This window comes from Diplotaxodon limnothrissa, linkage group LG11 (assembly GCF_057381915.1).
Source record: "Diplotaxodon limnothrissa isolate DT_005_m linkage group LG11, D_limnothrissa_male_GT1.1, whole genome shotgun sequence".
Taxonomy (NCBI): domain Eukaryota; kingdom Metazoa; phylum Chordata; class Actinopteri; order Cichliformes; family Cichlidae; genus Diplotaxodon; species Diplotaxodon limnothrissa.
Genome location: NC_140606.1, coordinates 40,194,146 through 40,264,691, shown reverse-complemented (window position 1 = coordinate 40,264,691; position 70,546 = coordinate 40,194,146). Strand labels below are relative to the sequence as shown.

At 42.6% G+C, this 70,546-nt stretch overlaps 3 protein-coding genes across 3 annotated transcripts; 2 read left to right on the top strand and 1 right to left on the bottom strand.

The window, feature by feature from the left end:
* Positions 1-27,306: 27,306 nt before the first annotated feature.
* On the bottom strand, positions 27,307-31,977 carry LOC146623649 (uncharacterized). Its single transcript, XM_085364962.1, has 5 exons — positions 31,699-31,977; positions 30,565-30,809; positions 28,746-28,911; positions 28,528-28,625; positions 27,307-28,077 (listed from the first exon to the last, which is right to left on the bottom strand). Exons 2-5 carry the CDS (start codon positions 30,700-30,702, stop codon positions 27,760-27,762), a joined length of 720 nt encoding a protein of 239 aa, XP_085221088.1. The 5' UTR covers positions 30,703-30,809; positions 31,699-31,977; the 3' UTR covers positions 27,307-27,759.
* Positions 31,978-32,441: 464 nt separating this feature from the next.
* LOC146623648 (uncharacterized) lies at positions 32,442-33,071 on the top strand. Its single transcript, XM_085364961.1, has one exon. It carries the CDS (start codon positions 32,442-32,444, stop codon positions 33,069-33,071), a length of 630 nt encoding a protein of 209 aa, XP_085221087.1.
* A 1,630-nt stretch (positions 33,072-34,701) lies between these two features.
* On the top strand, positions 34,702-60,397 carry LOC146623647 (membrane-spanning 4-domains subfamily A member 15-like). Its single transcript, XM_085366067.1, has 7 exons — positions 34,702-34,833; positions 34,923-35,030; positions 38,106-38,162; positions 39,369-39,536; positions 55,073-55,174; positions 55,274-55,381; positions 60,368-60,397. The coding sequence occupies exons 1-7, from the start codon at positions 34,702-34,704 to the stop codon at positions 60,395-60,397; spliced, it is 705 nt and encodes a 234-aa protein (XP_085222193.1).
* Positions 60,398-70,546: the final 10,149 nt, after the last annotated feature.

Below are 70,546 nucleotides of genomic sequence, written 5' to 3'. Positions count from 1 at the left end.
CATAGAACTGGAACCAACATTTATTTTAGCTCCATTCTGCTGCAGATACAGACTTTAGGTTTCTGAATATTAAACTTGTTGCTGCCTTTCATAGTGTGTAACTTGAAGGCCCTGAGTACTCTGAGTACTTTCTCCCACACTGGAAACACTGGGATGATCACATTATTTGAACATTACCTAATAAGACTGATTCAGCACAGACAGTTATGTTAAACTTTCCTAGCAGTCCTTCACAAACAGGGAACAGTCTGTCTATTCTCTCCATCTGTCAGCTGCTGCTGGCTCTTCCTCCTCCTCTTCCTCACACACTGCTGAGTTTGTCCTGGTGGATCATCAGGGCTGCAAAGCCTCACAGATGATGTGCAGCAGTGGGTCCCTCAGTCTGTCCTCACTCTGGACACTTGCAGTCGTCACACATGGAAATCAAATGTGTGATAAGCTGCAGGATTCAAACACAAGTGTAACTTATAAACACATGTTCATACTTTTATTCCACAATCAGAGAGAAAGAAACAGAGAGAGAGTGCAGGACAGACAGACAGGTGACAGTCTCAGGTGTACACACTGCTACACAACAGCACCAGAGAAGCAGGATTTAGTGTTTGTGTTATTACGAGTGTAAACAAGAAGAGTCCCAGATGGTGCAGTGGACACATGTGTGACTGCTGTGATTAAAGCATCTTTCTTTCAGCTTAACGAGTGAACCGTCAGCTCGTTCAAACACACGTTAAAGTCCGTTTGGCTCGACACCACCGAACAGAGGCAGCAATATAACACAGCTCACATTAACAGTGCAGTGGATCCTGCTTGTGCCGTGATGTTCAGGACTGCAAACCGAGCAGCATCACTGACTTTCAGCTTGTTGTGTTTGTGGATATATGACTGACTTTAATTATCCATGAAATCATCAGAGTCTCTGTGAGATTAAGCTCAGCTATTGAACGGCGCATATTTAAAGGCTTTAAAACCAAGTTAGTACAAACGTCACTAATGTCACATAACTGTGCCGACATGTGGCCAACAGTCATGTTTTAATGTTCTTCATTATTAAACATTCGCACATAAATAAATAACATTCAGTACTTACATTTAAAAGTTCACTTTTCAGCTGCTCCGCTTCACCCATCTGCGATTTTTTCACAAAAAACTATCCACACCCACCGCCGCGCTATGAATTGTGGGATAGGTTGGGCCACGAAGGCTACACCGGACTCAGCCTTCAAATCTGGGGAAATTAAGGATGCATTTGGAGGACTCTTTGAGGACAGCCTTCGTTGCGTCGTTGTGACGTAATCAGTCTACAAATGTGCACTACAAAGCATGCGGTCGCTGGATTGGGACACAGCCATCGTCTCACATTGCAGAGTCACGGTGTTAAATCACAGGTTCTCTTCTGGTGTTTATCTCCTGTTAGGGTTAGGTCTCCTTTTGCATTTAGCGTTTTGGCCAATCAATAAGAGTTCTCTAAAGCTTTGTGTCGTAAATTGAACATTTATCAGGCTTCGGGGATTTTAGAGTTTTGCACTTTGATTCTGGGCTGAAGGTGGTTGATTAGTTTGGTACATTTTAACATTTTATGACTGCAATTTAAAAGAAATCTGCAGATTATTTAAAATTAGATTTATTTAAATATATTTAAAATAGATTATTGATCACTGGGCCTTGATACAGGCTATACGGTAATACGTTTACTTTCATAACCAGTTTCCCAGATGTGGATTAAAGCTAGTGCTAATTGAAAAGCCATTTTACCCTGTAGCTTCACGTAAAAAACATTTTTGGTCCAAGACTGGACTTAATACATGTCTGAGCCTTAATGTTTAACTTTCAACAAGTCTGCTCTGATTGGTCCAGCACTAAGCAGGGTCAGATTCAAGAAGTAATGTCGCAATAAAAAAGGCTGAACTTTTACTCCCAGAGATGAGCTGTAAAAATCAATTTTAATCACCAAGTTTTGATTTTGTGAAAATAGTGTCTTTAGGATGGGCTGCCAAAGAAGCATGAATTGAATGAGTGAAGTCCTTTACAACACGTTACAGCGGTGGTTCTCCAATGTTTTACATCATTCCCCACATGGCAGGAAGAAATATTTTCACGCCCCATCTAAAGAAAATTAAAGCCATAAACTCAGTCACAATGAATCCTTCAGTCATTTTTGTTTTAAACAACTTTCATTTCAGATAACTATTTGTAACGTTTGTCCCTCGACTGCTTCAATCGTCTGAAGCACTTCTTCTAAAAAGCAACAAGTTGAACAGGATGTGAACCAAACATGGAAATAAGTCCAGAAACTTTTGAACGGAGATGAAAAATATATAATTTAGTGAGAGTTTAATACTTTTCACTCTTAGTGGCTGCAGTCAGCCTGTTTTTGACTGCAGAGCGGTGGTGTGGCGTGGTCTGTGATGCAGCTGCGGGGGAGGCGGCTGCACCTGAGCAAAATCCCCAATCATGCCTTGCCGGCTTAAAACAGAAAGAACTGGGTCCTATGTTGTTGTTGTTGTTGATGTGTGTAGGCTGTAGCTGAAACACTGCAGTTGCATGTGTAAGTCGCCAGCCGCAATAAAAAAGTGTACTGAAAAGTGCGAACACGTGGGCGAGTCTGTCGTGCCCCAATCCAGGGTTTCAGCACCGCTGTAAACAATGAACGACAGATTCGCCCATGTATTCGCACTTTTCAGTACACTTCTTTATTGCAGCTGCCGACTTACACACGCTGCTGCAGCTTTGCAGTGGATGTACATGTTATTAACTTCTGCAAATTTCTTTGTTCCGCTGTAAACGTGATTGCGATGTTTAACATCAGCTCCGCTTGAGAACCACTGTGTTACAGGGACAACACCAGAGAGAACATGGGCTCTTTGAGTTATCAGGCAGGAAGCTTTATAAAACATTGATGAATCTTTAGGTTGGTTAACCTTAATGGGGTTTAGACTAGGGATGGGTATCGTTTAGGTTTTATCCGATACCAGTACCAAACCGGTACTTTTGAAGCGGTGCCGGTGCTTAAACGGTGCTCGAACCGGTGATTAAATAATCAAGAACATAAACACTCTCATGTTTAGCTGTTTTCTTGTAAAAAGATAACAATGTTAGCCTTTTCTGCAGCTATGGGGCATATATGGTATCACTCTTGGCTGGAAGCAGTGCTTAAACAATGGAAAAAAACACAAACTTTGTCCAAAAACCTCTCATGTTCAGCTGTTTTCCACTTTTTCTTTGGTCATTTTAGCCTTTTTGGCCAGGGTGAAGGGAGTATCTGCCATCAAACAAGAAGACAGCAGCATGTAGCTATGATGATGTTTGCTAGTTCACCTTACATGCATGCGGGGGTTTAAGTGTTAATAACGTGGTTAGCCTACTCAACGTAAATTACACACCAACAACATTAAGCTACTCACGCAGAGAAGAACGGCTGCTGCTGCCATCATCATCCTCATCATTTCTGCTACACTGGCAGGGCTAGGGGCCAGGACTCTCCTCTTCGGGTTTTTGGGGGATGTTGCTAACTCCGGGTCCGATAACAGGCACCACACTCGCAGTAGATGCGCTCGGTGTGAGGTCTCGCAGCAAGCTATCAAATACGGCGCATTTCTCGGCTTTTAACAAAATGCTATAGGTCGCCAGGTGTTTCATCAGATTCGAGGTGTTACCTCCTTTGACAGTATCACAGTATCAGCTTAAAGCACTTGTTGCTGCTGAGTTTGCATATTTTGCTGTGAAGTACAGCCAGACTTTGACAGCTTCACCTTGGGCATTTTTAATCTGTAGCTCTGCTCTAAAAGAATGTACGTACTTGGGCCCGCCTACTACGCTTGCAAAGGTAAAATGATTGGCTAGAATCCAAATTGTATGACATTTCAGGGAAAAAAAAGCACCGAAGTAAAGCACCGAAATGTGCGCTGCTTTTCGGTCTGGTTACTACCGTTTATGTCAGAACCGTGCCATAATGGCACCGGATACCGGTGCCATTATGGCATCTGTCATCAGTCCTTGAATGCAACACAAGGAACATAACTTGACAGTCTGGGCAGCACAGTGCATAACCATGAGAGCAATTGTTCCTTGGAGATATACAGGGATATAAATATGTAAAAAATCTCAAAACATATAAATATTTGAGGACAAAAATTTTGCATTTTTCTAGTTCTTGAAGTGTGCTTTGACTCTTTGGCTGCCAAAATATACACAAGAAAAGAAGAAGAAGAGATGATCGCCGAGACTCAGTCATTAGAATGAGAAGCAAAAACCAATTCCACCTGTGGGTGGATTCCCTTCATCGTCCAGGGGGGAAGTTAGAAAAGGTTTCATTTTATCACAGCAAAGTATTTTTCCCTTAACCTACAAACGCGATACAGGGCTGGTCTCAGGTGAGACATTGACTTTATTATGAATCTATAATCTCTACTCATCTAGCCTCACATGATGAGTAAAAAGTTGTTATTTAGGCACTGATGGGTGTTTTATTGTTGTCTTGGCAATAATAAAATGAGAGCTGATTGGCAAAGTCCTCCAAATTACTCTTTAATATACCCGATTTTCCACTGACTTCCTCAGTCTGTTCAGGTGTGTTTGAGATAAAATGATAAAAATCCAGTCAATAATTAACTCAGTACTTAGCACAGCAGCTTGACTCTCGTGGGCTCAGACATGCAGCAATCTCCATCAGCAGGGGCGGCATCGGGCACCGTGGTCGTAGTTTTACGCCGGGACCACAGCATCACCAGAAAGCAACTGCCGGCACTGGGGGTGAGACACCTTTACATCCTGATGGGGTCAGATTGAATCCAGACAGAGATGATTAAACCACTGATCTTTAACCTGTGGATGCTGAAGGCATGTGATTCACAACCACGCTGCTGCTCTGCTGTCGATCTCTCAGCTGACTTTAATGACAGAGGACGTCTGTCCTCAGAGGCTTTTGGATCGCCTCGGAAAATAATCTCTGTTGGAAATTAAAGTTCAGAAAGATAATGTCCAGAAGACAAGCTAAATGTGAATACAGACTCGTGTTACCGGTTAGTTCAAACTTCCTCTCAGCACAAAGTGTAAGGATGTGGTTCAGTAGATGTGGAGATAACATCTTTGGCATCAGGACAACTTCATCAGGGACAATTTAAACAGGACTAGAAGTTGGAGGTCAGCTGATTGTTAATGACTTGGCGGGAACATCTGACTTTCAAGCATAAATGTTTCAAATGTTAAAGTGTTTCTTTCATCATCTCTTTGGCATCACTTGTTCTTACAAAGGCTGAATGAGCCAAAGGCTCTGAATGTTTCCTCTGAGACTTTATGTCTTCCTGCAGGTGATTCAGATCATGGTTGCTCTGACTGTCATGGTCTTTGGGGTCCTGAGGGCAACATGGTCCAAAGGTGTGGTCTCTGATTGCATGGTGTACATCTGGAGACCAGTGATGGTGAGTCAGCTGACACTTCTTCCCCTTCATATCGTTTCCCTAATTAATCACTGCTCTCTCTTTTAGTTCATCATAGCTGGGTGTATGACGATCTATGATGGGACTTCACAGAGACCTAAGGTCAGTAACTCATCTCTGTGACGTGACCTTAGCTGTACTTCAGCTGATCCTTGGCTAAAGTGGCCATAAAAGAAGGCTTCCTCAAAGATCAGAGTGGTGTCTGCAGGTTCCTTTGAATGTGTGCTATGCATATGTTTTCGTGTATTAAACACATTACTTGCTAATTGTCTGTGAGAGCCAATGAGAGAGTTGCCTCATAGAACTGATGAATATTTTCAGGTGTTCCAGGTGTACTAATAGCAAGGTGTGGTTTTCTATGCACAGTAAGAGTGCTGTGGTTCTAAATGTTGCTGCTGGTGTGACTTAACTTGTCACAGCGACGGTCTTCTTCCTGGATGCATCTCAAGCATTTACCAACAGCGACCCTGGGGAGTCAGACCTGGACATAGTGAGCTTTTTTCTTTCATATTAAATTAAATGAGAATGTGTATTTAGAGCACAGGTGAATGCGGACTGGCTGTAACAGCTGTGACCTAGCTGCAGAGGTCTGTGGAGCAGAGATTATAGGTGTTTGACCAACATGCTGAAGAGAAGAGAAACTGTTTCAAATTTTTAGTTAGGGCAAGGGAACATCAGCAGCCTGTTTTTCTTTCTTTCAGTCCAGCCAGGCAATTTCAGGATTTTCAGCCATTCTCTGCTTGATCCAGCAGATGTTGTGTGGCTGTTCTGCAGGAGTAGGCAAACCTGGAGGTTGCTGTGATCCCACACGTCAGGTGAGTCTATCTACTGAGTTTTCCTCAGATCAGTTTATTAGCTACAGTTGACTAAACATAATGGAATTCAGTTCTATTCAGTTTTATTTATGTAATCCAAAATGATGACAACAGTTGCCTCAAGGTGCTTTATATTGTACAAAACGATGCTACGATAATACAAAGAAACCTCAGTAATCAGACTCTATAAGCAAGCACTTTGGTGACAGGGGGAAGAAAAAATTCCCTTTTAACAGGAAGAAACCTCCGCAGAAGGAATTTCTCCCTCCCATTCTACTTTTAAATACTCTAGGAACAACAAGTAGGCCTGCAGTGCGAGAGCGAAGTGCTCTAATAGTCCCTCTTTCTAGTCCCTGTCAGGACTCTTGCTGCAGCATTTTGGATCAGCTGAAGGCTTTTCAGGGAGTTTTTTGGACTTCCTGATAATAATGAATTACAGTCGTCCAGCCTGGAAGTAATAAATGCATGAACTAGTTTTTCAGTGTCACTCTGAGACAGGATATTTCTAATTTTAGAGATGTTGCACAAATGGAAGAACGCAGTCTTACATATTTGTTTAATATGTGCGTTGAAGGACATGTCCTGGTCAAAAATGACTCCAAGGTTCCTCACAGTGTTACTGGAGGCCAAGGTAATGCCATCCAGAGTAAGAATCTGGTTAGATACCATATTTCTAAGCTTTTCAGGGCCAAGTACAATAACCTCAGTTTGATCTGCTCAACCCCATCACACCCCCTCAAACAGATGCCACTACCGTCCAATCACATTCAGCATTCTGACTTTTATTTGTGCTTCAAAGTTTCCCTTAAACAGACTGATCATTTTGCCTGTTACTGATTATCATCGATTATGTTATTAATTGCTTCTCATCCTTCCCTTCACTTTTCTGATTTGATGTCAGCTTGTTGTAACTGTTAAATAAAACAGTGTCATCTTTATTAATAATTAGAGAGCTTCGAATAATGACAACACAGCAGAAATGATACACGTGTAATACCTGGAGATGACCACCCGATGGCGCTGTGTGGTCAGTAACATCATCACAGGTGAGACAGAGTTTTTTAAACCTCACTTCTTGAGATGTGTGAGGCCGAAAGCAGCTCCTCACACTGTCTCTGTGTGCAATAAAAAGGAGATTTTGGACATGTTTTCCTGATGTGGCATCTTTAATGGGCCAATTCTCCAAAGGCAGGTTTTCAATATTTGCTGTCAGAGATGATTAAGTGACCTAAAAACTTACCTCATAACTTGTAAATCATAATAAAGGACTTTGTATCATGGTTATATTACATCTTTGGAAAGATCAGACAGCAGGTTCAATCCTCTGAGGGAAAACTAAAGGATTACTCATCGAAACAGCAGGATATGCGGACTTCCTGTTATACAGGAATGACATCATGAACCTGCTGTTAGTGTAAAGTTACATGAAATAAAGTTTGTGTTAAACTCAGGATAAAACAAGCCACACAGGACATTTTCACGATAAAGCAGAAAGTTTCAGATGAACTCAGAGATGACGAGGGTACCTGTAGAGAGCATCCTGAATCGTCTCAAACAGCATGTTCAAGATTCGTGTTTGAACCACACAGCAGATACACATGGTGGTACATACGGGTGTGCCATAGCTGGATTCAGACAGCGTACCTGTGGATGAGGAGTCCTGCTCAGGGTCCTGGATTTGTCTGAATTGTTTCCAAAATAAACTTCCCTTACAGGAAGGTGAGAGGGGATCATCTTGTAGAGGTAGAAAGGTAGAGATCATAGAATAAATAAAAAAGCAACAGATCAGCTGTAAGCAAAATATTCAATAAAGATTTTATGATCAGAATGTGAGTACACGCAAGCCAAAGAATCCAAAATGTTTACGAAGAGTCCCAGAAATCTTCTGTATGTATCCAGTCAATGTGAAGGAAAATATAAGAAGATAGAATTAAAATCTTCTGATAAATAAATAATTTATTGTTCCCTTTGCAGAAAACATGGCTGTGGATTTACTTCCCCTCGATTTAAAGATGAAACACAACAGGGGTTCTGTTTGAGTTGTAGACTCAAACCAAGCAAACAAGGTGTTGAGCACCTCTGCCAGGTTGAGGCTGCTGGGGCTGGGGGGCGCATTAATAGTTTTTTGAGGGCTTGGATGCCTCCCCAGACCTAGCTGCTGCTGGTACAATTAATTAATTAATTTGCCATTACTTAAAAAGCCATCTCTAGACCCAGTGGTCTTAGCTAATTATTCTCAGGTTTGGGTTGTGTGTAAGCAGGAGAGGACCTAAACGCACGATTCAAGACAGACGGGGATAAACTCAAAAGGCACGGCTTTATTAACAGGAACACAGGGAGCGATACAACACTGTACTGGGAGAAACTAAAAGCTAAGGCACAGGGGAGACACAAGGAAACACACACAACCACGAGGGACGACACGACACGGAACAGAGGGGACGCTGACATAAATACACAGAAGGTAACGAGGGAAGTGGAAGCACACGGGAAACACAGCTGAGGACAATTACACATGACAGAGCGGGGAGGACACGAAACTGAAAATGCTGATGCCAAGACACGGACCTTAAACATCACACAGAAGGTACACAGAGACAGCCGAGACAGGCAGAGAGAGAGAACATGATGGGAAGAGGAAAACACAGGACACAAGGAGTGGAAGCAAAGCACAGTAACTCAAATCACTATATACACAGTCACACAGAGGGAGACACAGAGGAAAACACAGGGGCAAATCTAATAAACAATACCGAACAGAAAACCTAGGGATCTTAAGAATACAAATGAACTTAATACACAATGTCAAAACATCAGGTCAGAAGTCCTGGGACCATGATAATCATAGGCCAATCTCCAACCTTCTGTCATGGTCTACGGTGGGTGGCTGGAGTTTCCATTAGGCTCCTGAACTGACCTGGGATCCGCCCCTGGGCAGGGCCAACTCCAGCTCCTGCACACCTGGAGCCTATTGCAGGCAATCAAGCCAGAGGGATTTAAACCACACATCGATGTTCACTCACTGCCAGTTCGTCATCAACCCATGTTGGTAACAGGTCTTGTGCTTCAAATTCTCGCTGTGATTCATCTTACTAACAAAGACTCTTTTGTACTACAGTTGCTGTACCCACCCAGGCTCACTCCACCTCCGGACTCGGGATACCTAGTGCTCATTCTGGAAATCCCTCTGTGCCTCACCTGCCTGCCCTCCTGCCATCACACTCCATCTGGAGCCCCGGATCTCAGGTCAGCCTTTCCACGCCACTCAGCCTCCCCTGGATCTTCATCACCCCCCTCTCAAACACTCCAGGTCCCTAACTGCAAGTAAGAATTGCTGCTCTTATACTGGCCACTTCTGAGCTGCCTTCACTACCTGCCTAACTCCTATATCCTCTTCCTAGTGATGGGCAGATGAAGCCCCATGAAGCACTGAAGCTTTTCATCCAATTGGTTCACCCCAACGCGAAGCTTCATGAAGCTTCATTTGCTCTAGCAGGACACCTACTGGACGTAAAAATAATAGCTGGCATGAATTTGAAGAGTGTGGCATTTTGCACACAGCCTGTAAATGTCAACAACAAAAGGAGTGTGTAAAACACCTATAGTGTAGTGATGGCAGTATACTGTGTATATTTGTGCTGGCAGTATGGAAAATGATTATTTGCGGCAAAGTTCGAACCGCTTCATGAACCAGTCACGTGGTACAGCCGGGCAGCGAGGCTTCGGACGTCATCATTTTCAGCTCCTCCCATAAATGAAGCAAGCCTCGATACGCGCTTCGCGGAAACGCCCCCTCCATTACTCGACACACGCTCCGAAGCCTCGATACAGAACGTCCCATCACTACCTCTTCCCTCAGTGTGACTGTTCCCCACTCAGCTCCGTTCCGCTTCTCAGGCCTCGTTCCCTCGCCCTAGCCACGTTCCCCTGGGCACGCCACACCAAGGCTCCACGTCTCGTCATTTTCTGTCTTTGCCACGTTTCCTTTTTTTCCCCTTTGCACTTAACCGTAATAAACTGTTAAATCATCTACTGTCTCCGCTCTGGGTTTCTGCACCTGAGTCCTATTCAGTACCGGCCATCCGCCGCCGTGACACCTTCCTTTCATATCAAACATCCTTGAAAGAGTAGTTGTCAAACAGCTAACAGATCATCTGCAGAGGCTTATTTGAAGAGTTTCAGTCAGGTTTCAGAGCTCATCACAGCACAGAAACAGCTTTAGTGAAGGTTACAAATGATCTTCTTATGGCCTCTGACAGTGGACTCATCTCTGTGCTTGTCCTGCTAGACCTCAGTGCAGCGTTTGATACTGTCGACCATAATATCCTATTAGAGCGATTAGAACATGCTGTAGGTATTACAGGTACTGTGCCGCAGTGGTTTGTATCATATCTATCTAATAGACTCCAGTTTGTGCATGTAAATGGAGAGTCCTCTTCACACACTGAGGTTAATTATGGAGTTCCACAGGGTTCAGTGCTAGGACCAATTCTGTTTACATTATACATGCTTCCCTTAGGCAGCATCATTAGAAGACACAGCATACATTTACACTGCTATGCAGATGCGCCCTCTCAATCTCAAATCTCCATTTGAAGTTTCAGCGATCCTGGGATCAGCTCCTGGGAATTGGCAGTAAAGGAATTACCTAAGTCGTTGGATCCTCTCATTTCCATGTGTAGCAGGATGGATGATCACATGCACGAGTATGGTAAATGGACCTCTGATCCTCGGACCGCCAGCAGGGGGATTTACACCTGCGGCAGGAGACACTTCCACAGAGCGGCGCTTGGAGGGAAGCGAGTTGGCAGATGGGGATGAGCAGCCCATGCAAGTCAGCCGTGCACAGCTTTCCCTGTTGGATCGGAGAAGACTGCTAGCGGGTGAGTGTTTCTATCGTGGGCAGAAGGGGCACTGTGTGTACACTTGACTCCTCCTGGGTGAAAGATCACGCCCATTGGTAAGTGTGGGGTTGCTGGCAGGCACGATTCGAGAAACTTCCCTACCATGACTCACCTATTTAGCTAAGTTAATGCAGAGCGGAGTAAAACTTTATTGATCAGGTGTTAGCTCAAAGTCTTGGTCATCCATTGATCCCTCTGACAGAACCACTACAAGTCTCGGCTCTTAATGGGACCCTACTCGCTGAACATTCAGCTATCACTGTTTGGTAACCGCATGGAGGAGGTTAGTCTGTTTCTTTTCCATGCTCCGAGCACTCCTTTAGTTCTTGGCGACCCCTGGCTGGATGGAATACCTAGCATTACAAAAATTGCTTGTATGCAGCTACACCTAGTGTGACTTCCAATGAACTCCTCGACCCATTAGATAAACCTGACCTTTCCGCAGTTCCAGAAGTTTACCATGACCTCACCAAGGTTTTCAGCAAAGATCTGGCTCTCTCTCTCTGCCACCTCACCATCATTACGATTGTAGCATAGATTTGCTTACTGGCGCCCCATCGCCCCATTACCCATCAGTCAACTGTATAGTCTGTCTATGCCAGGAAGCTTGACATCCCACAAGCTTTGGATGTTGCTGGGACACAAACAAGGTCAAGGTCACGTTTATTTATATAGCACTTTTAAAACAACAGAGTTTACCAAAGTGCTGTATAAAGTCTCTGCACTCATGTCTGACAACACAGATTGTATCTCCTTGCCAGGGCTGACGGGTTAGGGTTAGGCTTAGTCTGTTTGGTTATAAAAAGGGGGCAATGCAGTCCAATACAGCAGTGCAGGTAGATATAAAACAGTTTGTGAGGTCCTCAGTACTCAAGCTTGAGCAGAAGTCCAAATTGCTCAAGTCATAGCGTAAGGCTCAGTTATATGTCGCAACAGTCAGCGTGCTTGTGAATAGCTTTTATTGCTGTTGTTGTTTATTCCAGACAGCTTTCCAACTGTCTCCACACTACCTTGAATTTAAAGAGCTGTAAAGCTCTTGGCATCCTTCATGCGATGGAACCATTGCAGCAGGGTGTGGTCTGAGCAGATGGTGAATGAGCATCCCAAGAGGTAGTAACAAAGAGTCGACCGCCCAGCGGATTGCCAGACATTTCTTCTCTACCGCACTGTATTACCTCTCAAAGTCAAAAGTCAAAGTCAACTTTATTTGTCAATTCTGCCACATGTACAGGACATACAGAGAATAGAAATTCCGTTACTCTCAAACCCTAGATGAAATAGCAAATGAACATTTAAATATAAGAGAGTGATTAAAAAATGCAAATAAAATAATTAAAAAGTAAAAATTTAAATAAATACAATACAATTTAACAAGAAAGCTATACAATATACAATATACAGTATTCAGGTAAGGGTAAATGACATTGAGTGTAAACCAGGCAGAGTAGTGCAAATAGGCAAATAGTGCAAATGGAGATTTAGTAATGTACGGTAAGAGATAGTGTAACAACAAAGTCTTATGAGGTAATGTGTGTGTGTGTGTGTGTGTGTGTGTGAGACAGAGTTCAGTGAGACCGTGGAGGAGAGAGGGGAGAGGGGGCAGAATCGGGAGGGAGTTAAGCTTCCTGACAGCCTGATGGATGAAGCTGTCCTTCAGTCTGCTGGTCCTGGCCTGGAGACTCCGCAGTCTCCTCCCTGACGGCAGCAGCTTGAAGAAGCTTTGCATTGGGTGCGTGGGATCAGCCGCTATGCAAAGGGCTTTTTTAGTGAGACGGGTGCTGTAAATGTCCTGGAGGGAGGGGAGAGAGACACCAATGATCCTCTCTGCAGCTCTCACTATGCGTTGGAGGGTTCTATGACAGGACGCATTGCAGGCTCCAAACCACACAGTGATGCAGCTCGACAGGATGCTCTCGATGGTGCCTCTGTAGAAAGTGTACATGATGGGGGCTGGTGCTCCTGCTCTTCTTAGTTTGCGGAGAAAGAAGAGACGCTGCTGTGATTTCTTGGCCAGTGCTGTGGTGTTGTACGTCCAGGAGAGATCCTCTGTGATGTGCACACCCAAGAACTTGGTGCTGCTCACTCTCTCCACAGACGCTCCGTCAATGGTCAGAGGAGCATGTTGGGTGTGCATTCTCCTGAAGTCCACAACAATCTCCTTCGTCTTCTCCACATTCAATATGTGCATGCACTCTGGTCCCGGTCATGTTGCCCCAAACCTTTCATCAGCTGTAAAACAGCCTGTTTCAGTTTAAGAGTTGTTTTCATGCCCAGCTTGAATCATTCTTCACCACGACGGCCTCCTACAGCGGTCGCATCACTGCAGCTGTGGTCCCAATACATCTGTTGATCTCTCGTTCCCCTCTTTGCTCACTCGTGAACAAGACTGTCCTCCACGTGGGGCAGTAACTCATCCCTGATGCAAAGTAGGTACTCCACCCTTTTCTGGGTGAGGACCATGGCCACAGATTTGAAGGTGGTGATTCTCACTCCCGCCACTCAACACTCAGCTGTGACCTGCTCCAGTGACCACTGGAGGCCACCACCTGATGGCTGACCAAGCCCGACAGGCTTCATGGTAATTACTATCACGACAGGCACCAACAACCTTACTGTCGCAGCTCCTTGCAGCAGCCTCAATGATGTCCATTCTTAGCCGCCCTCAGAATGCTGTTGGGTGTGCTAGGTCTGTCCGTCATGCTCCCTGCCACCTGATCCAACTCACCACCAGGTGATGATTAGCTGAAAACTCAGCTATCAACTGAGGTGATTATCTCTCATCCTCATGCATAAATCAGGCACTCTCCCCACCAGAGAGGTGATATTCAACGTCAGTCTCAATAGCTCTGAGCACCACACAATAATGCAATGAAAGCATATTTTTTAAAAAGGGCGACAAAAACCTTTCATTCCTATGAGCTGCAGAATAATTTGGGCACAAAACTAATTTCACTGTTCAAAAACTTGCAGCTTTCACTACAGACTGTGCAGACAGTGTTGGCAGTCTAAACTAAGTCTGTGTGATATAATCATGAGTTACACAGCATGTTTGTAGAATTAACTGGAGTCATCAGCAACAGCAGAGAGCAGCCCCACCTTAAGTCTAATAAGAGAGGACAGGAAAAGAACATTTTTAACAAAACAAATACTATTGTTATTATTATTTAAAATGTAATTAAACAGAAATGTCCGTTAAATATAAAAGCATTTTGCTTATGTTGTTAAAGAAAGGCTAGATATGATATTAATAGATGCCACGGATGTTCAAAAACTGCCATAAAGCATTAAAATAAATACAGGGATTAAGTATATACAGTTCATATGTTATAAAGGTTCATATGGATTAAAAACAAGCCCCATCCCCTAATGACCACTGCTACACTACGGTCAGGGATGCTACAAGGCACAATCTCGCCCTCCTTTTGGCAAATCCGATCACGCTGCCATCTTCCTCATGCCAAAATACAAACAAAGGCTGAAACAGGAAGTTCCGGTTCAGAGGAAGGTCGCGCGCTGGACGGACCAATCGGTGGCCGCGTTACAGGACGCACTTGATGACGCAGACTGGGGCATGTTCAGAAACAGCTCCGATGATGACGTCAACGTGTTTACGGAAGCGGTTGTGGGATTCATCGGGAAACTAGCGGATGATACCGTGGAGACAAAGACTATCACAACGTTTCCCAACCAGAAGCCGTGGGTGGATAAAACCATCCGCGATGCTCTGAGATCCCACACCGTTGCCTACAACACGGGACTCACGACGGGGGACATGGACCCGTACAAAGCCGCGTCATATAACGTGCGGAGGGCGGTGAAAGAGGCGAAGCAGCGCTACGGGAGGAAACTAGAGTCACAACTCCAACAGAGTGACTCTAGGAGCCTGTGGCGGGGACTAAGGACAATAACGGACTATAAAGCACCAACAACCGGTATGACGAATGCGGCCGTGACTCTGGCAGACGAGCTGAACACTTTCTATGCTCGCTTCGAGGATGCAGCTAAGGTCTCCAACAATGCTAGTGTTAGCGGCGCTAACGGCTGCAGACAGGAAGATACTGCCAGCACCGGAAACGTGCTCGTCATCTCCGAGCATGAAGTAAGGAGAGCCTTCAAGAGAGTGAACACCAGGAAAGCAGCAGGCCCAGACGGCATCCCAGGTCGTATCCTCAGAGACTGCGCATACCAGCTAGCTCCTGTGTTCACTGAGATATTCAACATCTCTCTATCTCAGTCGGTGATCCCCACATGCTTCAAAGAGTCCATCATTGTTCCTGTCCCGAAGAAACCCCACCCTGCTTCTCTCAACGACTATCGCCCTGTAGCCCTCACCTCAGTAGTGATGAAGTGCTTTGAACGCCTGGTCAGAGACTTCATCATTTCTTCACTACCAGACACACTGGACCCACTACAGTTCGCTTACCGTCCAAATCGTTCCACAGACGATGCCATCTCTCATCTCCTCCACACATCACTCACTCACTTGGACACTAGAAGGGGGAATTATGTTAAAATGCTCTTCATAGACTACAGCTCTGCATTTAATACCATAATTCCCTCCACACTCACCACCAAGCTGGAGCATCTGGGACTCAGCTCATCTATGTGTCAGTGGATCTCCAACTTCCTAACTGGCAGACCACAGGCAGTAAGGATGGGCGGACATGTCTCAGCCTCCACCACTCTCAGCACTGGAGCCCCCCAGGGGTGTGTTCTGAGCCCCCTGCTGTACTCTCTGTACACATATGACTGTGTGGCCACTACCAGCTCCACCACCATCATCAAGTTTGCTGACGAAACCGTCGTGGTGGGCCTGATCTCTGATAACAACGAGACGGCCTACCTGAAGGAGATTAGGAATCTGGAGAACTGGTGCCAGAGGAACAACCTCCTTCTAAACGTCAGTAAGACAAAGGAGCTGATAGTGGACTTCAGCACTAAGCAGGAGAGGAACTACCAGACCCCCGTCATCAACGAGTGCCCAGTGGAGAGAGTGGACAGCTTCAAATACCTCGGAGTTCACATCACGCAGGACCTGTCATGGTCCTGTCACATCAACACCGTGGTGAAAAAGGCCCGACAGCGTCTCTACCACCTCAGACGCTTGAGAGACTTCCAACTGCCCTCCAAGGTGCTCAGGAACTTTTACTCCTGCACCATAGAGAGCATCCTGGCGGGAAACATCTTAACCTGGTTCGGGAACAGCACCATGCAGGACAGACGAGCTCTACAGAGGGTTGTGCGGTCAGCTGAGCGCACCATCCGCTCCGAGCTCCCTGACCTGCACTCAATCTACAGCAGGCGGTGCCGGACCAAGGCCAGGAAGATGGTGAAGGACCTCAGCCATCCCAACAACAGACTGTTCTCTCTGCTGAGGTCAGGAAAGCGATTCCGCTCCCTGAAGACCAACACAGAGAGACTGAGGAGGAGCTTCTTCCCGCAGGCGATACGGTCTCTCAATCACACCACCACACAGTACTGACCCACACATACAGTTCTTACACACACACTGGACTTTCTGCACTTTGTTTACACTAATTCGATTAGATGCGTGGTCATCTAATTGAATCACTTCATCACTAAATCACTTTAAGCATATTTGCACTGCAAGAGACACTTAAATGTGGATTGCACAACACTCAAGGTCAAGGTAACTTTATTTATACCCAAAGGCAAGGTAAATTTGCTTTACAGAAAAATGACAGCATTTGGCATCCCTTTAAAAACACACATACCTAGTAAATATATAAAACTCACTGTGGCACATATATAGTAGTTTTGATATTTCGAATCAAAAACAGTTCTTATTTAATTCAGTGACAGCAACGGGGACAAAGCTATTTTTATAACGCTTTGGCCTACATCTCGGAAATAGAAACCTCCGTCCTGAGGGAAGAAGCTGAAATTCACCCCTTAGAGGATGGGAACCATTTTTAAGGATTGATAAAGCCATCCTCTGTACCTGCTTAGAGTACAGGGAGGCTAAACAAGACTGTGGCTCACCTATCAGACGACTGGACCATCTCACTATCTGATTTAGAGAGTTTTTCTCTTTGACAGAGGTCTGACCGAACCATGCCACCAAACAAAAGGATAAAACAGACTCAATAAAAGAACGATAAAACAAAGTTAAAATTTTTTGGTCAATGTGGAAGTGAACAAGTTTCCTAAGACAATAGAGGTGCTGGTGACCCTTTTTACAAACTGATTTGCAATTTTGATCAAAGTTCAGTTTTTCATTGATTATGGTCCCAAGATATTTACATGATTGTACTTGCTCTATTTTCTGACCTTTAATTAAAGTGACTCCGTGCCCATTTTGTTGTTTCCTAAAATCAATCACCATATCTTTTGTCTTAGATATGTTCAGCTGGAGATGAGACTCCTCACACCACTGAACAAAGTCATCAATGACTGGACCGTGGTTAGTTTCACCCTCTTTCAGTAAGCTGACAATAACAGAGTCATCTGCATATTTAATAATGACCCTGTTTTCATGTCTGCCCTGACACATATTTGTATAGAGAGTGAATAATAAGGGCGATAGGACACACCCTTGAGGAGAACCTGTGGAGGAGAACACTGGGTCAGACAGAACCCCATTTATTCTCACTCTTTGTGATCTGTCAGTTAAAAAATCTAAAATCCAGCCCACCAGGTTTTTCCTGATTTCAAACTGTTCTAAAAGTCTTTTAATTAAAATATGGGGCTGTATTGTATTAAAAGCCGAAGAAAAATCAATGAAAAGAAGTCTTGCAAAAGTCCCTTTACTCTCTACATGTTTAAGAATTAGATTTAGTAAAGTCAAAAGTGTGTCCTCCACTCCTCTGTTGGGCCTGTATGCAAACTGCATTGGATCCAGCTGATGTTCAGTCTCTTTCATAATCACATTTCTGATGATTTTTTCAAAGACTTTCATTACAACTGAAGTGAGGGCAACAGGCATGAAGTCGTTTAGAATTTTTGGACGACTAGATTTAGGGACAGGAACCACGACTGCTTCTTTCCAAAGAGAGGGCACATGTTGTGTTTGCAAGGATTTGTTCAAAATAACCTGAAATATAGGACTGAGTTCATCAGTGAAGGAAAAAAATGTCCATCCCGGTTTTCCCTCCAAGGCACGAGCGATAAGCAGAGTTCTGTCCTTTCCTTCTAAGATTCCTAATTATTTAAAGTAACACTCAGGTATGCCATTCAGCGTGTTAGTACGAGCTCGGGAGCAGCTTGGGAGAACAAGAAAACAGAGACTGCTTTAGGTTGCCTTCCCAATCGACTCAAAGGTTTATTTAGTACATAACAGCTTATATAGAGGAAAAAAAGGTTCGTGTGTCAGCAAGTTCTCAGTTCAAACCGGTACAGACCAAATAAGGAAACGTCTTCCTGCCTTGTGAGCAAAGAAGTATCCTGTGTGTAGTTTATCAGTTCAGCTACAATTTATGATCATCCCAGCAAAATACACTCCTAGACATAGAATACAGAGTTCTTTCATTAGTGAATTCTGAAACAAACCACCTGGCCTTTAACGAGCCTTTTTCTAAGAGATAAAGAAGGGAGGATGGGAGTAAGGAAGTGGTCTCGTCTCTGTGGTATTTTCGACCTTGGGGTACCAGCCTGTGATTCTTACACATCAATTCTTGGGTCAGAGAGAAAGAGAAAAACAACTAGTAAATGGGCCTTATTGAGTAACTCTTTTCTGTATAATATCACTACAAAACAATATCCTGTAAATGCTACCATGGTATCAAAATATCACAACAATCAGCACAAGATTTAATTAGGCGGCCACTAATATTATCAGGACCCTGGCTCTTGTTCACATTGACAGTATGAAAGGCCTTTTTAACATCGCTGAGTTCAATGATAAAGTGCTGAGTATCTCTCAGTTTCTGTTTCAGTTCAGAAATATCCTCGCTAAAATCAGAAGAACTAAAACGAGCATAAAACATGTTTAAAGCATTTGCAAAATCTCTGTCTGAATTAAAACCATCTAAGATGATCTGACTGCTGCTCTGGGGATTTTGGAACCCTGCTATGGTTTTCATACAAGTCCAGGCAGACCCAAAAATTTTTGCAGCAAATTTGCTTTCAAGAAGGTTTTTGTAGCTCTGTTTTGCTTTCAAAATCTCGATTTTCAGGTCCTTGGTGGCTGTCTGAAAATCAGTAACAGCCCCCTCTTTAAAGGCCTGTCTCTTTTTCCTTAAACAGGATTTGATGCTTTTAGTGACCCATGGCTTATTGTTAGCGTAGACTTTAACGCGCTTACGGGGTATAATCATGTCTTTACAAAATACTGCATAAGAGCTAGTAACATCCACCAAAGCGTCGAGATCATCTCCACAAGACTGAATAAAAACTTCCCAATCTGTAAGCACAGATTCTTCTGACCATATGTCAACATCCTTAGTCTTTGTCTTCTCTCGTTTTAAGACAGTTTTGTAGATGGGCAGAAGATGCACACAGTTATGGTCAGAAGATCCCAGAGGAGGAAGCGGGAGGGATTTATAAGCATTCTTCACCGATCCGTAACAAAGGTCCAACATTTTATCCCGTCTGGTAGGATAGGATACAGATTGATACAGATTGCCCAAAGTTGATTTAAGGGAGACATGGTTAAAGTCCCCCATTATAAAGTTTGGTGCATCAGGAGAAAGCGCCTGCAGCTTCTGTACTACGTCTGAGATGATGCTGCAGGTGGAAGCGGGGTGAGCCTCCGGGTGAATGTAAACTACGGTAATAAAAAGTTGTGGAAACTCACGGGGGAGATAAAAAGGGCGCAGTGACACGGATAAAAGTTCAACATCTGGTGTACAAATACACTCTCTAACAGTCACAGCGCTACAGTAACGTTTGTTCACATACAAGCATACTCCCCCTCCTTGAGATTTCCTTGTTACCCGGGCACCCCGATCCCGGCGAAAGGGAGCTCCAAAACCGTCAATTGAAAAATCGGCGTCCTGATCCAGCTCCGTCAGCCATGTCTCGGAAAAAGCCATTACACAGCTGTCCCTGAAGTCTTTCTGGAACCTGACGTTTCCCTGGAGTTCATCCAGCTTGTTCCTAAGAGACTGAACATTTCCAAGGATAACAGACGGCAGGGGAAACCGACTGACCTGTTGTCTCCTCATGCGCAATTTAACACCTCCACGTCTCCCTCTTTTCCTCTTCCTCTTCTCACTCGTTCTGTTAAAATCTTTATGTATAAAATCCGGCATACATGAGGTGAGGTCCTTACCGTCATACGGTAAGTTAAGTTGTAACAGTTCGTCGCGGGAATAAACAATCCTCAGCTGAATCCATGACGTTCTCACTATTGTGGAGCGTGTGTCACTTTGTAAGAAACTGTCACTTCTTTCAACCAAAACACATGCCAGCAATAGAACCGAAAAGAAATGATAAAAACTTATAAAAACTTAAAAACTTAAAAACTTAGGATGCCAAGCTCTCACTCACTGCCGGTCGTTGCGTGCGCATGCGCCCAGTTCAGTGGACACTGGACATCATATTTCTTCATATCCACTTAATACTGTACAGCTGCTGTTATTGTATATATATATTTATATTTCTTCATACATTCTTATATAGTTCTATACTGTGTATTGTGTATTTTGTTGTACAGTTATTTCATTTTCAACTTTAATTTATATATTTTATTTTATTCCTTCCTAGTTAAATTGACCCTCTTTAATTTTCATATTTATTTCCTATGTTATTCATAGCCTTTTTTTTTCTTCTTTAGGTCACGAGCAGTTGTGTAAGCATTTCACTGCATATCATACTGTGCATGACTGTGTATGTGACAAATAAAATTTGAATTTGAATTTGAATTTGACTGCATCTTCTGAAAAAGTTTCGTCCGGGCTCTTATTGAGCAGCTGCTCACTCTTCTAATTCAAACAATCAACAGAAAATTTCACTGAGAGATTTTTATATCAGGCTTTTAAAGCTGTGGTGTTAATTTTTAAGTAACATGAGCCGAGAGGCAGCAGCAATGCTAGGCTAACACTAGCTAGCTAGCAAGTTCATAAACCTGGTGCTAAACTGAGAGAAGGCACATAAACAATTTGAATAAGTGTAAACATTTGCTCACCAAATCAGTTTATCATGTAAAGAATCGCAGCAATGACAACAATAATCTAAGCTGAAGATTCTCCAGCTTCACCCAGTGTTGCCAACTCCTTAGTAAGGAAAATCGCTATTGGCTAAAAGTATTGGCTAAAAGTCGCTAGAATTCGCTAGATGATGTCATCACCTTATTTGCATAATTGGTCATGCTTGTGTAATTGTAACCACCGCTGTAGGAGAAAGAAATAACATTGTGGAAGAGACAAAGTAAAAAACACCCTAAATGCATTTAGAATATATTTAGAACCACAAATTAATAACTGCTAAAAGAAATGTTTGGGTTTTTTCTGTCACAATTCAAACCCTGCATTATCTGAGCTTGGGACTAGCAAAAGTGACCCGAAGTGGCGGAGTTCCACATGTGTGTGTGAGTAGTTTTAAACCTTGTGATCCACCAAAAGTAACAGTAAAAAAACTTCAGGTGGGAGCAGCAGCTTCGCTCATTCGTGATTCATTTGCAGTAAGTATGCATAGGTGTGAACATCTGTTGCTCTGACAGAAGCTGGGGGCAACTGCTGCGTGATGACTATCCGCCACCTTTGAGCGCTTTGGCATGGGTGAGCTGACCACGGCAGCACCGGCTGCTTGTTGAGAGTAAGAGCGATTTGCGCTTTCGCTTAAAAAGTCGTCATAGGTCTCCAATAACACCAGCAGAAGTCATCCGATTTGTTGCTAGTCGCTTTTAAGGAAAAAGTCACTAAGGGGGTGTGAAAACTCACTAAATGTTGCGAAAAGGTTGCAACACTGGCTGCACCCATGTTTGCACAACATACACAAGGAGGAAAAAGTGGGCACCATGAACATGCGGGCTGATCTGTGCTAGGGAGGAGGAATGCAAAACCAAGACCATTTTGTCATCTGCTGATTTCGAGAGAGTGATTCATGCATTCATATCATCTAGGCTTGACTATTGCAATAGTCTCTATTTTGGTATTAACCAGGTCCTACTCTCTCGTTTGCAGCTGGTTTAGAATGCGGCTGGCCCGACTCCTAACAGGCACTCGCAAATTTGAACATCTCCTCAATCCTGGCATGTTTGCACTGGTTACCAGTATGTCGTAGAATCGACTTCAAGATTTTGTTTTGTTTTTAAATATCTGAATGTATTAGCTCCATCTTATGTCTCGAACCTTTTATGTGGCTGTGTGGCAGGATGTAGGACCCAAACACAGGACACACAACATGGGAAGTTAATTGAAAACAGCAGCTTTATTGCTGGAAATAATTCTACACATTTACAGAAAATCAAACCAAAACAAGGAATTAGAAATAAGAAACTCAAACCTGATAATTGGAGGTGAGCTTCCCTCCCTCCAAGACATCTACAGGAAGCGCTGCCTGAGGAAAGCGGGGAGGATCATCAAGGACTCCAGTCACCCCAGCCATAAACTGTTCAGACTGCTTCCATCAGGAAGGAGGTTCTGCAGCATCCGGTCCCGTACCAGCAGACTGAGAGACAGCTTCTTCCATCAGGCCATCAGACTGCTGAACACTTCATAGACACCTCAGCTTCACTACTGGAACTTCAACATTATGCACTCCACACTGTATATAAATGCCACTTGTTTTGCACATATTCAACTCTGTATATTTTATATATTTTATTATTATTATTATTATTATTATTATTATTATTATTATTTTTTTTTTACTATTTAATTTGTAAAAATGTGTATACACACACACACACACACACACACACACACACACACACACACACAATTTAGTATACACATCCAGAAATGCATACACTATTATATATTGTACATATATTTATTAGTTTCAGGTTGGCCATTCTTGTATTTTGCTCGTTTGTGTTGTTGTGTTTGCACATCTCTGTTGCTTGTGGGGCTCGCACACAAGAATTTCACTCGCATGTGCTGTGCCAGTGTGCCTGCACATGTGATGTGACAATAAAAGTGATTTGATTTGATTTGATAAAAGTCTGACAGCAGCAGAAGGGACGAGCTTCTGTTACGTCCCCTGATACAGTCGGGTTGGAGGAACCTGTTGCTGAAGCTGCTCTTCAATTACAATTATTAAATAAAATATGGCCTACTGTCTACAATCGACAATAAATATAAATATAACTATTCAATGCCCTCTTCACCCACAGGAACCTTTAAAAGGCACTCGAGATGCTTTTGGCTGGCACGTCATCGAGCGGAAACACGGGTAAGACAATCGTATCCGAAAGGTAAGTGTTAAAGTACCGTTTTAAACAGCACCAGCTGGAAGACCGCTCACAAGAAAAACCTGTAACCAAATAATCAACAGCATAACAGACCTTTGTATGAGTACTGTTTGCTGTAATATAAATATGAAAATCACTCATGTATGTTTCTGTGGTTAAGGAATGAAGATGACCTTGGTCACAATGCCAAAGACTGTTGCTAACTCTGAAAAAGGACTCTGCTACATAAGGAGTACTTTTATGTTTGACACTTTGGGTGTATGAGGAAACTTTTGACTCGTTTCCAAGTATTTGTGATGTGTAGCGCTGAAACGCTACTCAACAGGAATTCATCATTTTGTCACATGACTGAATCTTTGTATTGTTTTGCCTTTGAGGTTTATTTAAGTACTTTAGGAAGCATCCAGGGACTTTTACTTGTTGTAAATACATAAATGGGTAAATCAGGTCATTCAGTCATCACAGAGTAGCTTTTCTCTATGTTTTCAAGTGTTGAAACCAACCTTGGAGTGAAATAAAAGCGATGAAGTGAGTGGTTTGTTTTCATTTTTACAATAACACAAAGTTTGTGTGAAGTCTTTAATATTCTAGAAAAACATCTGACTGCACAAACATGTTTGGACTTGACATCACTGAATTTCCACGAAGCTGCTCAACTGTTAAAAATAATTTAGATTCGATGCTTCCTCTTATGAAACTATGTGACCAGCATGCGTGGCTGCTGACCTGAATATAGAGCCAGCTTTAACTCACTGTGCATATTTAAAAGGATTAACTGTGGAGCAGAAACAGCAGCTAGTATTTCCTCCTACATATAAGCAAATATTTAAACTCTGATTTATGGAGCACATTTCAGGTCAGAGGTCATCAGGGAGGAGAGTTGCTGATATGGTGGGTGGCTGTAGCTCAGGTGGTAGAGCAGGTCATCTACTGATCGGAAGGTTGGTGGTTCGATTCCCGGCTTCCCCTAGTCTGCATGCCAAATATCCTTGGGCAAGATACTAACCCGAAATTGCTCTCCGATGCATTCATCGGAGTATGAATGTGTGTGAATGTCAGTTGTGCTTGTGCGAATGGGTGAATGCACAAGTTGTGTAAAGCGCTTTGAGTGCTCAGAAGAGTGGAAAAGCGCTATATAAGAACTAGTCCATTTACCATATGCGGTTACAGTTGTACACCAGGTCACCAAGGAATTCCTTCAGTTTACCAAAAAGCCCTTTTAGAGCTCAGGAGCTTCTTCCTTTTTGTGTCTCTACTCTGCAGAAACAATGAACTACAGATGTTCTCAGAGCTCTGTGTGGGGACGTACTTGATTAGAGGTTTCCTGAAAAACAAGAGGAAGCTTTGAGTGAAGTAAAAGCTCTGAATAATTTTATTAAGTCAGCCTTTGAGGTCCTCTTGAGATCTTCGTTAGACATCGTTTTTTTTGTATATGCATGTATTACTGATACTGGACGCTCTATGGTCCTAGTTTTATTGGACCTCTCTTCGGCTTTTGATATGGTGGACCATAGCATCTTATTATTAAGACTTGTCTCACTGAGGATATTAGAGGCACTGCCCTTGACTGGTTTAAATCATACCTCGCTGACAGGTCTTTTTCGGTTAACTTAGGCACCTTCTCCTCTTCCTCTGCACCGGCCTTTTGCGGTGTGCCTCACGGATCAGTTTTAGGCCCTATTCTTTTTCATTGTATTTGATCCCTCTAGGCGCAATCTTTGAAAAATACAATATCACCTTTTCCTGTTACGCCGATGACATACAGATCTATTTTGAATTTACTGATGACCTTGCTGTGTCTCTGCACTACTTTCAAGAATGCAGTGTGAGGTCAAAGAATGGTTCCTGAGTAAGTCCCTTGTTTTAAACATTAAGAAGACTGAGATCGTGGTGTTCGACAGTAATATCCCTCATGTCCAACTTCATGCTGCTTTGGGTCCCTTTGCTAGCTCTTCCTGTGACTATGACAGTAACTTGGGTGTATTGCTGGATAGCATAGCAAGTCCCGTATTCAATTTAAAATATTGCTGCTTACATTCAAAAATATTAATAAATTAGCGCCGAGTTATCTTAGTGAACTTCTCAGACCACATATTCCTGCTAGAACACTTAGATCTGCTACTCAAATACTTGTGACCCACTGGTGTCAAGACAACCATCTCACCCTCAATGTCACAAAGACAAAGGAGTTGATAGTGGACTTCCGGAGGTGCAGAGAAGTACACACCCCCATCACCATCAACGGCGCTGCTGTGGAGAGAGTGAGCAGCTTCCGGTTCCTTGGAGTACATCTGGCTGAGGATCTTACGTGGTCAGTACACACAAACAAAACAGTGAAGAAGGTGCAGCAGCGCCTCTTCTTTCTCAGGAGACTGAAAAGATTCGGCATGAGCCCCCGCATCCTCAGGACCTTCTATCACTGTGCCATTGAGAGCATCCTCACTGGATGCATCACCACCTGGTACGGCAACAGCACCGCTTACATATGTATATATACACTGTAAAACCCAATAAGTTAATTTTACTCAAAACTTTTGGTGAAACTGATTACATAAAATATTTTAAGTAACTAAAACTTAAAAATAAAAGTTAAATAAACACACTTTATTTATTAGCTTTAGATAAATATTTTTAAGTACCATTGATAAATGTTTTTATGTTATATCCACATTTTTGGTTTAGTACTCTCTACTTGATATTTTGAGTTTCAAGTACAAATCTAGCTCAAGTAACTTTAAGGAATTAATTTTTAGTTTCAAAATGTTAACCATTTTAAGCTAATACTGTCATGATACGTTGTGTGGCAGGCAGGAGAAGGACCCAATAGCAATATTCACAAACACGGGGATGAACTTAAGAAACACAGCTTTAATGCTGGCAGGACAGAATACAGGACATGCAAAACTAAACCGGAAAAACGTAAACTAATACTCGAAGGTAGACACAGGGAGATCCACACAACATGAGGGAGAACACGACGCCGAACAGAGGGAGACTCAGACAGAAATACACAGAGGGTAAACGAGGAAAGTGGGCACACACGGGGAACACAGGTGACACTGATAATCATAACGAGACAGGGCGGGGTGAACTGAACATGACATGTAGAGGCACAGAGGTTCCGACAGGAGGAGAGAGAGCACGGGGAAAACACAGACATAACGGGCTGGGGAAACATGAAACAACCACAAAGGGAGACGAGGGCTCATCAATACATAGAGGGCACACAGGGGGGAGAGAGCCATGAAGGGAAAACACTTAGGGAACAACACAACAGGGCAACTCAGAAGACATGGCCTAAATAAGGAACGAAATACAAAAATACAAAGAACTAAGAATACTGGGCCCACATGGCCCAGGACCATGACAAATACAACTCAAAAATTTTAAATACAAATGCTTGTAATATCCAAATCTACTGTGTTTTGAATTTGATTAAAAAAAAAAAGTGCCCAAAATAATTACACTTGTAAAAACATAAGACAGAAAATATAAATTCAAGTTACAGATTTATTGAGTTACTTTGACACAAAAAGCCCAAAGACATAAATCCACCACATTTTATAGGGAATAATGTCAGAAATTTTGGCACAAGGTTACAATATTAGAAATAAAGAATTTCACAACATGTTTTAAGAGTATTCAAATTTGATTAACACATGAGTATGGCCTTTTTATTAAAAAAACAAACAAAAGGAAAAGAAAATCCTGCATTATTAGGTGGGAAAACCGAATGAAAGTAATAGTATAGTGCAGCTAATACACTGAAATATAATTGGTAACCTTTTTAATATGCCAGTACTGTGGTTATGCAAAATGCACATTTGTAGAGTGCAATCACAGTCTCAACAACAAAGCAATAAAATTTTAAATAGAAAAATACTTCTTTAGAGACATAAACAAAGTGTTATAAACCTCCTTAGCGCCTTATGTCAGTTATGAGTAGTTCAGGAGGAACGTTCCTTAAGTGACATTCAAGATCCCACCTAGAAGCCAGAAATGAGATTGTCCTTCATTTTCTCTATAGATTTACAGTTATCTGACTAAAAACACAATCAAAATCAACTAAAACACAAGTGATGATGGGGGGAAAAAAATAAATAAAAATAATAAAATCACCCCTTTTACTTTGGATGTGGCTTTTAGATAATGAAGTATGAAACAGAGTCTGCAAAGATTTCTTTATTCTATTCTCTCTTTTTATAAAAAACTTATCCAGACTTGGAAACATGATAAACTGAATTACTTGCTTTAACAGGCACTTGAGGGCTGTGTAGGAATCCTGGACATTATTCTGCTGCCAAAAGATCATTTTTAAGACTCAGCACTTTGGGCTTCAACTTCCCACCCTTCAGACCCATCAAAACTTTCTGAATAAAGTCAAAAATGTTGGCCAAACATTTTGGGTAGCTTAGGTGCAGGACGTCAGTCAGTCCAAATATTACTAGAAATGCATCAGCCAGGGTGGTGAAAACAATGATCATGTTACCCTCGACCAAAATTGCAGTCTTCTCAGGGCAGAAGAATGTTGCATCGCTGGAATTGGCTCTGATCAGGAGGAGTCCAAGTGGCACTTCACTAATATCTGGTCTATCAGAATGCATCATCTACAGAAAACAAAATTACTACATGTTAGTGCATTCCTATTTCTCTTAGTTTCATCTATACAAGTCACATTTCTGGATTATTACTAGCTCAGAAATCAATTGTTTGAACAACAAAAAAGCCACAACACACCAAGATTTGAGAAAACAAACTGACAAAAATAGTACTTTTAGTAAAGCAAAGTCATACCTCTTCGTAGCAATAACAACAGAAAGTCAATAGGAGTTATATTTTTTTTTCATTTGTACAGTGATGTATGGTTGGGCTAGGAACATTATAGAAGGTCTACGCACATTAAAAACATGTAGTGTTTCCATTATGTGACATGGACACTGTTGTAGACAGATCCAAGCATGGAGATGCTTCTCAAACTCTCAAAGTGTCATAATGTTTTGAGAAATCTAAACAAGGATGCTACTAAGATATTGTTCACAACTTTGTCCAAAACTTACATCCCATGTTTTGATGAAGGTAGAGGTGTCTTCGTACAAATAGGCAGAGAGGGCATGAAGCACACCAGCACTTTGGGCATGGATATCAGCTTGTTCCTACATCACAAGAAAATTTTTATTTTAAATTATTGGCTAACCTAGTCAAGAATGGTAATTAAAATTGAAAAATTGATCAAATCAAATGAAGCTCAAAAAACAAGACAAAAACTCACTAAACTGGAGATTATAGCTTCTGAAGAGCTGAGACAGGACATCAGACACGTTCCCTGTGCAAACAGCTTTCTTTCTGAATAAGCTCTGGAGCCGGGGAGCATGTTGGTCCAGCACAGCATAAAAGTGGTTCTTCAGGTGGAGGTTTGTAATCCTGTGGAATTCTGCACAGATCTGAACACACAGGATACATTTGTGTTTACAAGTTTCAATTAGTCTATAAATCTTTGCAAAATACATCAAAATCCTTACACTCCAAAGGCATAATTTGTTCAGACAGGCCAGATAACAGGGGTTGATATAAAATACATCTTGTTAGATACTAGAGATGGACCGATCCGATATTACGTATCGGTATCGGTCCGATACTGACCTAAATTACTGGATCGGATATCGGAGAAAAATAAAAAATGTAATCCGATCCATTAAATATCACGAAAGCACCTCACAAAACTTGCAACACGCCGTAACTCACCTCAGAACGTATGCATCACGTGATAGAGCAGCTGTGGCATGCAGGACCTGTCTTGGTCTGGATAGCATGTGGAGCTTCGCTAGCAACCCAGCATTTCATCTCCGACAAAGTTATCCCCGAGAGAAGTAAAGCAAGTGTGTAAGTCCATCTCTGAATGTTTGTAAAGCATTCCTGCATTAAGCTTAACAAGCGACTGCCTCTCGCTCTCCGGCTGCTACTTCAATCGTGAAACTGCTTAAATCAGCTGATCGGCTTTTCTGTCGCGAGTCTGTCTCTCGTTTGTTTTTGGTCCACTTTGCACCAGAAAGAGCAAACCAGCGGCTGAACAACAGCAGCACGTTTAAGCTTGATAAGCTGTTGTTAGAATTTATTTAATATTAATTTCTACACCAGGATCTTTTTCTACGTAGCTGACGTAACTGTGCAGGGGCGGATCTAGCAAAGTTTAGCCAGGGGGGCCGATAGGGCATGAACAGGGAAAAGGGGGCACAAAGACATACTTTTCTTTCTTATTCTCATTTAAAATGTCGAGCTTTTAATAAATAATTATCTGACACCCAAAGTTTTAATTTGATGTAAAATGAATAGAAGTCCATTACTGTATATAGTGACTATTAAGTCTAATATATATACCCTAGTAAGCTATAGTACTTTTTACTTTGGGAAGGTACCATCTGTGCAGTCTGCAATTTTGTTGAAGAAAGATGTTGAATCTATTTAATATTTCTTGAAAAATAATTGATTTCTGTGCATTTTTTTTCACACTGCATCAAATTAAGGTTGATTACGTCGATTAAGCATCATGAGGTGGCGCGTGAGGGGTGGTTCCCTATTTTTTATTTATTTAATTTTGTTGTTGCTGGGAGTTGGAACCCTATTAGTTAGGTTGCTTAATATTTACGCTAAGTACTCTTTAAAATACCAGAATAGGGAGGATGGTGTAGGTCTAAGTTTATTAGATTGATCAGTATTGCTGAACTATGAAATATTTTTTTTGTATACAGGTATAACAGAATAGCTTTAGTGTAGTTGTTGTTTTAAACTTGAGTATGAACTTGCAGACTTGCAAAATGCAGCAAGATATTTTAAAAAACAGTTTTGTTGATTAAAAAACACTATATCGGATTCATATCGGTATCGGCAGATATCCAAATTTATGATATCGGTATCGGACATAAAAAAGTGGTATCGTGCCATCTCTATTAGATACATCTATATACATTCTTACCTGGGACTGGGATTTCAGAGTAAAATGGTAAATGGTAAATGGCCTGTATTTATATAGCGCTTTACTAGTCCCTAAGGACCCCAAAGCGCTTTACATATCCAGTCATCCACCCATTCACGCACACATTCACACACTGAGTAGGCCAGCAATCCAGGATCTGACCTACTGGTAGGTCATCATTGATGATCTCTTTGCATTGCAAGGCCAAAGTTGTGAGCATCAGCTTTGTAATCAGGATTCTTTTCACTTTTCTCGACTTCATCTACAATCTGTAGTCTTAGCTGGTCAAGGTAAACAGCATCTTCACCCCTGAAAATTTACTTCTGCCCTGGCATGGACATAACAGTAAAACACAGAAGACAAGACAGACTACACAGAGAACAGAAAAGACACACAACCAAGGAGACACAGATGAAACATAACCAGCCCAGAACTCAACTAAACCTTAACTAATAATAACAACAATACAAGAACTTCACCTCATTTCAATATAACATAAGAAAGCAAAACTACAAAATAAACTCAAAATGCTGGTTCACAGACCCAGCCCCTGACAGATAAAAAACTAAGTCTTTCACTAATGAACACTGGGCATCAGAATAAAATAAAACGAAAAAATAACTGTTTGGTAAATATATTATTGATGGATTCACCCTTAAGCTAACCTAAAATAGACCAGGCACAACAATTTTACAGTTCAGAAGATTCTACATTTCAACTTGGTATACATAACTATTTGCAATGTAAACCAAGTTCTACCGCGTAATTATGTAATGATTATTCACTGCTTTTGTAAGTATGTCCTGTGCCTACAATTTTGCTGCCCCAGTTTTAATATGTACAACTCCAGAGAACTAAACGTAAGTTTTAAGTTCCACTAGTTAGCAAATGGGCTAGCCAATATCAATATCCACGTATGCGCTAAGTGTGAAGCAGCGCAGCAGTGCATATTGATTCAACAATTTAACCACAAGGCAGTTTATAATCTGCAAATCCAGAAATGCCTTCTAAAGACTTCTTTTAAAATAGTAAGAGATTAGAAAAGTTATTAACACATTATTAGTCCCAGGGACTAATAATGTGTTATACTAAATATGAGCGTATTAGCATAATTCATGCAAACACTTTGGGGCCAAGCCGACATGGATAAAACGACGCATGCATGTAATTCTTAAATGCCTGCTAGAGTTGTACATTTATGACGATAAAAACCCATATTACAACGGAGAACTATAGTTTCAGAAAAAATAAAACTTACCACAAAGCGCTCCTGAAGATGCCGCGAAGGCGGTAAATGCAGCTAGCCAAGTGCAGAGGGTTAGCTGTTCCAGTTCAAAAGTCCGTAACATACCATAGCATGCCCTCCTTTATCCAGCGTCAAAGGCAATGCCGCAAAAAACCCGTTGACAAATGTTTTTATTTCTGTTCGGATATTAACGTTCCACAAGTTTCTTTCGGGGTAATGAGCGGGCATTCGCACTCGAAGCGAGGAATCCAAGATGGTTGCCAGCACTTCATAAAGAAACAGGTGGCGCACGTAGGTACGTACGTAGGCACGTAAGTGACGTCAGTGTTAAAACTCAAATTATTTGAGCGCAATGCTAGAAACTAATCAATATATTCAAGTACTGATAACTTGAAAAAACAAAATTGTTCAAACTACTCAAAAAAATAAAGGTGTATGAACTTATAACAGGTTTTTAAGTAGTTGGAACTCATTTCATTTATCAAACTATTACTATTCGGTCTTACAGTGTACATATGTATATATGTATACACACACACACACGTACATATATATATTTAGTATACACATTCAGTAATGCGCACACACTCTTATATTGTACATATATTTATTCATATAACTCTCAGATTTACCCATCTTATATTTTGCTTGCTTGTTCCCTGCTTAGCTCTATGTCCTTCTCTAGTCTCGTGTTTTTTGTATTACTTTCCCTGGAACACTCTCTCACAGTCTGTTTCTAAAACCTAAAGAGAATTATGGATTTGATCAACTGGTCTCTGAATGCTATTGACACCCTTTTCTCAACGAGAAGTCTGGGCTTGGAAGAGCCCGAGTGCCCTGGAGGGACTTTCCCTGCCGGATACACGATGGACGGGTGGCAGAAATGGAGGGTCGTGTGCCTGGCGGGACTGTCGATCGAGGACGCTGAAGATATCTATCTATTCGGAACCATGATAACAGGGTTCTTGCTGATCGGAGCTGGCTTGGCCCTGGCTTATCGGAGAATTAAGAGAGCGGAACTGGCTGTTCAAACCCCCCCAAGGCTGCCCGCTGGGATTGAAATGATGGGACGAGGCGCGACTTCTCAGAACGGGCTCATTGAGAGCAGCACGGTTAAGACCTTGGAGACGCTTACGGCTGCCGTGAATACTCAGAATAACACCTCCGAGCGTATATTGGGTTACATCAAGGAGAGGCCTGCTCAGAATAACACCTTTGAGCGAAAGTTGGATTACATCGTGGAACAGCTCACTGCAGTCGTGAGTTCTCAGAATCGGCTCTCTGAGCAAAAGAATGACAAGACCACAGAATGCAAGTTTGATACCATAATGGGGAAGCCCGCGGTTCTCCAACGGGAGATTGAGAGACCAGTGTCGGAGTGTTAAAGAACAGCTTGAAATTCTCATGAGGTGTTGCAAAAGAAAAATCACCATCATAATCCAGCTACCCCTACAGCGCCAGCTGCGTGCTCAAGGCTGGAGCAGAACAACAACTCCCTGATGACGACTGTGTTGAGTCTGTTCCTTCCCATCCCATGCAAGGCCACCTGAGTTGGCTGGAAGACTGTTTACTTAGCCTGGCAGGGCGAAGGACACTGTCTCAGCTGAACTATGGACACGCACACACATACATATACTGATACTGATAAGCACTCACTGACGCATCACCCTCCCTACCCCGGATCCAACGCCACCTCCAACGTGGACATCGGGTCAGCTGGAGGCGCAGTCGAAAGATTGCAGCGGTCCCAGATCAGATGTACACACTGGAACTCTTTCCCATGTTGCTGTCTGTGTTTATTGTGCTGTGGTGTGTTGATATCTGTGCATTCCTGTATTATCCTTCTGTGTTACACATTTCGATGTTTTTTTCCTCGCTACCTGGCCTGACCTGTCTCCCCAATGTGATGTTTGTGTATTGTATGTACGGTCGGCAAGGTCTGTCATCTCGGTTGTGGGCAAAAGACCTGCAAATGACAAATAAAGGCTATCTCATCTCATCATCATCTCATCATGTTATTTTATTTTTAGACACCTCTGTTGCTTGTGAAGCTTGCACTCAAGAATTTCACTCGCATTTACTGTACCAGTGTACCCGCACATGTGATGTGACAATAAAAGTGATTTGATTTGATCTGATTTATGACGCAACCTAGATCTCGGCTGAAGTCTCGGGGTGACGGTGCGTTTGCTCTGGCTGCCCCGGTACTGTGGAATAACCTCGCTCTCGCTATCCGCGCCTCTGACCTTATTACACTGTTTAAATCACGACTAAAGACCCGCTTATTCAATCTTGCCTTTCCTTCTAGTTAACATTTCACTTGTGATTCTACATTATGTACTTTTATGCTTATTTTAAGTCTGTCTGTGTATCTGCTGCTTCTCCTATGCCTCAGTGACAGTGATCTGCTTGCATACCTAGTACTTGCTTTGGTCCTATTTCTATTTACCTTTCTTCTATCATGGATCATTTTAACAAGTTTCCATCATTGTTGGCTTGTCTGGCTGATCTGGTTTTGGAGACTTTCTTAGCAAAGTCTGGCATGTTCAGTTTGATCAGCAATGGTCTGACCGATTCTAACAAAGAAAACAGATCCACATACTGAGAGATGTTACATGTTACAGGTACCAAAGAAGCCTGACTCTGAGGATCTAAGAAGAGTCTGAAAAGGAACTGGCCCATCTGGTCTATATGTGCTTTGTGGATAAATACAAGATCTCATGGTTCATCCATTATGGTGCTCACAGCAGGAGGGCTATAAGTCATTAACTAGAAAAGTTTAACAGCAGCCAGACCAAAAAGAGGAAGATGAATTTTTGCAGGGAGCTGAAGCATGAAGGTCAAAGTCAGCTTAATTTTTCAGGGCTAAATTTCCTCCTTCTCATGAAAACACATGCTGTGTTTTCGTGAAGGGGAATTGAGGAGGAAGCAGGAAGCAGTCCGGATTTAATCATTAGCTGTGAGCTCAAATACAAAGCAGCAGCCCACAGCAGCTTCTATCACTTCAGCTCAAACATGTCAGCATCTACATCTGCAGCAGGGACGGTGGGCAGCGTCTTCGTGGTCACCCACGTGATCCCCGCTACTGAGCCACAAAACACTCCACAGAAGACCAAGTTCAGCCAAGGACGACCGGAGGCCCTGGGGGTGAGACTCTGTAACTGCTCAGAATCACAGTAATAGTACACAGTGTTTGCAGTAAAGCATCTGTGTGGTGCGTACGGTTGTACCCACAGACGGTGCAGATCATGGTTGGCCTGCTGCTCCTCCTGTTTGGGATCATCGTGCTTCCACACTCTGATTTGGAGATTTATAGCGGTGTCTTCTTGTGGGGATCTCTGTCTGTAAGTGTGCTGAGACTCTGTTGGTCTTTTCTCTGCTGTCACTTTACAATTCTGAGGTTTTATGACCAAACTCACTACCAAACACAGAAAATGCATCACCTTTAAGAACGGATACTAAACAACATCGTGGGAAATCGGCTAAACAGGACTTCTTCCCTCCTGTTGAAATTTCTGAACTAATTTCAGTGATTTTGCATGAACAAACAGATTTCATTTCATTTATTTATAAAGCGCATTTAAAACAACACAGAGTTCCCCAAAGTGCTGTACAACAGAATAATTAAACAATGACATTAACATCATCAAACAGGTAAGAACATTCGAATAAAAAAATGGTAACTCTCATGCAGTATAGAAAGCCAAAGAGAAAAAATATGTCATAAGATGGGATTTAAAAAGAGTGACAGTTGCTTTTCTAATGTGGAGAGGTAGATCATTCCACATTTTCGGCGCCACACCACAAATGCCTGATCCCCTCTATGAACCATTCTAGACGTGTGTAAGGTAAGCAAATGATCACTTGATTGAAGGGCTCTGAAGGGTGAATAAAGCTGCTAAAGGTCAGACAAATAGTCCAGCGCTTCTGTTGTTACCTCTGAGCAAACTTCAAAAATTACTCCAGCATGTGTGTTAATTTGCTTCAAGCTGCTTTATACTGTGAGGTAAACACCTTATAATATCCAAGACAACCCCCCGCCACAATCAGGCAACCCCTAATCTGTCATGGTACTGGTACCCTGTTAATTCATGATTGTTTTGGTTTTTGGAAATGGTTGGTTAGCTCTCTGGAGCATTCTCTTCCTACTCCGTCTTCCATGTGCAGTCGTCCTCATGATTTACCACTTTGATCTTTGCATCTTTAACTCCCTGTCTCAGTGCTTGAGTTTTCCTGTTATATTTTGGTAACCTTCTGTCCCTCTGTGTTTTTGTGTCTAGTTTTTCTCCCTCTGTCTCATCTTCTCTCAGTCTCATCGTTCGTTTTCTGTGTTCTCCCTCATCCCATGTTCATTAAGCAATGAATTTTTTTACAAGAGCAAAGGTGACATACACAGCAGCGGATTCCCAAGCGCCCGGTGCAAGGTGCCAAATGCAAAAATACTTCCTCCACAACTTCTCCCAAACTATGAAAGCCAGAAACAAGTTTAATATTCAGAAACCTTTACTGAAGCTCACTGCTGTACTATATCATAATAATCTAATACTAAATATAATACTGGCCATATTATATTTACATTACCAAAGTGAGATGACTTTAGTCTCATGAACAACATCAGCTAATTGTTATTTACTAGCTAATCTTAAATGACTGTTCAGCACAGAAATGAAGCCCAACAATCATTTTTACAGTCCCGTGGTCTCAGCCTCAGATACTCAGCTAATCAAAATGATCTCATAAAAAAATGAAAGAACAAAAGACATTTTTCTCCTTCATTTCTGTCACACAAGGCTGTATGAAACGTTTCTCGCGGTTAGTATCATGGTTGCTAGGCAACCTGAGCAGCGCGACAAAGGCCAGACCGTCCCATTTCACAAGCCTCTCACTTCGGCACTTCTCGCAGTTCGTAGTACCCACACTTCGCAGACTACTGTATGGTCGCTGAATTGGGACACAGCCCTTGTCTCCTTCACTATGATCAGTGTCAGCTGTGCTCCCACCTGTTTCCTCTCCCTCTGTAGCTGTCCATGTATAATGCTTAGTCTCCCTCTCTTCTTTATCATGTGTTCCCTCATCCTGCATGCACTCCCCCCCCCTGTTGTCCATGTTTCCCCTGTAGTTTCTGAGTTTCCTAGTTCCTTCCTTGCTTGAGTTTTTGTATTTTGTATTATTCAATTCCCGAGTATCACCATTAAAGCTCATTCATTGCAGTGAGATTTACTTTAAATATGACTATCCAGAGTTGGGACCAGGAAGCAGAGTTGCAGTTTTACACGCCTCTTTGCAGCTTCTCTCCTCCTGCTACCCCCCCAAAAACCCATCTCCATAGAGACTGTGTCAGCTCCCAAACAGACAAAAAAACAAACTAAAAACCAGCAACAAACAACTTAAACATAAACAATCACAAAGAAAGAACAATACAGTATCCACATCTGAACCAAAGAGTAAAACAGTGAAATGTGGATGATTAAATATTAGGTCTCTCTCCTCCAAGTCTCTGTTAGTACATGACTTAATAATTGATCAACAAATTGATTTACTCTGCCTTACAGAAACCTGGTTGCAGCAGGATGATTATGTTAGTTTAAATGAATCAACACCCCCGAGTCATTCTAACTACCAGAAATCTTGAAGCACAGGCCGAGGGGGAGGTGTGGCAGCAATTTTTCACACCAGCCTATTAATCAACCAAAGACCAAGACAGACTTTTAATTCATTTGAAAGCCTGATGCTTCGCCTCGTCCACCCCAGCTGTGAAACTCAGAAACCAGTCTTACTTGTTATCATCTATCGTCCACCTGGGCCTTACACAGAGTTTCTGTCTGATTTCTCAGACTTTTTATCTAATTTAGTTCTCAGCTCAGATAAAATAATTATTGTGGGTGATTTTAACATCCATGTAGATGCTAAAAATGACAGCCTCAACATGGCATTTAATCTGTTATTAGACTCAATTGGCTTCTCTCAAAATGTAAAAGAACCCACCCACCACTTTAATCACACTCTAGATCTTGTTTTAACATATGCATAGAAACTGAACATTTAACAGTGTTTCCTGAAAACCCTCTCCTGTCTGATCATTTCCTGATAACATTTACATTTACAATAATTGATTACACAGCAGTGGAGAGTAGACTTTATCACAGTAGATGTCTTTCTGAAAGTAATTATATATATAAATTATGGAGTTCCACAGGGTTCAGTGCTAGGACCAATTCTGTTCACATTATACATGCTTCCCTTAGGCAGCATCATTAGAAGACATAGCATACATTTACACTGCTATGCAAATGACACCCAGCTCTATCTGTCCATGAAGCCAGATAACACACACCAATTAGTTAAACTGGGACATGTAAGGTAGCGTTAGGCACCACCTATCTGTGCTAACATGGCACCCTGTTTGTGGTCTCTTGCAGTTTGTCTTAGCTGGATCTGTGACTGTATCGGCTGGGAAATCCCTTAATTGTTGTCTGGTGAGTCTAAAAATATCCAACATAGCAGCATAGCTTTCTGTTATCTAGCTCATGTTATTAACTGGACAAATAAATCCAGGTTATAAAGTCCAGCTATAAGTATATTCACATGAAAGATACAGAAACATGAATAGATCTACTGACAGCACAGTACCTTTACCAAAGTAAAGTGATCTCTCTCTTTTCATCTCACACAGTGCTGTCATACAGCACTTCATCTGTCAATTAATATCCATTAATATGTGGATCCTTCCTTTACATTACTTTCATCTTGTAGCTACAGTTGGCAAGCACCTTTTTTTTCTTTTTTCATATGAGCATTGTGGATAAACCTCTGGTCTTTGATGGTACAGTGATGGGAAACCAAACTATGACCTGCTCTTTGTGTGGAAAGAACTCATTAAAAGCCTTCAGTTAATCCAAAATGCTGCAGCAAGAGTCCTGACAGGGACTAGAAAGAGAGAGCAGATTTCTCCTGTTTTGGCTTCCCTTCATTGGCTTCCTGTTAAATCCAGAATTCAAAATCCTGCTCCTCACATACAAGGTCTTAAATAATCAGGCCCCATCTTATCTTAATGACCTTGTAGTACCATATCACCCTATTAGAGCACTTCGCTCTCGCTCTGCAGGCCTACTTGTTGTTCCTAGAGTATTTAAAAGTAGAATGGGAGGCAGAGCCTTCAGTTTTCAGGCCCCTCTTCTGTGGAACCAGCTTCCAGTTTGGATTCAGGAGACAGACACTATCTCTAATTTAAGATTAGGCTTCAAACTCGTTTCTCTAATTCAGAGTCAAGGCTGTGCCCTTGCCAGCTCTCATAGGGTGAGAGATGGAGTATACCACGGGCAGGTCACCAGTCAGATGAAAGTACAATATTAGCAGACTGACAGCATCAAAGTGTGACTGAGAGGAAAACGATTAAAAGTTCTGTTTAGTCAGGTTGGAAAAGAGCTCCATTTCTGTATTTATAAAGTTAATGTGAAGTAGAAAGGAAAGCTGTCCCATCATTAGGACACAGGTCTATAATCAATGTTAAATAAAGTGGTTAAATGTACTTTTTTCAGGATTAAATATTCTCTAACATCTGTTCTAAAACTAGTCTCCACACTGTCCCGTGACTCTGGTGAGCTGCAGTTTCTACAGGTTTAATCTGCCTTTCAGGTGCTGCCAGGTTTTCCAGGTGTGCTGACCCGTTTTGTGCTCTGCAGGTGAGAGGCGCTCTGGGAGCCAATGTTATTGCTGCAGTTACTTCAGCTGCTGCCATCATCATCTACATCCTGGAAGCCTTTTGGCCACATTATGCTTATCATTATTATGGTAGCTCTTACTTGAACACCAGTACCCCCGACTGGTCATTCACTCACAACTATGAAAGGGTAAGACATTTTGTTTTATATTGTACAAAATCTTCTACACGTCTGATTTCAGCCTCTTGATCAAAGCTGCTGAAGGATTTTGGGGGGTGGATCTTGATTGTGGTCACACCTCCTCTGCAGGTACCAGATTCTCAGAAAGCGCTTCAGTGCTCTGTGTTCAGATGAGGGAGTTTTTAAAGACAGGAGAATCAGAGGAGCATTGAACATCGTTCTGATTTAGAAAACTACAGACCTGCTGCCAGTAACATCCATGTAAAAAGCAGCAGCTAACAGGGCATCTGAAGGACAGACGTCACTCAGTGGTTGTGTGGCGCAGAAGCAGCCCTGTTATTCTGTGTAAGAGCTGAAATGTATGTTTGATAAAGGAGGGATAGAATTTGGTTATTAGAAAAAGGGATTTCATGCAGTCACAGTGTACTAACATCTAAATGATCCCTGCATACTGGAATGACTGAACAGGTTGAATCATGCCTTAGGTGCACCAAGGTGAAAGAAAACCATCATCACTTTTACTACAGTCTTCTTTCCCAGCGTTCACTAACATGGCCTCTTATGTAGTATTTATTTTACCCTCCAGTGTTGTGACTAAATTATCCAGATGCCTGTAGAGGACAGTGCCATCTAGATGGCAGCTTGAACAGTTGTGTTTTTTCAGGAGCTCCGAAAGACCGCAAAATTTGCTAAGTAACTTTATTCTCCTTCCACTCGAACTATAACTATGGATGCCCAAAAGGTTATTAAGAATGCAAAGCTGTAATTTGTGTCGTCAAACCCCAATGCTAAGACGTCTTCGCATGCTAAAGTCAGTGACCATGGCTATGCTAGCACTGAAGCTGCCAACGTGGGCCTAAACAAGCGAGAATGGGGAGCAGACTCGGCGCCGCCAACTCCATCAAAACAACCGCCAGAGGAGAAGAGAACAAAATCTTCAGAGAAGGAAGATGATATCTCCGATAAAACTATTTTTGAAGCCATTCTGGGAAGAAGAAATTTGAAGTACAACTGGAAGATATCAAGGAACAAAACAGACAAAGTGCAGCTATGGTTGCCAGCTTGATTAAGGCTGTAGAGTTTAATGCTGCAGAGATAGTCGATTGCAAACTGAAAGTTGTTAAACTGGCAAATGCGAATGAACAGCTGCTTAAAGAAAATGAAGACTTGAAAAGAAGAGTGAGAGAACAAGAGCGCTACTGAATGAGGTGGTGCTTAAAGCTGAAAGGGGTGAAGGAAGACAAAGATGAAAACATTAGAGTGAAGGTTCTGCAAACGCTTCAGAAGATTGCCCCTGACTCGGACTTAGAAGAGGCCGTTGATATTGTCCATCACTTAGGGAAACGAGTTGATGGCAGAAACAGAAACATCATTATTCTATTCACACAGAGGCGAATTAAAGAAGAATTGTGGAGGCGCACCAAAGACTCTTCAACCTGCAAGCAAGAAGGCATCAGCTTCGCAGAGATGTTGCCGCAGGAGGACATACAAGATCGACAGCGCCTATGGCCTCTGGTGGAGGAAGCAAGACGTGCGGGTAAACGAGCCTACTGTCGTGGTCCACATGCCTTCATTGATGGACGCAAAGTTGAGGAAAGACAGGAGAACTAAAAATGACAAAAACTGAAATAGTGGAAACTTGTTCGCGGTCTGAGGAGCTCAGCATTTAGTACTTTTCTCTTTTTCGTTCTTTTCACGTGGTGAGTGATATTCTGTCTATAGTTCATGTTGAATGTTAACATTTGTTTTGGTTCTTTAAATGTTAGGGGTTTAAGAGAATCTGTTAAAAGAAAAGCCTTATTTTTGTACTGCAGAGGTAAAAAATCAAACTGTATTTTTCTACAACAGACTCATTTATCTGATAGTGATGTATCTTTTTGGTCAAACCAATGGGGCAGCAAAATCCTGTTCAGCCATGGCTCAACGAGGTCGGGGGGTGTAGCGATTTTATTCAATAACTTTCCTGGGGATCTTGTAATACAACGGACTGACTTGAATGGTCATTGGTTGATTGCTGCAATGAGAGTTGAAAGTTTGTTTTTCATTTTAGTCAATGTTTATGGATATAATAATGAAAGTCAGAATAAAATTATGTTAGAAGATATAACTTCAAATATTTTTGAACTTAAAGATCGATACCCTACAGAATACATTTTAATGGGTGGTGATTGGAATATGACTCCTGATGAATGGACTGATAGATGGCCCCCAAGGACAGGTAGACCACAAAAAATAATCTAATTATAGATTTTTTGATAAACAACAATTTGACAGATATTTGGAGAGTAAGAAATCCAGGAATTAAGAGCTTTTCCTGGTTTAAACCAAATGGAGCTTGTAAGTCTAGAATAGACTATTGGCTAGGAAGTGACATCATTCTTAACCACACTGTTGATGTCAAATGCACCTCTTTCAGATCATTGCTTTATTGAACTGTGTTTAGAATCGGAAATTAGACAATCAAATAAAAGAAGTTATTGGAAGTTCAATGCCAAACTTTTACAAAATGAAGACTACTGCAACATAGTCAAAAAAATTATAAAAGATATTATGGCTGATCATCTAATTGTAGGATATATCAGTAAATGGGAATTCATTAAATTCAAAATTAGAGAATTTAGTATTCAATTCAGTAAAAACACAAGTCAAAAGCAAAGAGAATATGAATGTAAATTATTCCAAGAAATTACTTATTGCTGTAGTAAAGATGATCTAAATACCCAAGAAAGGAGTAAACTTATGGAGTTGCAGACTAAATTAGATCAGCTCTACCTAAATAAAGCAGAAGGAGCTTTTGTGCGTTCATGGGCCAAGTGGATTGAGGAGGGGGAAAGAAATTCCTCATATTTTTTTAATTTAGAAAAGAGCAGACAGAAAAGAAATTTTATATCTTCTCTGTTAATTGATGGCATTGAATGTGACGACCCTAAAATTTTGGAGAATGAAATTTATACATTCTGTTCCAATTTATACAGATTGTGATGTCTTTTTTGATCAAATAGATAATTTGATCCCTAAAATTGATGAATCGTTTCAGGAATTTTGTGAATCTGACTTCAGAATTGAAGAGTTAGATGCATCTGTTAAGAAAATGGCACTTAATAAATCCCCTGGTCCAGATGGGCTTACAGTTAATTTCTTCCAATTTTTTGGGGAAGACTTAAGAGAAATTTTATTCAAAGCTGTACTGGCCAGTATTGAAAAGGGAGAATTGATGTCTAGCATGAAACAAGGATTAATTACATTAATTACCAAACCAAACAAAGATAAACGACAATTGGATAACTTAAGGCCCATAACTTTATTAAATACAGATTACAAAATTTTCTCTAGCTCAGTTGCAACAAGGCTTAAGCAAGGGGTTTCAAGTTTAATTAGTGAGACACAATCAGGGTTTCTGAAAGACAGGAATATTCATAATAATATCATATTGGTTTTAGACTTACTGGACTACAATGATCTAATTAGTGATGACAGTTTTATTCTTTTCTTGGACTTTTATAAAGCTTTCGATTCAGTAGAACATCCTTTTATTTTAGAAACACTAACTCTATTTGGATTTGGGGATAAATTTAGGAAGATAATAGATATACTGTATAATAATAATAATAATAATAATAATAATAATAACAAGTAAGATAGAGAATAGGAGGAGGATAATAGAAATAGGACCAAAGCAAGTACTAAGTATGCAAGCAGATAACTGTCACTGATACATAGGAAAGCAACAGGTACAGAGCAAACAAGAATTTAAATGAGTATAAAAGTGCATAATATGAAATCATAAAAGAAATATTAACTAGAGGGAAAGGGAAGATTGAATAAGTGGGTTTTTAATATATAATGATATAAACAGCTCTGTGTCGTTAGGCTATGGCACTGGTAAAAGATTTAGCGTCAAAAGAGGAATCAGGCAAGGGTGTGGAAGCTCTCCGTTGTTGTTCATAATGGTTGTGGAGATGTTCGCAATTCTAATTAAAAACAGCAGCGTTGCCGGAATTGAGATTATGGATAATTTTTTAATAATTAGTCAACTTGCGGATGACACTACTCTTAAAAAATGAACATCAGATTCCCCTGGTAAAACAAATAATCACTACATTCTCAAAAGCTTCAGGCTTAAAGTTAAATTTAAATAAATGTGAACTATTGGCGTTAAAGGAGTGTAATTCACAATTACTGTACGATATAGAGGTGAAGAAGGAGGTAAAATATTTGGGCATCACAATTTCAAAAGATCACAAAGTCTTAGAAAAAGTAAATATTTCAGATAATGTCTGTGAAGGTTCTCTTTTTTGTTTTTTGTTTTTTTTGTTTTTTTGCCTGTCCCGTTTGGCTCTTTTGCATCAGAATTGTTGTCTAAAGGCAAAGAAAGATGCCCAACGGATTTACTTTACCAAATTGACCATCCCAGCCTTGCCGTAATGGTCCATTTGATTCACCTTTTATTGTTTATTTTATTTTCACTTACTGAATACGGGACAGACTTGACTGGGGGAAAGAAGGGGAGAAAGAAAGAGGGAAAGAGAAACAGCTGAGAAGAGGGACGGGGGAGAAGGGCAAAAAACAAAAACCAACAGAACAGGCAGAAAAAAAAAGAAGAAAAAAAATGCATATATCAATCACCTGGGTCACCTGCTGAGAAAGAAAAAAGAAAGCAAGCAGAAGAGAACAAGAGTAATAGAATAAACAACATCACAATGATATATGGGAATATGACAGTAAATACTAAATGTTAAACATTATTGTGCAGCACATAAGATCAACAGAACACAGTGTGCTTTGAGGTAGGAGCCAAAAAGGGTGTAGTTTGTGGGTGTGATCACCCGTGTGTACACCTGTGAGCATGGACGTGCTTGTTTTTTGTTTTTTTTTTAAAAAGGTTCCTTCATGTAATGATCTGCTAGAGGGTGTGGGGGGGCCACAGCCCCGTCCTCCAGGGCATGAAGCAGGTATGGAGGAGATCAAAACTCCAGACATCCAGAGGCCCCCAGAACACAAGAGACCAAGGAAGACCAACAGAGGGGCAGCTGCGCCACTGTTCCAGAAAGAGCTGAGGAGAGTCCCAGATGAGGGCTCACTCAGCAGCCGCGGAGCAGAAGCCAGGGGGAGTTGCAGTGACGCGCCCGTGAGCTCCGCCGGCAGCCAGCCGTGCCTGAGTGACCGAGCCCCAGGCCGAGAGGCCGGGGGCACCCCACCTCCGAAGTGGCCCGAGCGAGCCCCAGGCTCCAGGCCCCGATAAGCGGCCGCCAAGGAGTGAGCCGGTGTGTACCTGGACGCCCATCCCCGGACACAAAGAACCACCAACGCACCGATGTCTGAGGGGGTCCGCCACTGGCAGGGGAAGTGGTGGTGGGGGGAGATAGGCCTCCAAACCTTGGAGGGCCTGAGATGTCCCCAGAGAGGTGGCGCCTGACACCCAACCTGACATATAGACACAGACATACAGGCACACACAGACACAAACATCCATTCCCACCCTCATGCTCTCATATGCACTTACTCCACACTCAACCAACGTGGAGACAGACATAAAGAGACGCTGTACACACGATCACACTCCCCAAGCGTACTCTACGAACCGGGTCTAGGTACCCTTGCCCCTGGAGGGGGGAACTGCACCCAGTGAAGGTTCTCAGTCATCCAGGTCATCGTAGTCAAAGGAGCTTGCAAAGAAAAGTGTCTGGACTTCTTTAAGTTGCTTGAAGACGTTTCACCTCTCATCTGAGAAGCTTCTTCAGTTCTAAGCTCAAATGGTGGAGAGTCCCAGATATAAACCCGGTGGGAGTTTCCCCCCACAGAGGGACAAAAGGACGCCTGATGATCCTCTAATCGCCTGAGCCAAGGTGTGAAACTGGGTGTGGGTCCCAATCAGCCAGAGTTTCGGGTGAATGTGCAGTAGTAGCAGCAAGCAGGTGAATTCTGTACATTAATATGAATAGATATCTGACTATTTTACAGGATAGACAATATAAACATATTTAAAATTAAAGGAATTGAAATGTACATTGTGCCTTGGTTTAGTGTCTGGAAGAGTCCTGTCTCAGTCAATTATAGATGATGTGAGAGGGCGGGTGTGTGTGTTTAGGGCACGGATGGCTTGGGGATAGAAGCTCCTCTTGAGTCTCTCTGTCCTTGCCCAGAAGATGCAGAACCTTCTACCAGATTGCAGAAGTTGGAACAGTTTGTTGCCAGGATGGGACGGGTCCTTCAGTATCTGCGCTGCTCTAGTCCGGCATCTCCTGGTGTAGGTGTCCTGAAGCGGGGGGAGAGCAATCCTGCAGCAGCGTTCTGCTGTACGGATCATTCTCTCTTAGAGCTTTTTGGTCCTTCACACAGCTGTTCCCAAACCACGATGTCATGTTCTGTGTGAGGATGCTCTCCACAGCGCCTGTATAGAAAATCCTGAGGATCTTTGGAGAGACCCTGAACTTCCTCAGTTGTCGTAGGTGGTACAGGCGCTGCCTAGCATTTTTGGTCTGGACCTGAATATGGGCAGCCCATGTCAGGTCTGAGGAGATGTGGACACCAAGATACTTGAAGGACTGCACCCTCTCCACTGGAGCTCCATTGATGATAATGGGCTTGTAGTCTCTGTGCTGACCCCTTCTGAAGTCCACCACCAGCTCCTTGGTCTTGCTGACGTTCAGCTGGAGGTGGTTGTCCTGGCACCACGATGCCAGATTCTTCACTTCATCCATGTAGGCCGCCTCATCGTTGTTGGAGATGGCACCCAACACCACTGTGTCGTCAGCAAACTTCACAATGGTGTTGGAGCCATGGGTGGCCACACAGTCTGAAGTGTAGAGGGAGTAGAGCAGTGGCGAGAGGACACATCCCTGAGGTGCTCCTGTGTTGATGGTGATGCTGTTGGAGAAGCACCTGCCCACCCTCACCACCTGAGTTCTGCCAGTGAGGAAGTCCAACACCCATGCACACAGACGGCTGTTAGGTCCCAGATCCCTCAGCTTTGTGAACAGTCTGCAGGGCACTATTGTGTTAAACAGTGAACTGTAATCAACAAACAGCATTCGCACATAGTTACCCTGTTTCTTGTCCACGTGGCTGAGAGTGGTGTGTAGGACGTGGGCGATGGCATCCTCTGTGGATCTGTTGGATCTGTAGGCGAACTGCAGCGGATCTGTGGTGTCTGGGATGGAGGAGGAGATGATGTTCTTCAGCAGCCTCTCAAACACCTTCATTACTACCGAGGTCAGTGCAACTGGCCGGTAATCGTTCAGGGATGAGGGTTTGCTGTTCTTGGGCACAGGGATGATGGTGGATCTTTTGAAGCATGTGGGGACCACAGACTTCGCCAGGGACTCGTTGAAGATGTAAGTGAACACACCTGCTAGCTGGTCAGCACAGCAGCGCAGCAGACGGCCGGTGATGCCGTCTGGCCCCGCCGCTTTCCTTGTGTTCACTCTCCTCAGTGCCGCTCGGACGTCATGCTCCGCGATGCTGGTCACCGGTCTCTCGCTGATGACGTCACTGTCCTCGGTAGTCAGGCGGTAGATAGCATTAGCCGCCTGGCTAACCTCGAAACGGGCGTAGAACCGATTCAGCTCGTTGGTGAATGCAGAGTCGGTGTTGATCGGCGCAGTGTCCCTGGCTTTGTAGTCCGTAATGGTGCGTAGTCCGTGCCACATACTCCGTGTGTCGCCCTGGTGGAAGCGGGACTCCACACGTTCCCGGTACCGGCGTTTGGCATCTCTCACCGCGCGCCGCACGCCGTATGAGGCCACTTTGTAGGCGCTCATATCGCCAGTGGCGAGACCCGCGTTGTAGGAGGCGGTCCTGGCGTTTACTGCAGTGCGGATCGATCTGTCCATCCACGGTTTCTGGTTTGGGAATGTGGTGACTCTCGCAGTGGGGATAATCTCCTCCGCTAGCATATTGACGAAGCATACTGCTACTTCCGTAAACTCGTTGATGTCGACTACGCATGCTCTGAACATGTCCCAGTCTACGTCGTTGAGTGCGTCCTGTAGCGTAGCTTCTGATTGGGCAGTCCACCGTTTTACTTCCTTCGTGGTCACGTCTTCCCTCCGTATGCTTTGTTTATACTGGGGAATGAGGAAGATGGCGTTGTGGTCAGACTTCCCAAAAGCCGGGTGTGAGACAGCTTTGTAGCCCTGCTTGTATGGCGTGTAGCAGTGATCCAAAATCCGATCCCCTCTCGTTGGACACGAGACATGCTGGTAAAAGTTTGGCATGACTTGTCTGAGGTTCGCTTTGTTAAAGTCTCCTGCTACAATGAGGGCTGCGCCCGGGTCCTTGTTTTGAAGCGAGCTCAGCACATCATGTAATTCGGACAAAGCCATACCTGTGTCCGCTTGGGGTGGGATGTAGACCGCCGTGGCGATGACTGAGGTGAACTCACGGGGCAGATAGAAAGGGCGGCACTTAATGCTCAGGAACTCCAGATGTGGCGAGCAGCCGCTGGAGAGAGTAGAAATGCTCCTGGCATCACACCACTTTCTGTTTACCATGAAACACACTCCTCCACCTTTGGTTTTGTTCGACTCTGCCGTTCTGTCCGCGCGGAGCACAAAGAATGAATCCGACGGAGTTACGGCCTGGTCCGGCACGGTGGGGGTCAGCCATGTCTCCGTGAAGCACAGAATGTTGCAGTCCCTCATGTCACGTTGGAAGGTGACCCTTGCTCTTAGGTCATCAAGCTTGTTCTCCATGGATTGTACATTGGCCAGTAGGATACTGGGCAGTGGTGCGCGATGCGCCTGCTGTCTCAGTCTGTTCCTAATACCAGCGCGTTTTCCCCGGCGCTTCTTTGTTCTGCGCCTCGGATGAGCGGCCCCTCCTTTGTTGTTCTCCGCGCCGCGTAGAATCTCTGGCGGCCAGGAAGGGTCAGGTTTAAAAGTGTCCAAGATTAGATGTGCAACCTTGGCACCGATGTTTACAAGTGATCCGCTGTCGTATACTATAAGACTAGAGGATTTTGGGATGTAAACCAGAGCAAAAAATAAGTAAAAAACAAGAAAAGTGGATAGTCGGAGCGGAGCAGTCAGTAAGGCGTCTGGACGTGGCCGCGCCATCTTGGAAAATGGGTGACACGGGGGAGCCCATGGCACAGCCATGTTTTTGTCTGTAGAAACCCTCGTTGTACTTGAAATATGTAGTGGTGAGGCAGAGGTCTAACAGTGTGCAGATCTGATCGGGTGTGAAGTTGGTCCTGTCCTCCAAGGAGCTGTCTTCTTGTAGTCGTTTTCTGACAGTCTCCACGGCCTCCGTGGTGGGTATGCAAGTGAAGAGAAAGACTACATCAAAGGACACCATGGTTTCATCTGGATCCAGGGTAAGTTTCTGGACCTTGTCGGTGAAGTCGGTGGAGTTCTTGATGTGGTGTGGGGTGTTCCCCACGAGAGGCGCAAGGATGGTAGCAAGGTGTTTAGCAATGTTATAAGTGGCTGAGTTTATGCTACTGACTATGGGTCTGAGTGGGACAGCTTCCTTGTGGATCTTAGGAAGTCCGTAGATGCAGGGTATGGCATCCCCTGGGTAAAGCTGTGATATGTAAGGCGGTCAATAATTTTGTCCTTTTCAAGGTCTTGAAGGCAAGCTATAACTTTCTTTTTGTAGCTGTTTGTGGGGTCTCGCTTTAGGGCTTCGTAGGTATTGTTGTCACTGAGGAGAGTAGTGATCTTTGTATGGTAATCTGTAGTTTTTAGGACCACGGTGCATCTTCCCTTATCAGCTGGTAAAACAGTGATGTTGTGGTCTTTGCTCAGGGAAGCGACGGCCTTCTTTTCTTGTATTGTGAGGTTGGATGGAGGGACTTTGGCCCTGGAGAGCGTGGCTGAGACTTTCATCCTGATTTGCTCTGCTTCTGTCTGTGATAATTTATTAATCCGTATGGCAGATTCTGTGGCTGTGATGAGGTCCACTATGGGCAACTGTTGTGGAGAAATGGCAAAATTGAGTCCTTTGGCTAATACTCTCTTTTCAGGTTCAGGTTCCCAGACGCCTTAACGCCCACTCACATCCTGAGCCATCTGACCTCAGGATGTGAGTGGATGACCTCAGGATGAACACACCTGAAACTCTGGCTGATTGGTTCAAGGTTCAAGGTTCAAGGCTCTTTATTTGTCACATGCATAGTTATACAAGTATAACACACAGTGAAATCTAGCCTGACACGCTCCTCGACATGTGCAAAAAAATTGGGAGGGGGGGGAGGTGTAGAGGAAGAACGTTATATATATATATATATATATATATATATATATATATATATATATATATATATATATCCCCAAGAAGGGACCGGTCCCCTCCAACTACCGACCAATAACCTGCCTCAGTACTACATGGAAGCTCCTGTCAGGCATCATATCGGCTAAGATGAACAGGCACATGGGTCAATACATGAGCGGGACACAGAAAGGAATTGGCAAGAATACCAGAGGCGCAAAACACCAGCTACTGGTAGACAGAACAATCAGCCGAGACTGCAAGACCAGACTGACCAACCTGTGCACTGCCTGGATTGATTACAAGAAGGCCTATGACTCAATGCCCCACAGCTGGATACTGGAATGCCTAGAATTGTACAAGATCAACGGGACCCTAAGAGCCTTCATCAGGAACTCAATGGGGATGTGGCGTACAACACTAGAGGCCAACTCCAAGCCCATAGCACAAGTCACCATCAAGTGCGGGATCTACCAAGGAGATGCTCTGTCCCCACTGCTGTTCTGCATAGGCCTGAACCCCCTCAGTGAGATCATTAACAAGACTGGCTACGGATACAGACTACGGAACGGAGCAGTTGTCAGCCACCTCCTGTACATGGATGACATCAAGCTGTATGCCAAGAGTGAACGAGACATCGATTCACTGATCCACACTACCAGGCTATACAGCAATGACATTGGAATGTCGTTCGGACTGGAGAAGTGTAGTCGGATGGTGACAAAGAGAGGGGAGGTAGTCAGAACTGAGGGGATTGAACTACCAGAAGGCAACATTGCAGACATAGAGGACAGTTACAAGTACTTGGGGATCCCGCAGGCAAATGGGAACCATGAAGAGGCCGCTAGAAAAGCTGCAACCACCAAGTACCTGCAGAGGGTCAGGCAAGTCCTGAGGAGTCAGCTGAATGGTAAGAACAAGATCCGGGCCATCAACACGTACGCCCTGCCCGTGATCAGGTACCCTGCTGGGGTAATAGGCTGGCCAAAGGAGGAGATAGAAGCCACTGACATAAAGACAAGAAAGCTCCTTACCATGCATGGAGGGTTTCACCCCAAGTCCAGCACCCTGAGGCTGTACGCTAAGCGGAAGGAAGGGGGCCGGGGACTGGTGAGTGTCAGCACCACAGTCCAGGATGAGACAAGGAACATCCAAGAATACATTGGGAAGATGGCCCCAACTGACCGAGTGCTCAGTGAATACCTCAGGCAGCAGAAACCCAAGAAAGAGGAGGGAGACGAGGAACCATCATGGAAGGACAGGCCCCTGCACGGTATGTACCACCGGCAGATAGAGGAGGTGGCTGATATCCAGAAATCCTACCAGTGGCTGGACAAAGCTGGACTGAAAGACAGCACAGAGGCACTAATCATGGCAGCACAAGAACAAGCTCTGAGTACAAGATCCATAGAGGCTGGGGTCTATCACACCAGGCAAGACCCCAGGTGCAGGCTGTGTAAAGATGCCCCAGAGACAATCCAGCACATAACAGCAGGGTGCAAGATGCTAGCAGGCAAGGCATACATGGAACGCCATAACCAAGTGGCCGGCATAGTGTACAGGAACATCTGTGCCGAGTATAACCTAGAAGTCCCGAGGTCAAAATGGGAGATGCCCCCAAGGGTGGTGGAGAATGACCGAGCTAAGATCCTGTGGGACTTCCAGATACAGACGGACAAAATGGTGGTGGCTAACCAACCGGACATAGTGGTGGTAGACAAACAGAAGAAGACGGCCGTAGTGATCGATGTAGCGGTTCCGAATGACAGCAATATCAGGAAGAAGGAACACGAGAAGCTGGAGAAATACCAAGGGCTCAGAGAAGAGCTCGAGAGGATGTGGAGGGTGAAGGTAACGGTGGTCCCCGTGGTAATCGGAGCACTAGGTGCGGTGACTCCCAAGCTAGGCGAGTGGCTCCAGCAGATCCCGGGAATAACATCGGAGATCTCTGTCCAGAAGAGCGCAGTCCTGGGAACAGCTAAGATACTGCGCAGGACCCTCAAGCTCCCAGGCCTCTGGTAGAGGACCCGAGCTTGAAGGATAAACCGCCCGCAGGGGCGTGCTGGGTGTTTTATATACAGTATGTACATTGGGTGAATGTGCAGTAGTAGCAGCAAGCAGGTGAATTCTGTACATTAATATGAATAGACATCTGACTATTTTACAGGATAGACAATATAAACATATTTAAAATTAAAGGAATTGAAATGTACATTGTGCCTTGGTTTAGTGTCTGGAAGAGTCCTGTCTCAGTCAATTATAGATGATGTGAGAGGGCGGGTGTGTGTGTTTAGGGCACGGATGGCTTGGGGATAGAAGCTCCTCTTGAGTCTCTCTGTCCTTGCCCGGAAGATGCGGAACCTTCTACCAGATTGCAGAAGTTGGAACAGTTTGTTGCCTGGATGGGACGGGTCCTTCAGTATTGGGACCCACACCCAGTTTCACACCTTGGCTCAGGCGATTAGAGGATCATCAGGGGGTCCTTTTGTCCCTCTGTGGGGGGTTACTCCCACTAGGTTTATATCTGGGACTCTCCACCATTTGACCTTAGAACTGAAGAAGCTTCTCGGATGAGAGGTGAAACGTCTTCAAGTAACTTAAAGAAGTCCAGACGCTTTTCTTTGCAAGCTCCTTTGACTATTTCAGATAATGTTGACAAATGTAAGACAATCTTAAATAAGTGGTTACAAAGAGACATCACAATTTTTGGAAGAATATTATTAACCAAAATGGACAGTTTATCTAGATTTATATATCCAGCTTACTCTTTATCAATATCAAATAAAGTTATTAAAACAATTAATAGCTTGAATTTTAATTTTATTTGGAGGAATAAGTGCCATTATATATCTAAAGATGATTTGGTTAAACCATACATTGAAGGCGGTGGAAACGCAATTGATTTTGATATAATGAATGGTGTTTTGAAACTTAAATGGTTAAAATCCTTCCTAAATAATCCACACTCCATTTGGTTTTTTATACCAAGTAAGGTCTTTAACACACTGGGGGGTATCGACTTTCTCCTAAAGTGTGACTTTGAAATTACTAAGCTACCTGCTAAACTCTCTGAATTCCATAAACAGATCCTTCTTTGTTGGAAAATGTTATTTAAACATAATTTCACTCCACATAATAGCCCAATTTGGAACAATAGATATATACTGATGAACAGAAAATCTATTTTTATTCAAGATTGGTTATCAAAAGGTGTTTGAGCAATTGTCCATTTTGTAGATGAGGAGGGGCATGTTCTAGGACATCAAGATTTTTGCCAAAAGTTTAATATCCAATGTTCTAAAAGTAAATTTAATCGGGTTATAAAATCCATTCCATTGTCACTTAAAAACATAGTTGTAAATGATATAATATATTCTGACATCTCCCCCAAGTTAAGGCAATTATATATAGATGGTATTCAGTTAACCTTCCCTATCCCTCCTAAAGGGAAAGAAGTCCAATTTAAAATTTTGAATAAAATTTACCCGACAAATAGACTCCTTGGTGATAGATTCAAAATAGAAACTGGTAATTATGTATTTTGTGAAACAGAAGAGGAGGATTAACCATCTATTTTTTTGTGCAATTTTATACAAATATTTTGGTTGGATTTTCATACCTGGCTTTATTCCAGTGGGAGTCAAATTACCCCATTTACCTTAAATATGATAATGTTTGGAGTGTTTTTGAAAGAAAAGAAAGCTAATTATGGTGTTAATGTGTTATTAGTCTTGTGCAAGCAATTTATACATAAATGTCATTTTTTTAACACCAAACCAACACGAGCTTACTGGAAAAACGACTTAAACCTGTTGGTTAAATCTTAAGATAAGATAAGATAACCTTTATTAGTCCCACGTGGGAAATTTGTTTTGTCACTGCAGGAAGTGGATAGTGCAAAAGTTATATAGCAAAAATTAGAATACAATAAGAATAAAATACTGTACACAGTAGAATAAATAGAATAAAATATACAATAGGATAAAAATAAAATACAAATGCTATTTGTATTCTGCACTGACTTTAGTTAAAAACAAAAAGTCTGTTTTTTTTGTTTCCTTTTTGGAAGATTTTGAGTTAATAATCTGTTAAGTTTTATGACCCCATTTTTATATCTTCTTTTTCCTATGTATGAAAGTTGCTAATATGTAAGGAATGTCTATTCTCTGAATGTGTAATATCTGGTGCATTTTGTTTGTATGTTGATTTTGCTAATAAAAAAAAAGAAGAACATTTAGAGCAGCTGTGTCTGCCAATCAAACGAGTACAGAAAACTTGCATGACAGTCAGGTCTCAGACAGAAGTGCTGCCATCCCATCGCTGACGCTCACATCACCTACTACCAACAGTAAAAAAGTGTAATGTGTAGGTTTACGGCGCATTTAGCAGAAAGTGCTCTTTAGTCCGGTTCCTTCAAGCAAAAATAGTCTGAAAAGTGTGGCGACTGGTTTAACATTAATGTGGAAACTTTTGAAGCGATGACGTTCTCTCCTGTTATAAATGATCATCATTATTATGATTCATGTCCTTTTTATTGAGAGTTTTATTCTGTGTCTAGATTTACTGCGATTGACTGTGGTCTCTAATTGTTCCTGTTTATCATTAGAGGCTATCAGTATTTCTTGCTACAATAATTAAGCCCTTTTCCATTAGTACCTGCTCGGGTTGGCGTGGCATGGCTTGACGTGGTTTTTAGGGTTTTCCATTAGGTCACAGATGTCGAACTCCAGGCCTTGAGGGTAGGTGTCGTGCAGGTTTTAGATGTGTCCTTGGTAATTTAGCCATTTAAATTGCTAAATTACCTCCTCAACATGTCTTGAAATTCTCCAGAAGCCTGGTAATGAACTAATCATTTGATTCAGGCATGTTGACCCAGGGTGTTATCTAAAACCTGCAGGACACCGGCCCTCAAGGCCTGGAGTTCAACACCCCTGCATTAGGTGGTGGTTCCTGATAGCAGGTACTTTTTTAGTACCTACTTGGATCAAGGTTATCTGAAAATGTGCTACCGGTTGGCTTGTCAGTGGCACCACTCCATGAGTCATGAGAGCGTCTCCTTTGTGAAAATCGAAGCTGCCATTTTTAAAATCTGGCAAAGAGGGAAACGGCTGCACAGAAACAACACTGCGGTCCCCGAGTCCGACAAAAAGCCACAGACCGAGCAGCAAGTAGAAAATGGCGTTCATGCTGCATATAAATGACATCACAGGACATTCAGCCGTGTTGCTGTAATTGTCCCACGCACATGAGGTGGTACTCAAGTCGCCTCAGCCTGATCTGAGTAGGTTCTAATGGAAAGGGCTAAAAGCACAGGGGTGTTTTTATCCTCCCAGGTCCAGAGAGCTGTTCTGGCTGTTTTCTGTCTCCTGGAGTTTATCGTTTCCATCTGTATCGCTGCCTTTGGCTGCTACGCTTTGTGTCCCTCCACTGATCAGGTGAGTCCACCTGTGTCCACCTGAATCAGCTCAGTCTTTTCACATTCTTCATGTTTCCAATTCAAACCTTAACAGCTGTGTCTTTTGGGTTGTTTTTAGCCAATCATCTTTATCAACAAATCGCTCGAAGCTGCTTCAGAGGTCCCATGTACATACGAATCCCCACCTGTGTCAGAAGCCCCACCCCCTTCAGAGATCAGCTATGAGGTGTGTTGTTGAGGTGGGAAGCTGGGGCCTGTACTAAGATGTTTCCTCATCTGGCTTCACTTATCCTAACACAGGAAGTGGTCATCAACTAAGTAAATCAACCAAAGTTTATTGAGCATAATTACATGCAAAGGGCAGAGTTTGCGACATGTGACCAGCCTGAAAGATGGACAGGTGTGCTGACACAGAGCGGCTGATTTTACACAAATGTGTAATATCATAAAAACATGAAGCTTGAACACAGACTGCAGACAGCAGAGTGTGCGAGAGCTTTAAGAGCTGCTGTTTAATAAAGTTTATTTGAAGGAGAGACAGATATGGGTGAACAGACTCCGCATGTGACTCAGAGTCAGGATGACCTGATGGTGTGTGTGTGTGATCTCACCACCTACTGACCAATCAGTTCACCAGAAAATGGTGTCATCACTCCTGGAGGATCCATCAAAGCTGTGTGTGCAGACAGTGATAAGCAATAATAGTGTGTACTTGTGTAGGACTGAGTACTGCAGAAACTCAGAATAAGTGACAGTCATATACAGACTGTGCAAGATTAAAAAAATCAAAATAAAATAATAATAACATCAATAAGCAGCAGTGTCCAACTGTAACGACAAACTTCAAATTAACATAAAAATCTCAAAGTTAAATCTCAAACTCTCTATGTCTGTCACACTCAAATGTTTCGGATCAAACAAATTTAAATATTAGACAAAGATAACAAAGGTAAACACAAAATACAGGAAAAACTCCCAAACCTACAAGGCCCTGTGTGAAAGAGTGATTGCCCCCTAAACCTAATAACGGGTTGGGCCATCCTTAGCAGCAACAACTGCAATCGAGCATTCGTATTACTTCATTGAGTGTTTCACAGCTGTGGAGGAATTCTGGCCCACTCGTCTTTGCAGAATTGTTGTAATTCAGCCACACTGGATGATTTTCAAGCATGAACCACCTTTTTAAGGTCACGCAGCATCTCAATCAGAGTCGGGTCAAGAGTTTGACCAGCTCACTGTAAAGTCTTCATTTTGTTTTTCTGAAGCCGTTCAAAGGTGGACTTGCTGCTTTGTTTTGATCGTTGTCCTCTTGCTGAAACCAAGTGCGTTTCAGCTTCACCCAGTCTCTTTCTTATGGTGGAGTCATGAACTCTGACCTTAACTGAGGCAAGTGAGGCCTGCAGTTCTTTGGCTGTTGTTCTGGGGTCTTTGGATGAGTCATGGCTGCGCTCTTGGGGTAATTTTGGTCAGTCACTCCTGGGAAGGTTCACTACTGTTCCATGTTTTTTGTGGATAATGGCTCTCACTGTGGTTTACTCGAGTCCCAGAGCCTTTAAAACCTTTTCCAGACTAACTGATCTCAATAATTTTGTTTCTGTTTTGTTCGTAATTTACTTCGATCATGCCATGATGTCTGTCTTTTGAAGATCTTTTGGTCTGCTCCACTTTGTCAGTCAGGTCCTATTTAAGTGCTTTCAATGATTTCATGTTGCAGTAATGAGGCCTGGGTATGGCTAGAGAAACTGAACTTCCAAAGGTGTGATCAGTTTTTCACACAGGGCCATGTAGGTTTGGATTGTTTCCTCTGCATTTTGTGTTTACTTGTGTTATCTTTGTCTAATGTTTACATTCGTTAGATGATCTAAAACATTTAATGTGACAAAGATAGAAAAAGTAGAAAAATCAGGAAAGTGGGCAAACACTTTTTCACACCACTATATTAACATTTACAAAAAATAAATACATAAAATAAAAAACTTTAAGACCACTTGAATAATACAAAAAAAAAATAATCATATTTTCCATGGATGGATCTGAACACGGTTCCAAGTAGAGCTTCAACATGCAACAAGAAGAAATTGGAGTGAGACAAAACATTTTTTTGAGCATGCAGTTTATTGAAAACAACGCTTAAACTGAAACAAGCTGTTTTACAGCTGACCAAAAGTTTAGGACCACATGCCTTTAAAAGGACAAACCTGTGCAGAAACGTGGATTCATTGTCATTTTCTGTCAGGTAGTCACACAGTCATGACGTCCTGATGGCAAAAAAGCTTTTTTGAGCGTGGTCAGATTGTTGAACTGCATAAGCAGGGTCTCTCACAGCGTGTCATCGCTGCCGAGGTGGGACGCAGTAAGACAGTCATTGCGAATTTCTTAAATGGTCCTGAGGGTTATGGAACAAAAAGGCCAAGTGGAAGACCCAAAAAATGTCCCCGGCACTGAGCCTGAACACTGGACACTCCTCGACCCAAATTAAGGCCGTTACTGGTGCCGACTGCAGCCCATAACCCTCAAACGGCATCTGAGACTGAAAGGCTTCAAAAACAAACACACGTCTTCAAAGGCCTCGTCTCCTTGAACGCCACAGAACTGACTGTTTGGACTTTGCTACAGAGCACCAAACATGGGACACTGAAAGGTGGAAGAAAGTTTTATTCTCTGATGAGAACAAATGTAACCTTGATGGTCCTGATGGTTTCCAGCGCTACGAGCATGACAAGGAGATCCCACCTGAAATGTTTTCTACACACCACAGTGGAGGGGACGCCACAATGGTCTGGGGTGCTTTTTCCTTCAGTGGATTTTTCAAGTGGTCTTAAATCTCTCTCTCTCTCTCTCTCTCTCTCTCTCTCTCTCTCTCTCTCTCTCTGTCTCGCTATTTGTGATTGGTCAGATGCTGCCAGCCCGGCCCCTCTCACACAAGCCTTCTGCAGGTTAGACCCTGGCATTCAATTCAATTCAATTCAATTCAATTTTATTTATATAGCACCAAATCACAACAACAGTGGCCTCAAGGCGTTTTATATTGTACAGTAGACCCTACAAAAATAGATACAGAGAAAAACCCAACAATCATATGACCCCTATGAGCAGCACTTTGGTGACAGTGGGAAGGAAAAACTCCCTTTTAACAGGAAGAAACCTCCGGCAGAACCAGGCTCAGGGAGGGGCGGGGCCATCTGCTGTGATTGGTTGGGGTGAGAGAAGGAAGACAGGATAAAGACATGCTGTGGAAGAGAGACAGAGATTAATAACAGATATGATTCAATGCAGAGAGGTCTGTTAACACATAGTGAGTGAGAAAGGTGACTGGAAAGGAAAAACTCAATGCATCATGGGAATCCCCGGCAGCCTACGTCTATTGCAGCATCACTAAGGGAGGATTCAATGCAATGCAATAATCCTTTCTGGCATCGTTGTATTTTTACTCAGTTGTATATAGCATTCGTATTCTATTTTTATCTTATTGTATATTTTTATTCTATTTTATTCTACTGTATATAGTATATTATTTTATTCTATTCTGTACAGCTGTGTACTGTATTTATTCTTATTGTATTCTAATTTTTGCGTCATAACTTTTGCACTGTCCACTTCCTGCTGTGACAAAACAAATTTCCCACGTGTGGGACTAATAAAGGTTATCTTATCTTATCTTATCTTATCTTATTCAGGGTCACCTGGTCCAGCCCTAACTATATGCTTTAGCAAAAAGGAAAGTTTGAAGCCTAATCTTGAAAGTAGAGATAGTGTCTGTCTCCTGAATCCAAACTGGAAGCTGGTTCCACAGAAGAGGGGCCTGAAAACTGAAGGCTCTGCCTCCCATTCTACTTTTAAATACTCTAGGAACAACAAGTAGGCCTGCAGAGCGAGAGCGAAGTGCTCTGATAGGGTGATATGGTACTACAAGGTCATTAGGATAAGATGTTTGTTGATTTTGGTGATTTGACCTCTCATCTGAAAAGTTCAATCACTAATCTTGGTGTTAAACTTGATTCTGCGCTTACTTTTGAAGGTCATGTAAGTGGGGTGGTAAAATCAGCTTTTTATCACCTCAGACGCCTGTCGAAGGTCAAGCCTTTCCTTTCCAAACCCAATTTGGAAACTCTTATTCATGCTTTTATCACCTCACGTCTGGACTATTGTAATTCCCTTTTAATAGGGGTTGGGTCGGGCACCTTGTCACGCCTGCAGTTAGTGCAAAATGCGGCGGCGCGATTTTTAACCGGTAGTAGGAAATTCGATCACATCACTCCGGTTCTGGCTTCCTGGCATTGGCTTCCCATTGAATTTAGGGTTCGTTTTAAAGTCCTTTTATTGGTTTTTAAATCTTTAAATGGTCTGGCTCCTGTCTATTTATCTGATTTGCTGAAGCCACATGTTCCTCCTCGCTCGCTCCGTTCAGCTGAGCAGCTGCTGCTGTCGGTCCCTAAGTCGCGGGGGAGAGGAGACCGTGCCTTTTCAATTGCGGCTCCGATGCTCTGGAATAACCTTCCTCTCCAAATTAGACAAGCGTCATCAGTGCAGGTCTTTAAGTCCAGATTGAAAACCTATTTTTATTCCCTGGCTTTTAACTGTAGGAAACTGACACCTTCTTATTTATTTTATTGTATGTAATGATTTTATGGTATTTTTAATTTGGTTGTTGTTTTGATCTGTGTTGTTCAGCACTTTGGTCTGCCTGGTGTGTTCTTAAAGTGCTATACAAATAAACGATGATGATGATGATGATGATGATGATGATGATGATAAGATGGGGCCTGATTATTTAAGACCTTGTATGTGAGGAGCAGGATTTTGAATTCTGGATTTAACAGGAAGCCAAAACAGGAGAAATCTGCTCTCTCTTTCTAGTCCCTGTCAGCACTCTTGCTGCAGCATTTTGGATTAGCTGAAGGCTTTTCAGGGAGTTCTTAGGACTTCCTGATAATAATGAATTACAGTCGTCCAGCCTGGAAGTAATAAATGCATGAACTAGTTTTTCAGCGTCACTCTGAGACAGGATATTTCTAACTTTAGAGATGTTGCACAAATGGAAGAAAGCAGTCTCACATATTTGTTTAATATGTGCGTTGAAGGACATGTCCTGGTCAAAACTTAGCTTCATGTGACTTAGTATAAGTGAATCCTGGTCATGGACAGATACCAGGTTACAGGTGTGTTGGACTTGTTGCAGAGCAGGGCTCACGTATCGTGTTGATGTTTGCAGGATGTGAAGTACGACACCAACATCGTCTGACTGCTGCGGACCGAACTCCATGCTGTCCTGAATCTTCAGCTTCTTTTTAACTGCTTAATGGAATCTTTAAGAATCAGTTCCACCTGTTCAGGTCATGATCCTGGGTCTTTTGACCCAGCGTTTAAAGTTTTAGCTTATTTTGATGTTTATAGTTTATGTTTAAGTCCTTTAGGAATTCCAAGTTCATTTCTACTTTGCCTAAGTTGCCGTTATAGTTAATTGTTTTTTCGATTCCCCTTGTGTCCTTTACCCCTGTGTTTATGTTCGCCCTTTATGTGTTTCATGCCTGCGCGTCTTATGGTGTCAGGTTCGTGTTGTCATGTCTGCGTTCCATGCTGTTTCCCTTCCTAATTGCAGTGTGTCTAGTTTTGCTTCCCCTTGTCACCTCTGGTCTGATTTGTCCCACCTGTTCCCCATCCTCACACATCTTTCTGTGTACTTAAGTCCTCCTTTGTTCAGTGTCAGGTTGTCTGTTGTCTTTTGCGTCATGTCTCCCTGTTTCAGGTATCTTTGTATCCACGACAAGTTTCATGTTTATGCTTTTTCATGTGTATTTTTAGCTTCCCCAGTTTACGTTATTGTTTATTCTCATCTTAGTTTGCCTTATGCATTACTTTGTATTTCTCCATCAGTCATATTAAACTGCTCACTTTTTGTTAATTCAAGTTTGGTCCCACGTTCCTTTGTGTCTGGTTCCACTGTTCACTATACATACAGTCTGCTTCTGCATACTGTGACAGTTCAGGTCCTTTACAGATGACCAGTCAGCACACAGTACAAAACCACAGCAGTTAATATAGCTTAGTCTGATTAATTTGTAATTTTATTGTAGTGAATAAAATGTTTAGTTTTTATTGTGTTGTACTACAATATAATACTTAATTAACAATTTAATGCTAATATCGCTAATGTATAAGTGTAAAGACGTGAGTTGCAGATTGTTAACGCCACCCTGACTGTTGCTGAACCTGTTGGCTCCTCAGAGAATCACTGAAAGGCCCATTCAGTCCTCCCAGTTTAGGGTTAGGGTTAATTTACCTGCCACTCTGACAATAAAACAACTCTGAAGACTTTATTTACAAAATGTAAATAAAGGAGCTGGTTACAGATCAGAGTTATACTGATCTGTGAACAGTGATGGGAATAACGGCGTTACAAGTAACGGCGTTACTTTTTTCAGTGATGAGTAATCTAACTAATTACTATTCCTATCGCTACAACACCGTTACAGTTACTAACAAGAAAATGCGGCGCAGTCCGTTACTATTTGTCAACAAACAGATGGTTGAAGCTGTGTTCAGCTTACCGCATCTTATATCAGCTGCACGGAAGTAGCTGTAAGTAATCTGGACGCTACAGCTTTAAGCAGCTGCGCGCTCCTGCGGACGGTAATCACTTTCTGCCCGACGACCACTTTCTGGCACAACACCTGGAGCTCAGGGGGCAAAACAATCACATGAGTGCTGCTGTTTGACTGAGGAAGAATAAAGTAGTCGTGGTAAGACAATCACATGACCACTTAAAGACAAAGCAACAAGGTGACATATACCATTTTTTAAATTGCGTTGATAGGTCACGTAAAACCAGAGTCAGGATAAACAATATATACGCGTTTTTCCCTCAATAGTTTCATGTTTACTCTCTAAGGACAGCGCAGCGAGCACCAGAGATGGGCAGTAACGCGTTACTTGTAACGCGTTACTGTAATCCGATTACTTTTTTCGAGTAACGAGTAAAGTAAGGGATTACTATTGCAAAAACGGTAATTAGATTACCGTTACTTTCCCGTAGGAGCGCTGCGTTACTGCGTTACTAAAACCGTGATTTTTTTTGCGAGAATGTCTCATGACAGTGACGTAAGCGAGTGCGACGTTTGTGACAACAGCTGTGTGCAGATCAACAATGGATCATATATCGAGTGCAGAGAGAGTATGAGCGTGCAGCGTTTAAAGCGTGGAAGTACTGACCTTACTTTGAGTTTGATTCCATAAAAAGTGACAAAAACATTAGTGTCCGCTGTGCGTGGGAAGAAAACTTCTTTTTACAGCGAAAAACCCCTAAACTTCCGAGCAAGCACCGAGTAGCTACGACGTAATGGGAAACTCACAGAGAAACTCGCGGATTCTTCCACTGACCGCGGCACACCTGCACCAGGGTAAACCTCCGCCTACCGCACTCCTGCTTTACAGGTGAAAATAGAGCAACAGGACCGCTGAGTCTTTGACTTTATTTATTTTCTGCTGTGTTTTACTTGCATCTATTTGAAAGACTGAGTGTAAACACAAAAAATATTTTATTTTATGTGCTGGAATGTGCAGAAAATAGGTTTAAATGTTAAACTAATTTCTTCCAGTCAGAGAATGTTGCAGATAATTAAATGTTTGCTTGATGCATAAAGTTAAAAGATTAAAACTAATAAAACAAGTTTTAAAAAGAGACTTTTCCATTTGATTACATTTTGCATGATGGATTATGCAGAAAAAGTAGAATTGGGCTGAAAGATCTATCACTTTATCAACTATTCAGGTTGTAAATCGTGTTTTTAAAAAGTAACTAAGTAACTAAGTAATTAATTACTTTTGAAAATAAGTAATCAGTAAAGTAACGGGATTACTTTTTGGGGGAAGTAATCAGTAATTAGTTACTGATTACTTCTTTCAAGTAACTTAACCAACACTGGCGAGCGCTCTCTGCTTATGAGCAAAAAATAAAAAAACAAAACAAAAACAGCCCGTTGGTGTTGGTGGAAAAATGCACCATGTCGACCAATCAAAAAATGATATGGCAACATGACATTTGGTTGTTTAGGAAGAGGCGGAAGATTTAGGAGTGACAGCGAGAGAAAGAGAGAGAGAGAGAGTTTTGAGATGTGAGAGATTTGTGACGTTTAGCGTGTTTGGAGAGTGTAGTTAATGTGTTGTCTTGTGTAGTTAGTGTGTAGTGTTGTGGATAGTTTTGTGTTGTGTGTCAGAACAATGAAGCGACTGCTGTCTCCAGGTAGAAACAGGAGTGATACACCTGCTGCTGTCAGACCTGCAGGTATCAGGCTGTGATGTTCTCCTTTATAGTGGACAGAAATTATTGGAGTGGCACAAATAATTTTTGTGGCATCTTACTGAATGAAGAACAGCTGATTGTTCTGTAAATAGTTTGAAAAGGTTATAAAAAGGGTAAAAGGTAAATGGCTGCAAATAACTATGTTTGCAAAACTTGTGCATAGGATTTTAAAATTGACAATTTATATTTGCATTTAAAGTTATGAAATATGATTCATTAAACATGTTTGTGGTTGTTACAGTAAAAAATATAACTTTCTACTCTGATTTTATGTTTTTTGTCTGATTTTAGATCAATTGTGTTAATACAGTAGTCAAAATGAAAACACAACTGTAAATTCAGACACGTGAGGTTGTGCTGAAAAGGACGATACCAAACAAGGCAAAGTAAATAGTTTTTAAAGGTGAAATGTGGAGGACAGGAGAACACGCACTACATGTACACAGAGGGAAACGAGGAAACTGCACACAGGAAGGAGACATGGCTGAACCTAATCAACATGACGAGATAGGGAGGACTCGAAAGTGAATACAGCGACATAAGACATGGACCTTCACAATAAAACAGGAAACTTAACACACATGCAAAGACACAGACTCAGAGACACGGACTTTACAGAGACTGACTGAATTGGAACAGAGGGAACCAAAACCAAGGAACTAGAAATCTTAGCAGAAGACATAACCAGAATAAACTGAAACATATGATAATATTGTTACGATTCGGTGTTGTCAGTGTTTTGCTTTAGGCGTGACGGTTGTGTTTCCTGCTTTACTTTGAAAGTCTGTCTTATCTCAGTGTGTTCAGTTTACGCTTCCTTGTCTCGTCAGTTCTGATTTGCCCCAGCTGTGTTTCCCTCCTGTGGTCCATTCCCTGATTGCTCCCTCTGTGTATTTAAGCCTTGTGTTTCAGTTTGTCATGGTCGCGATCTTCCCCCCCGGTTGTAAATAGTTTGGTGCTTTGATGTAAATAAATGTCTTATTTTGCTTTGATGTAAATAGTTGTCGATACTTTCGTTTTGGGATTTTTTTCTTTGTGGAGACCAGGGGCCTGTTCTTCGTACCGCGCTAAGTGAGTTAGCTGGATGAGATTGTTGACGATTTCGCGTGATCCTGGATCGTTCGGTTCCCCGAAGCCCATCCGGGACTTGCTGTCATAGCAACAGAGCCGTAAGCGTAAACCTGCTGGGGAGCAGGTTTACTTTATGTAAACAGGATTAGATCGCGGCCACGTAGGTATGTCCGCGTCATTCATACGAAAGCAACAGCGATATTCCACCACTGTTTCACCATAAATAAATAACATCAATGTAACTAAAGATAATGCAGCACTTGATCCTTTTATTGATGTCACACAGATACATACAGGTCATTCCCTAAAAAAGGGAAATGTACTATTAACATTCTATTACATGTATGTGATTATTACAGATGTAAGTCATATTTCAGAGTAGTAATTGTAAATTACTTCGTGTAATCAAGATGAGAGACCACGGCTATAAAAGAGAAGGTGGATTTGGGAAGTCTGTCGCAGCCATGTCCTGTCCGTTTACGCGAGCCACCCATTGCGGAAGGTGCAAGATTGATAAGGAGAGTCCTCAGAATTCAGCGTATATTGCGGGACAGACAGGATCCTTTAGCTCAGCGCGACAGTGTGCTCATAGAGAGATATCGATATTCCCGTGAGGGTATTATTCACTTAACCAACTTGTTGACGAGGGGGTGCAGGACCACCACCTGTCTTTTTTTGCTCTGCCCTTTTCTTGGTTGCTGTTATGAACAAACAAACAGATTATTCCAGGGTCTCTTTCCAAGAGACGAAAAGCAATATAAGTGATAAATATTACCATTCTGTAGAATATTCTTATATTTCACTTTTACTTGTTCCCATGTTCTAGTGGGTCCTGTTGTGGCTCTCATGTGAAAGGGGATATAATATAACATATTATAATATAATATAATGTAATATAATATTGGATAATATGGTGTGATATGATAAATCTACCCTACCGCCTACTGGTGTTGGCCAGAGGGGCCGATGGTGCGATATGGCAGCCTGGCTTCTGTCAGTCTGCCCCAGGGCAGCTGTGGCTACAACCGTAGCTGCCTCCACCAGTGTGTGAATGTGAGAGTGAATGAATAGTGGCATTGTAAAGCGCTTTGGGTGCCTTGAAAAGCGCTATATAAATCCACTCCATTATTATTGTTATTATTGAATTACTTACGAGTTTGATTTGTCAGCAACTTCCTGCCAGCCCTCTCTCCTTGCTTTTGCAGCCTTTGCAGTGTTCCCTTGCATTTTAATTAAACTCTGAAACTCCTGAAATCCCTCACTCAAGAGTTCTTGCTCTGCTGCCGAAAAATACCGAGCGCGCTCCTTCGACATTTTCGCCGACCAATCAAAGGGTTGCCGATCAATGTTTCTACTATCGATGCGTAGCCCCTGTTGGGCCACCCAGTGATCTCACATTACTTCATCCAGCTGTACTAATCGTCAACAACAGGTGTGTTCGGGGAACCGGAATAGCGAGCTCAGAGTTAGCGCGATGATTTGGTCTTGGATGTTTCATTTGATCTTGGATGTAGTAAGCGACGTACGAAGCACAGGGCCCTGTAGTAGTTTTGTTTGTTTTGTTTTTTTCCCTTATTTTTATTTTTTCTGTGTTGCATGCCGGTTGCCTAGGCCGGGGTGTAACAATATTAATTAACACAGAGTCTTGTTTTGTGTTAATTAACACAAAACAAGACTCGGGACCATGGCACAAAGTTTAAAAGAAACCAAAAATGTCTGTGTGGCTGATCCAATGCTTAGAGTTTATTTGTATTCAGACACACATCAGGGACTTTAATTTGAGAGAAATGAGAACCACAGTATGTGATTTTTGTTTTTCATTGTTCAAAGGGTTCTGTCTGTCATAGTCATTTTATTTGTTTGCACGGCGTTAAAAATGTTGTTCCTGTTAATGGCTGTCAGATTACCAATCTGATGTTTTAAAGATGAGATCTACCATTCATCTTTAAAAAAGGAGTTTAAAAAGATGGGCTTTGGGAAGAGGTGTGTGTTTGGCAACCGTTGTGTAAATAGCACTGAAGACTTCAACAATTTATTTTGTATTTTTTTACATAAAAGGGAGCCTACATTTTAAAAACGCCCAAAATAAATTTGGGTTTTCAAAGGAGAAATAATTGTTTTTGAATGATTTTAAATACAGATGTACAGTTTCAAATCAGAATTACAGTCAAAGTAAGACTAAAGCATTTCTTTACGTTGGTGTGAGGGACCAAGCAGCCAAAGCAAAGAGGACACAGGCAAAAAAATATCTTCAAAAAGGGTTTTCTTTATTTTAACCCTCAAAAAGTCCAAAATTAACAAAATTCAAAAACATACTTAGCAGGCCCATAAAAGAGGTCAACTAAATATAACTCCACAAAAAGTAATTTCCAGAAACTTAAACAAAACAAAGTGAGACACGACTCACAAACTGACCTAATTACAAAGACACATGCGGGTAGCTTTCATAATGATTTGGCCAAACCATTTACACACAATTGGGGGGGTGGAAACAAAAACACACTAATATTAACTAAGCACAGAATAGCCTAACTAAACCTAAAACACCCCTGCTCCTGGTAAGCCCATGGTTGGTCCTGCTGAGCAGGCATTTTGTCCCCAGAGTCCTCAGCCACGCCTTTTGCCCAGACAGGAAACAGCCACCGCCCAAACCCAGGTAACTCAAAGAAAGAGAAACATAATTAATATAACAAAACATTTTAGAAAAACCACACAATGTTACTATGTGCGCGCCTCATAATACCAGTGTTAGGTTTAACCAAATGATTAATGAAGAAAACTGCAAAGCAAACTAATAAAGTAAAAAATGGACTAATTTACCCCTGTGTGCTGATGCCATCACAGTTGGTTCAAAGTAACATTTTTTTCCACAGTATTTCTATGACATTATGGCTGCATCACACACACTAACGAAAATGAAAATCACCTGAGAATGACAGATATGACATTTGCCTTGAGCACATCTTGGGTTAGGTGCCATCAGGTGATCACTCCAAGTTTCTCTGAAGTCTGATTAATCCTGTAGGAGGAACAGCAGTTCTTCAATTCAATTCAATTCAATTCTTTATTTATTTGTCACATGTAGTTATAACTAGTACAACACACAGTGAAATGTTTTTTCCGGCTAAAAAGTACTCCCCCCCCCCGACTGTGCAACTTACTAAACTTATAATAAAAAAAATCTATATAAAAGTATAAAAATGTATAATATCGTGCAAAATATTACGCTGTAATAGTTAAGAGCTATAGTGTATGTATTTACGTAAATACAGATGTAAATGATAAAATACAAATAAAAATAAGGATAAAACTCAAAGGAAAATTATATACTGTGTATGGAATTGTCCATCATGTTGTCCGATTTGTGTTTTGGTTGAGGAGTCTCACTGTTTGTGGGTAAAAACTCCTCCTGAACCTTTCTGTTCTTGTTTTCAGGCTACAGAGGCGTTTCCCTGACCTCAGTGGCCTGAACAGTTTATGGGCGGGATGGCTGGAGTCCCTAGTGATCCTGATGGCCCGGGATCTGCACCTTTCAGCGTAGATGTCCTGCAGTGTTGGTAAAGATGTTCCCATAGTGCGTTCAGCTGTGCACACGACCCTCTGCAGGGCTTTCTGTTGCTGTACTGTGCAGTTCCCGTACCACACCGTGATGTTATTACACAGGATGCTCTCAATGACCCCGGTGTAGAATCTCCTCTGGATGTTCTTGGAGATCTTAAACCTCTTTAAACGCCTCAGATGATAGAGGCGCTGTCTGCCTTTGCTGATGAGGAAGTCCGTATGTGTGCTCCAAATAAGGTCCTCGTTGATATAAACACCGAGGTATTTAAAATTAGAGACTTTCTCCACAGGGTTTCCATTGATCTGAATTGGGGTGTGAGTTTTCTCGCCTCTCTGTCTCCTAAAATCAATCACCATCTCCTTTGTTTTGCTGATATTCATGGAGAGGTGGTTTGCCACACACCACTTTGCTAATCCGTCCACTTCGCTTCGGTAGGCCCTCTCATCATTCCCGGAGATGAGTCCTACCACCACTGTGTCGTCAGCGAACTTCACAATGGAGTTAGTGGGGTATCTGGCCGTGCAGTCCGCGGTGTAGAGGGAATAAAGAAGAGGGCTAAGCACACATCCCTGGGGGGCCCCTATGTTCAGTGAAAGGGTATGAGAGTACACATCCCCTACTCTCACCGACTGTGGTCTCGCAGTCAAAAAGCTGTGAATCCACCTGCACAAGGATGTGCTGAATCCCAGATCCCGGAGCTTATCCGTAAGGATGTGGGGCACTATGGTGTTGAACGCTGAGCTGTAATCTATGAACAGCATTCTCACATAGTTCCCACGTCCCTCATCTAGATGGCTCAGTGTGGTGTGCAGGACCTGTGCTACAGCATCTCCAGTGGATCTATTTGTCCGGTATGCAAACTGCAATGAGTCCAAGTCGGGAGGGAGGAAAGAACTAATAAAGGGTTTCATGAGCCTCTCAAAACATTTCATCACTACAGATGTTAGGGCCACTGGGCGATAATCATTTAGGCTGGCTGGGCGGGTGTTCTTAGGGATCGGAACAATCACTGATGTTTTAAAGCAGGTGGGGACTACCTGCTGGGCCAGGGAGGCATTGAAGATGTTAGTGAAAACTGTAGTTAGCTGATCTGCACATACTCTTAGCACACGTCCCGGTATGCTATCTGGTCCCGCTGCCTTCCTGCAGTTGGTTGCCCTCAGAGCTCTCCTCACGTCATGCTCAGAGAGTATCAGTGGTGCTGGTTCAGCAGCGGGGGCGGGTGCAGGGCTCTGAGATTGAAACTGAGGCGCCTCAAAACGCGCAAAAAAAGCATTGAGTTCGTCAGCTAACTCCGGTTTCGTACATCTCACAGTGCTGGGTTTATAATCTGTGATTGTTCGTAGCCCGTCCCATATACGTCGGGAGTCGCCATATTGGAAATGCGACTCCACCTTGTCCTTGTAACGCCTTTTAGCCGCTTTCACAGTCTTCCTTAAACCATAAGAAGCTGCTTTATAGTTGGTCATATCGCCCGATGTGAGCCCCATATTGTAGGCCGTGGTCCGTGCTTTGAGAGCTCTCCTGACAGTAGAGTCAACCCAAGGTTTTTGATTGGGAAAGGTCCGAATTGTAGTCGAGGGGATGATGGTATCCACTAGCATTCCAATGAAGCTAATCGCTGTGTCCGCAAACTCGTCAATGTTTGCGGAAGTATCCTGGAATACTTGTGAATTCTGGACGGACAGATAGACTGTCCACCCACCAGGTGACCTAATAGCCGGCAGAATCCAGTTTAAAATATAATTTATCTGTCTTTGTTTAAGCCAGTGGTTCCCAAAGTGCGGGGCACGCCCCATTGCAGGGAGGGAATATTTAAAAAAGGAACGCTTGGACGATGCGAGCATCATGGACAGGTTTTTCACGGGACTCCCGCACAAACGCAAAGCAGAAGATGAAGCATCGCCAAATATGCTTCCAAACCAACTTCCTTCCAAAGTGTTGGAAAGGCTGTCGCCTGTGTGTGACAGCCCCCTTGTGGCGAGAGAGCGCAGTTGCAGTATTGATCACATGGTCCAGAGCACTGAGGCTAAGCTAACACTTAGCAAGAGGCACTTTAGCAAGCCCAGGTGTCCACTGGGCACGGTGTGTGGGGCACGGTACCACACACACACACCCCCACCTACAAGTTCTTGTACATCACTCCTGTAAGACAGTGGTTGCATTACTGTGCTGTTGTGTTGAAGAATGATGGAATGAAGGAATGACCTTATTTGTGCATCCGACACCCCAAGGTGAGCACCACTGCTACTCAACCAACGCCTATACAGCCCTGGCTGAAACCCAAATTAAGACAAAGACTAGAAAATATGGTGAAGCATATCTTGCCTTTGGCTTCACCTGCACAACAGTGGGTAATGAGGCCACAGTGTGTTGTCTGTCTTAAAGTGCTAGATTGTGACAGTTTAAAGCCTAACAAGCTGAGACGCCACTTAAGACAAAACATCCAGCGCACAAAG

Excerpts from the sequence above, each read along its gene's own strand:
- LOC146623648 (XM_085364961.1), top strand. The coding sequence starts at position 32,442 with ATGGATTTGATCAACTGGTCTCTGAATGCTATTGACACCCTTTTCTCA.
- LOC146623649 (XM_085364962.1), bottom strand. The coding sequence starts at position 30,702 with ATGAAGTCGAGAAAAGTGAAAAGAATCCTGATTACAAAGCTGATGCTC. Across the intron at positions 28,626-28,745 it reads CTTCAGAAGCTATAATCTCC|AGGAACAAGCTGATATCCAT; the intron begins AGTTTAGTGAGT and ends TTCTTGTGATGT. Across the intron at positions 28,078-28,527 it reads CCTTCATCAAAACATGGGAT|ATGATGCATTCTGATAGACC; the intron begins GTAAGTTTTGGA and ends TGTTTTCTGTAG.
- LOC146623647 (XM_085366067.1), top strand. The coding sequence starts at position 34,702 with ATGTCAGCATCTACATCTGCAGCAGGGACGGTGGGCAGCGTCTTCGTG. Across the intron at positions 34,834-34,922 it reads GACGACCGGAGGCCCTGGGG|ACGGTGCAGATCATGGTTGG; the intron begins GTGAGACTCTGT and ends TTGTACCCACAG. Across the intron at positions 39,537-55,072 it reads TCACTCACAACTATGAAAGG|GTCCAGAGAGCTGTTCTGGC; the intron begins GTAAGACATTTT and ends TTATCCTCCCAG.